Source organism: Melanotaenia boesemani, chromosome 2, assembly GCF_017639745.1.
Source record: "Melanotaenia boesemani isolate fMelBoe1 chromosome 2, fMelBoe1.pri, whole genome shotgun sequence".
Classification (NCBI taxonomy): Eukaryota; Metazoa; Chordata; class Actinopteri; order Atheriniformes; family Melanotaeniidae; genus Melanotaenia; species Melanotaenia boesemani.
Window position 1 is genome coordinate 40,253,542 of NC_055683.1, and position 59,988 is coordinate 40,313,529.

Below are 59,988 nucleotides of genomic sequence, written 5' to 3' on the forward strand. Positions count from 1 at the left end.
AATGGCGGAGCCAAATGGAAACCATGCTCACTTTTCAGCCTACCAGAGATTCACAGAAAGCTGATTTTGTCCTTGGACTATTAGATGGAGAAGCTAAACGAGAGATTCTTGCACTGGACCGAACTGATAGAAATACACCAAGAAAGATTTTTGATGTACTGTCTGAATTGTATGGAGACAATACACATGTCTCAACCTTAAGAACCCAGTTTTTTAATTGTAGACAGGAGTCTAACCAGTCTCTGAGGGCTTTCTCCTTACGACTACGTGAACTGTTTTCTAGGCTAAAGCAGAAAGACACAATGGACTTGGAACACGGAGATTTGGTGTTGAGAGATCAGTTCATCATGGGCCTGAAGGAGGGCCCCATCCGCCGGGAACTCAGGCGGCAGGTGCGGAAGGAACCAGAGCTCACCTTTGAGGAGGTGAAAGCAGAGGCTTTGGCCCTGGAGGATGAACAGGGGGAGCCCTGGCCAGCCCTTGACTGTTTAACCGTGAGTAGAACAGCACCTGCTAGCTCAAAGGTAGTGACTGACTGGAAGCAGCAGCTGCGGGCTGAAATTATGGATGATGTGAAAGAACAAATGTCTGTTATGACAAAGACCATTTTAGAGGAGTTAAGGGGAGCAGTCACACCCCCTTTAGATGCCTCACGACATTCAAGCAGAAGCCCAAGACCTAGAGTGCCTCGCAACACTGACAAATTTAAGTGGGATTCCCGAGGGCGCCCCATATGCAATTTGTGTGAACAAAGTGGTCATATTAGTCGCAGGTGCCCTTCCAAACCAGCGGGTCAGGATTTTTGAGTGCCCCGGCCACTACGGGTCAAGTGTCCGGACCCCCTCCCAACGACCCAACTGTTTGCAGTCTGAAAGCTAAGCTTATTGGAAGTTGTCCACTGGTAGACGTGGAAGTAGATGGGATAAAAGTTAAGTGTTTGGTAGACACCGGGTCTCAAGTGACTTTGTTTAGTGAGAGTGTCTGCAGGGACCTCTTGGGGAGAGGCAAACTTAAAGGTTGCACAGAATTACCTTGGTTAACACTGAAGGCTGCAAATGGGTTTAACATCCCATGGGTGGGTTACAGGGTAGCAGACTTTGTGGTCCATGGGGTCCGGGTGCCAGCACGCGGTATCGTTGTGGCTAAAGATGGCTGTATTGGAGCGGACCGAGCCATCCTTGGGATGAATGTAATTGCTGATTGTTGGGAGGAACTATTTAGTAAACACAAAGCATCTTCAGAACATTCGAAGCCATTGCTTGGTAAAGAATGGAATTCGGTTTTTGTAGACTGTCAACGTATCAGTACTGTCTCTGCTGCAGAACAGTGGTCAGTTACAGCTAGATTAGCCAGTCGCTCTACCGTAACGGTGCCTGCACAGAGTGAATTGACTCTCTGGGCCAAACTCCCACTGCCCTCCAGAAATCAGCCATGTGACGCGCTGGTAGAACCTCTAGGGGAGAATGGGGGGGTAGAAGTGGCTAGGGCCCTGGTAACTGTGGGACGGGGGCGTATTCCTGTGAGGGTCAGGAATGTGCAACCTTATGCTGTTACACTCAGCAGGTTCCAGAGGTTGGCGACAGTTTCTGCGGTCAACCCCGAAAGTATCCGGGATGGTAAAGAGCTGTCCATGGTGGAAGTGGGCCCTGGAGTCGTAGAGGTTGGCTTGATAGATGCTGCACCAAAGCAACCGGAGGTAGCTGACACGAGTCCTGCATTCTCTTTCCCTAAGGGAGATGAATTGACTGAGGAAGAGCAGAGGCAACTGGACCAGCTACTGAATCGATGGAGACATGTCTTTTCCACGCATGAGGAGGACTATGGGCGGACAGGTGCTGTGCAACACACCATACCAACAGGGGACACTAATCCTATTCGGGAGAGATTTAGGCCAGTACCCCCAACCCTTTATAAGGAGATACGTAGCCTCTTAAAAGACATGTTAGATGGAGGGGTGATTCGAGAGAGCTGCAGTCCTTGGGCAGCCCCCATTGTTCTTGTCCAGAAGAAAAATGGGTCTTGGCGATTTTGTGTAGATTACCGGAAGTTGAATGCGGTGACGCACAGGGATGCTTACCCCTTGCCTAGAATCGAAGACTCTTTAACCAGTCTGACTAAAGCGGAGTGGTATTCCACGTTGGATTTAGCCAGCGGTTATTGGCAGGTGGAGGTAGAGGAAAAAGACAGAGAGAAAACGGCATTCACAACCCCTTTTGGGTTGTTTGAGTTTGAAAGGATGCCATTTGGGTTGTGTAATGCACCCGCAACCTTTCAAAGGTTAATGCAGAGGTGCTTGGGAGACCAGTTATTGGAATCTGCAATGGTTTATCTTGACGACGTGATTGTCTTTTCTAGAAGTTTTGCTGAGCACCTCCAGCACCTAGAGGCAACCTTCCAGTCCCTGGGTCGCTATGGTCTTAAACTCCGCCCAGAGAAGTGCCAACTGTTCCAGAGGCAGGTGAAGTTCCTAGGGCATGTGGTCAGTGGTCAGGGGGTTTCGCCTGACCCGGAGAAGGTGGCGGCTGTAGCAGACTGGCAACCCCCTACTACAGTCAGGCAAGTCCGTTCATTCTTGGGGTTTGTGGGGTACTATAGGCGATTTATAAAAGACTTTGCCAGGATTGCTAAACCTCTGAATGGACTTCTAATAGGCACCGGTCGTGACAGGAGGCGGCACTCTCCTCCTGTTGAGTGGACGGAACAGTGCGAGGCGGCCTTTCAGCAGCTAAAGAGAGAGTTACTGCAGGCTCCCATCTTACCATTTGCAGATTTTACCTTACCCTTTACCCTGTATACAGATGCCAGTAACACCGGACTTGGGGCTGTTCTGGCCCAAGAACAGGGTGGGGTGGAGCGGGTGATAGCATATGCTAGCAGAAGTCTGCATCCAGCGGAGCGTAATGATGCCAATTACAGCTCATTCAAACTCGAGCTCCTTGCCATGAAGTGGGCGGTAGTAGAAAAGTTTAAGGACTATCTCTGGGGTGTTAAAGTTTTTGTTGTGACTGACAACAACCCGCTTGTACACCTGCAAACAGCTAAGCTAGGGGCTGTCGAACAGAGGTGGGTTGCACAGTTGGCAAACTTTGATTACTCCATCAGGTACCGTCCAGGGAGAGAAAATACTAATGCTGACGTCCTTTCTAGATTCCCTACTGTCACTTCAAAGCAGGCCCCGAAGGAGCAGGAGCAACTGGTGGGAGCAGTGGAAACCGCCATCTCCCCACAGACTCTGGCCAGCAACTGGGGATGGGACCTGGAACGATGGAGGAGCCTACAGGGGGAAGACTCGGATCTGTGCAAGGTCAGGGAATATATTGAGAGGGGTGAGCTGCCAAGTGCTACAGAGAGACAATCACTGGCCCAGCCTGCTAAAACTCTGTTGAGACACTGGAGGAAGTTGGAGCTGAAAAATGGGGTTGTGTGTAGAACTGTTCAAGATCCCCAAACATTAGAGACGCTCCACCAGATTGTTGTCCCAGTATCCCAGGCGCAGTTGCTGTGGACCATGTACCACGAGCAGATGGGACACCCGGGGTTGGAGAAATCAGTGGCCCTACTGCGGAGGAGTTTCTATTGGCCACAAATGGAGGATATGGTGGGCATTTGGCTACAAGCCTGCCCACGTTGTGTGCTGCACAAGCCCGGACCCCAAGGTAAGGCCCCTTTAGTACCACTTATTGCAAAAGCCCCAATGCATATTGTAGCCATCGATTTCTTGACACTGAGCCGCCCTGCTGACAGATATCAAAATATCCTGGTTATGACTGATTTGTTCACCAAATTTGCATGGGCAGTCCCCACTTTAGATCAAACTGCCCTCACAACAGCACGTGCCCTGTGGACCCATGTAATCCAGCCATTTGGCTGCCCTGAAGTACTACACTCTGACCAAGGCACTAATTTTGAGTCTAGGTTGGTGCAAGAACTCTGTCAGGTGTACGGGTGCCGAAAAAGCCGAACGACCCCGTATCACCCTATGGGGAATGGAGCCTGTGAACGGTTCAATCAGACTGTGTTGAACCTACTTGGTACACTGGAGGCAGAAAAACATCAGAGGTGGGTAGAGTATTTACCTGGACTCATTCAGGCTTATAACAATACTGTGCATGCGTCTACAGGATACGCACCTGCCTTCCTGATGTTTGGCCGCCACATGAGGACTCCTGTGGATTTATTGACTGGGGGTCTGGAAACTGAGGCCCCTATGAGTACTACAGAGTGGGTGGCCAAGCACCAGGGTCAGCTGGCTTACGCTTACAAGAGAACTTCTGACAGCCTCCAAAAAGCGGGCCAGAAGAACAAAAGACTCTATGACCGCACTACCAGAGATGCTCCGCTTCTGCCTGGAGAGCGAGTCCTAGTGCGGGATCACAGAAGGCGGCAGACTGGTAAGCTCAGTGACCGTTGGAAGAGGGACCCTTATGTTATTGTTGATAGACTTCACCCTGAGCGCCCTGTCTACAAAGTGCGTCCAGAGGGAAAGAATGGCCCTGAATGTGTTATGCATCGGAATAATCTCCGACCATGTCTTTATTATGAGCCTCCTGAGACTGAGACGACTGAGCACACAGACAGGCCACCAGTGCCCATGTGGGGACTCTTACTACCTGCAGGAGGAGGTGTCCAGGAGGGGCCGGCCCTCCCACCTGAGCCAAGAAGGTCCCGAAGACCTAATATGGGGGCACGGCCCCAAAGGTATATGGACTAAGGTGTTCCAGGGACTAGAACACATTGGTTAAGGGGGGTGTCACAGGGGTGACAAGATTGCTTGTGTGTGTGTGTCTGCAGCCCTGCCATTAGAGATAATTAGTTACAGGTGTGTGTGATGAGCAGAGAGAAAAGAGTGTGGCAGGGCTTCAGACGCGAGCAGTGTGTGGGAAGCAGCGGGTCCGACGGTCCAGGGGGATCGTGTGCCAGGTCGAAACGCATTGGAGACGTCCAGCTGGGTCGGGCACGTGGATAGTGAGGACTGACCGAGTGACGGGACGGCCGTGGGCACTGACGCCGGAGATTTGCCTGTGCGACAGGACGCGCCGTGGGAATCGTGGAGGGAGGAATGTGCGGCAACCTCCCTCCTCTGAGCTAAGTGTTTCTTTTGGTTGTGTGGGCTCCGCTTTGCATGGACTAGATGTGTTCCTTCTTTGTTGGGCTTGAAGTGAATTGTTGCATGACAGCGGTAGCCCTACTTTGACCAGACCGCAAAACCTGAAGAGTAATTCCTGTCTCCGGCCTTCTGAGTCACAACTGTCCCCTACACAGGTGTTCTGGCTTTCGGCGTCCCCAGAGCAGAGGAACAGCGGAGAGACAGAGAGAGACGCGCAGGTGGAGCCGTGGAGGGGGAGAGTCCGACAACCCCCCTCCTCTCAGCTAAGTGCTCCTTCCGGTTTTCCTATGGTGGCCTCTCGTGCCATATGATAGAAGATCGGTTAAAATATTGCTCACTGGACTCACGATTCCTTTCCCCCCCTTGGTACAGGATAGGAGGGACCCGGCCACCTATAGGAGCTGCCAGTAGAGGGCCACCATCACTTGGACTTCACTGAGGCCTGGCTTCTACATTTTTTTATTTCTCTTTTATCTTGTTTTTTATAAAGAACTGTAATAAACATTTATTGGTGGGATATCTGTTGCATGTTCTTTCCTATAGAGTACTCCCTCTCGGACTTACAGCTAGTATATCAGGGCTTTCCACCCTGTGACATGAGCTTTATCAGTAAATATGCTGATGATGTTTCCACCTACCCCAACCAAAAACCGTGGCTGGATAAAAATGTTCGTGTACTCCTGAAGGCGCGGGATGCTGCTTTTCGGTCAGGGGACAAAAATGCATTTAAGGCTGCCAGGGATGTGTCCTGAGCCCCCTGCTGTACACGCTGCTGGCATATGACTGCTCGGCTACTCACCCAGGTTGTCATATTGTGAAGTTTGCAGATGACACGGCTGTAGTGGGTTTAATCTCCCATGATGACGAGTCAGAATACAGACAGGCGGTACAACATCTTGAGCCATGGTGTAAGAAAAACAACCTTTGTTTAAATGTGGCAAAGACAAAGGAGCTGATCGTGGACTTTAGGAAGGGCAGCCACCCTCCTCCCCCACTTTACATTATGGGCTTAGCCGTGGAGATGGTGTCCAGCCTCAAATACCTCGGTTTACATATTACAGACAGCCTCATCTGGTCTACAGACACACCCAGCATTATTAAGAAGGCTCACCAACGCCTCTACTTCTTGAGGAAATTCAAGGTTGCCGGACTTGGCCTCCAAGCCCTCATCTCTTTTTATAGATGTGGGGTGGAGAGTGTTTTGACACAGTCCATCATGGTGTGGTATGGCAACTGCTCTGTCCAGGACAGGAAGCCCTGCAACGCATTGTCAAATCGGCTCAGAAAATCATTGGATGTAGTCTCACATTTGTTGGTGAGATCTACAACAATCGCTGCAGGAGCAGGGCTTCTGGGATTATAAAAGACCCCTCCCACCCTGCCATGGACTGTTTGTTCCCCTGCCTTTGGGGCGAAGACTGAGGAGCATTAAAACCAGAACCTCACGGCTGAGGTCCAGCTTCTTCCCTGAGGCTGTTAGACTGATGAACACAATAACTGCTATTTTACTGTTTTATATATTTATTACTGTTTTTACATATTTATTACTGTTTTATTTATTATTTTTATTGGGTTTCACCGGCCCTCGAGTTCTTAATTTCGTTCTGTCATGTTTATGCTGGAATGACAATAAAGCACCTTGAACCTTCTATTTGCTGTCTTTTATCAGAACAGCTGTTAATTCCTCACACTGGAACTTTATTTCTGGCTTTTATCTGTTTTATTTTAGCTTTTTTCTTTGTTTTTATTTAATTTATTCTATAATTTCTTTAAAGTTTGTTGTTTAATGCACTTATTGCTTCTTGCTCCCCGCTGTCATGCATTTAATGATTTATGTAAAGCACTTTGACTTGTCTTCTACAGTGTGTGCAGAATTATTAGGCAAGTTGTATTTTTAAGGATTAATTTTATTATAGAACAACAACTATGTTTGCAATGAAAACAAAAGACTCATAAATATCAAAGCTGAATATTTTTGGAAGTTGGAGTGGGGCTTTTTTAGTTTTAGTATCTTAGGAGAATATCTGTGTGTGCAGGTGATGATTACTGTGCATAATTATTAGGCAACTTAACAAAAACCAAATATATACCCATTTCACTTATTTATTTTCACCAGGAAAACCAATATAACAACTCAAAATTTACAAATATACATTTCTGGCGTTCAAAAACAAAACAAAAACAAATCAGTGACCAATATAACCACCTTTCTTTGCGAGGACACTCAAAAGCCTGCCATCCATAGATTCTGTCAGTGTCTTGATCTGTTCACGATCAGCATTGCGTGCAACAGCAACCACAGCCTCCCAGACCCTGTTCAGAGAGGTGTACTGTTTTCCCTCCCTGTAGATCTCACATTTGATGAGGGACCACAGGTTCTCTATGGGGTTAAGATCAGGTGAACAAGGAGGCCATGTCATTATTTTTCCTTCTTTTAGAACTTTTCTGGCCAGCCACGCAGTGGAGTACTTGGATGCGTGTGATGGAGCATTGTCCTGCATGTAAATCATGTTTTTCTTGAACGGTGCTGACTTCTTCCTGTACCACTGCTTGAAGAAGGTGTCTTCCAGAAACTGGCAGTAGGACTGGGAGTTGAGCTTGACTCCATCCTCAACCCGAAAAGGTCCCATAAGCTCATCTTTGATGATACCAACCCATACCAGTATCCCACCTCCACCTTGCTGGCGTCTGAGTCGGAGTGGAGCTCTCTGCCCTGTACTGATCCAGCCACGGGCCCATCCATCTGGCCCATCAAGACTCACTCTCATTTCATCAGTCCATATAACCTTAGAAAAATCAGTCTTATGATATTTCTTGGCCCAGTCTTGACGTTTTATCTTGTGTGTCTTGTTCAGTGGTGGTCGGGGTGGTGGGCAGTTATATTGCGCCTTTTTTCATCAAGCTTCTTGCGACCCTGTTGACTATTTTGAATGAAACGCTTGATTGTTCGATGATCACGCCTCAAAAAGCTTGGCAATTTTAAGAGTGCTGCATCCCTCTGCAAGACATCTCACTATTTTTGACTTTTCAGAGTCCGTCAAATCTCTCTTCTGACCCATTTTGCCAAAGGAATGGAAGTTGCCTAATAATTATGCACACCTGATTTAGGGTGTTGATGTCATTAGACCACACCCATTCTCATTACAGAGATGCACATCACCTGATATGCTTAACTGGTAGTAGGCTTTCAAGCCTGCACCGGTTGGAGTAGAACAACATGCATAAAGAGGATGATGTGATCAAAATACTCTGCCTACTAATCCTGCACACACTGTACATGAAATGTTCTGTAGAAAGAAACTTGCCTTGAGGAGGCTCCATGTCTTCTATATTTTATCAATTATTATTATTATATTATTATTATCATTATCAATGTCATCATATTCTTCATATCCCACCATCACCATGTAAATATGTATTTAGTCTGTGAGGTTGTTGTTATATTATATATATATATATATATATATATATATATATATATATATATATGTATATCTTTTATATTTATAATGGTACATATTTTTGCTTTTCTTAGACTTTTCTTGTAAATAATTTATATTGCACCTTCTTGCTGTGATGCATGTTCACCTTATTCTGTCTTTCTGCACTTTATTCTATAACAAGAGTTGCTGTAACAAGTGAATTTCTTCACTGTGAGATAATAAAGTCTAATCTAATCTAATCTAATTTCCAAGTATATTTCATATAAACGCTGTTGTACACCTGCAGGGTCGTTTTCAGTTGTTTTGTGTGGGTGCACCACATTTCTGGAAACTAAATAGTTTCTGTCTTCGTGTCGATGCTGGAACTAAATGCAGGATTTGATTGGATGAAGGTGATGTTCACCTGAATCCTGAACACGGAGCAAAGAGCAGCAGAAAGAAAAAAGTCCCAGACCCGGTGGTGTAGTCAACATTTATTTGAATTTTTACACTAAAAGTACCCGGTCCATTGACTAAAACAGGTAATAAAAATTACAAAAACACCCCCACCATGGCCTTCATTGTCACGTCGTCATGGCAGACAGTTTAATGACATTCAGACAGTGCAGCTGTGATCAACACAGGCCACCAGGTAAAACAGCCAATCAGTGAGCAGGAACCACGTTGGCAAGAATTCGCTCAGTACTAAAGAAGTTTGTGTTGGGATTGGCTGATGTTTTGGTCGGATCCATCTCCTGACTGAAGGCTCAGCTTCCCGACTCGTCACTTCTGAACCTGTATTCTAACCAAAGATTTGGATTCATCTGAATGCTGGATACAAAAAGGGCACATTGTTTTTCTATAAAAGTATTGCGGCAAATCCAACAAACACTGAGATGAACTTTCTCTGTCAAACACAGTTAAACATTAAACAGGAAGTAGAAACCAATGTGTACAGTAGAAAAAAGAATCTCAACATGAGTCACGTTGGGCTGTGTCATCACAGTCTGCTTTTATGGAAAAAAAAAACATTTAAAAAGAAAGATTTTAAATCTCAGCCTTTACATCAAACTCTAAAAGGGACCTGGGATCGTTCCCTGAGGAATCCCAGCCCCATGTCCAGAGTCTTTTGTTGGGAACAGGTCTAGATCCATGGTCCTTCTGGACTCAAGTGCTGAATCTTTGTCCTTAACTGCTCAGTTGACTCTTAGATCCTCTTTACGTTTTGACAGTAACATCGTCTTCTCTCCAAACCCCACAACCACTTTTCAAAAAACTGCCACATTTAATGAACTCACAGCAGATCACAGAGCATGTGATCTGCTGTGAGTCTGGATGTGCCAGAAATCATACAATGAACGTAACAGTTAGACCATCGCTGAAAGCGACGCATGGAGAGAAAGCATCGGGTGGAAATTAGGGTACACGTAACAGAAGTCTAGAGGGCTAAAATAATCAAAGAAATCTTTTATATACATGCTTCATTTCTCACAGTTTAAAAGACAGATTTGCAGATCTTCCCGTTAGGACAACATATTTTATCATTCGCATTTCATGGTTTTATCATTTTAATGGAAAATAGGTTAAACCTGCAGTTCAAGCCTTTTGTATTCTCCTAAAGACCCATTAATGCTCCCTTAGGAACGTCGGAGGACGTCGGGAAGGCGGACAAAACTGTCCGTCCATCTGCATTTTAGTCTTCTGTGTCCAGCATAAATGGGCCTCAGGCTGGGCCTTAGTTCCTCAACCTAACCAGAATGTTTAGTTCCTTAACCTAACCAGAATGTTTTAGTTCCTTAACCTAACCAGAATGTTTTAGTTCCTTAACCTAACCAGAATGTTTTAGTTCCTCAACCTAACCAGAATGTTTTAGTTCCTCAACTTAACCAGAATGTTTAGTTCCTTAACCTAACCAGAATGTTTTAGTTCCTCAACTTAACCAGAATGTTTAGTTCCTTAACCTAACCAGAATGTTTTAGTTCCTCAACCTAACCAGAATGTTTAGTTCCTTAACCTAACCAGAATGTTTTAGTTCCTCAACCTAACCAGAATGTTTAGTTCCTTAACCTAACCAGAATGTTTTAGTTCCTCAGCCTAACCAAAATGTTATACTTCCTCAATCTAACCAGAATGTTTTAGTTCCTTAATCTATGTTAATCATTTTGGTTATCGTCTCAAACGGTGTCCTGTGTGAATTTCAGCTCTGTGTGATCTCAAACATCCTAAAGGCAAAACAAATTCCTGAACTGCAGGTTTTTACTAAGAAACGTTTTCAATTTATTCAAATGAACATTAACATACAATTAATGTGTATTTAAATAAATAGAAAACATTTTTCCTCAAATGTTCGTTAGAGGTTTTTTGTCCCTTTGCAATTTCTCCAATATCAGCAGATTTTACTTCCATATTTCTACTTTATTAATAAACTTCTGATCAAGTTTGAGAAAATCTGTTTTCTTGAAACCTTTTCAATAATTGAATAAAGCACTTAAAATTTAAAGAAAAAATTATAATTACAGGATGCCGAGTTGTCACTTGAAAAAACATTTTACATCTATGACATTATATAGAGATTAAATTTTAGAAGGACAATAGAAATCTTGATCCAAAACAAAGAGTTTATTTACATCTCACAGTTTGTACAAAATTCTCGGTTTTTAGTTTAACTCTTTTGTGATGTAAATTTTAATGTAGAAACATTTAAAAGAAAATCTAAGCAAACAGGCTGAAGTTTCCCTTTAATAAATACATTTATTATCCTTTTAGTTTTTAATTAAGTTTGTTCTTTCCACCAAAAGAAACTGCTTTGGAAGTTAAGCCTGGATTAATTTCTCGATGGTGTGAAATATAAATCGTCATTTATAACACGACATTTCAATCCTGACTGTCTGGCGGGATTTTCCTCACGTTCAGGACCGATTATCCCGAAAAGATTTGCCCTTTTTCATTTCCAGCTGGATGCATTTCTCTGGGTTGTGTCTTTGTAAACAAGATATGACGAGCAATGATTGGTTAATCAGATCACATGACGCAGCATCTGTCGGCGGAAAACCTCAGGAACCGTACGATGTCTGCCGAGCGCAGCGGGTTGGTCCGACTCTTCAGAGCACCGTCAGTTCGAGGTTTTCCTCCGACAGCAGGCCGGACTCGGTGAAGATGTCCCATAAAAACCACCAGACTGCAGGATTCTTCCTCCTGGAATTGAAAATCGGCTTTTTCTTTTTTTTGTTTTATATTAAAATATTTTCACATATTTTTAAGTGTTTTCATTTTATTCCTGATGTCGCTTTTTCTGTTAAATGTTAAAACATGACTTGACATTATTGTTTCTACGTATTTTTATCCAAATCCCGATGAAATATGTTAAAAACGTTAAACCAGAGCATGAAAACTGAATGTGATTCTAAATGCTTAATTAAAAAGCGCCGTTAATATTTTTATGTAATTCAGCTTACTTAGAAAAAAGGATTCAAATAAAAATTGTGAAATTTTGGTTCGAAATTTGCAATTTACTTTAGATTTTTACGTAAACTTTCTAAAATATATTTATTACTTACATTTTTCTCTAATTTATTAACCCAAAGTACATAAAGATTAAAAAAGAAGTCTAAATATTTTAAATCCTGTGAATTTTGAGCTCCGTCCCAACAAAACTCTGAACAAGAAATCAACGAACAAACCTGAGAATTTCCTGCATGTAAGTCGTGTGGTTTTTACACCTTCAGGATCAGTTGGGAGAAATGAGATGTTTCCACAAACCAAACAGAACAAATAAAAACACATCAGCACTGTACATGATGAGGTATTCAGGTGTGTGTGAACACAGAAACACTTGGAAAATGAGGTAACGTGAGCGTGAGGTGAAAGTGCAACTCATCGGAAAACCCAGAGACGCTGGACGTTTGCAGGAAAGCCGTCAAGAAGCTGGCGAAGCAGAGTTTTACCATCCAAAACAAAAAAAACAAGAAGCAGGCCACAAGTAAGACGTGATTCCAAACAGCGGAACAAACCAACAAGTTCCACGTCGCGGCGGCTCGGACGTTTTTCCCGCCTTCGTATTGCTTTGGACAAAAACAGACTGAGTTAGCTGGAAAACGTTCGTAGCCACATTTAAAACGCAGAAACCTGGCAAAAGGTGATTGTTCGTGTTGCAGAGCCTTCATCCCCCCTCTCCTCCTCATCCTCATCCACGGATGCTACCAAACATAAAAACCTCAACAGAAGGAAAAATCTGGAATGACTGGAACAAAAACACCCACCAGAGCCGGATCAGCGTCCCCGACGTTCCGATGTCTGAGGACAACCAACCTTCAGGGATGAAAACATTAAATAACTCACTGATTTAAGGGATTAAATATTAACTCTGAATTACACAACAAGAGTTTTTGATCATAATTTCATATTCACATTAGATTAGGTCCAAACTGAGACGGGATGTTTCTTATTTTTAAATCTTAAATCTTTTTACATGACGTACTTTATTTTAGCCAACTCGGGCGTCCATTCGCTCAACAAGCCAGAACAAAACTACTCGGTTTCATGCGCGGGTACTTGCTGGAATATTTGGCTAAGAAAATGTATAAATGACATTTTCAAACATTTCTTTACACTTTTCATTTAAATATTTTAGTTATGTTTTCTATATTTTTCATTTATGGAGTTTTAATACAGAAATATTGTGAACGGCTTGATGAAATCAGAACAGTTTCTTTTTTGTCTAATCTGAAACAGATAAAGAAGCAGGAGCTTTGAACGGAATAACCGGATCATGTTTAATATTTAATGTAAAATCGACATGTTTTTATAGTTAATTCTTTAAATATCGTGATAACTGGGAACCACCTGTTCATCCTGGAGGATGTGAAACTCCATTTACAGAAAGATTTATTCAACTTATTTCTGAATTTCTGGCGCAGAGCTGCTTCTGGAGGACCGAGCGGCTGTTAGATGAAGCCGGTGATGTGTTGGTCTTTACGGAGGAAACCAGAGCGATGGTGGACAGCTGTTGTGTATCTGGCGAGATGAGGAGACGTTTTCTCCAGTTACCCGTCAACAAACACCAGCGAGCAGCCTGGACTGGTGCGATGGGCGGAGCGAACTGGAGGCGACGCCCTGCACCAGGTCTGGTGTCATCAGACGGACAACCAAAGACGTCCATCAGGTGCGTCTACGTGGACAAAGTCTTCCATCAGGTGTGTGTCTACGTGGACGACGTCGTCCAACAGGTGTGTGTCTACGTGGACAAAGTCTTCCATCAGGTGTGTGTCTACGTGGACGACGTCGTCCATCAGGTGTGTGTTTACGTGGACAAAGTCTTCCATCAGGTGTGTGTCTACATGGACGACGTCGTCCATCAGTCGTCCATCAGGGGTGTGTTTACGTGGACGAAGTCTTCCATCAGGTGTGTGTCTACATGGACGAAGTCATCAGGTGTGTGTCTACGTGGACGAAGTCGTCCATCAGGTGTGTGTCTACGTGGACGAAGTCGTCCATCAGGTGTGTGTCTACGCGGACGAAGTCGTCCATCAGGTGTGTGTCTACGTGGACGAAGTCGTCCCATCAGGTGTGTGTTTACGTGGACGAAGTCGTCCATCAGGTGTGTGTCTACGTGGACGAAGTCGTCCATCAGGTGTGTGTCTACGTGGACAAAGTCTTCCATCAGGTGTGTGTCTACGTGGACAAAGTCTTCCATCAGGTGTGTGTCTACATGGACGACGTCGTCCATCAGTCGTCCATCAGGGGTGTGTTTACGTGGACGAAGTCTTCCATCAGGTGTGTGTCTACATGGACGAAGTCATCAGGTGTGTGTCTACGTGGACGAAGTCATCAGGTGTGTGTCTACGTGGACGAAGTCGTCCATCAGGTGTGTGTCTACGTGGACAAAGTCTTCCATCAGGTGTGTGTCTACGTGGACGACGTCGTCCATCAGGTGTGTGTCTACGTGGACAAAGTCTTCCATCAGGTGTGTGTCTACGTGGATGACGTCGTCCATCAGGTGTGTGTCTACGTGGACAAAGTCTTCCATCAGGTGTGTGTCTACATGGACGACGTCGTCCATCAGTCGTCCATCAGGGGTGTGTTTACGTGGACGAAGTCTTCCATCAGGTGTGTGTCTACGTGGACGAAGTCATCAGGTGTGTGTCTACGTGGACGAAGTCATCAGGTGTGTGTCTACGTGGACGAAGTCATCCATCAGGTGTGTGTCTACGTGGACGAAGTCGTCCATCAGGTGTGTGTCTACATGGACGACGTCGTCCATCAGTCGTCCATCAGGGGTGTGTTTACGTGGACGAAGTCTTCCATCAGGTGTGTGTCTACATGGACGAAGTCATCAGGTGTGTGTCTACGTGGACGAAGTCGTCCATCAGGTGTGTGTCTACGTGGACGAAGTCGTCCATCAGGTGTGTGTCTACGCGGACGAAGTCGTCCATCAGGTGTGTGTCTAAGTGGACGAAGTCGTCCCATCAGGTGTGTGTTTACGTGGACGAAGTCGTCCATCAGGTGTGTGTCTACGTGGACGAAGTCGTCCATCAGGTGTGTGTCTACGTGGACAAAGTCTTCCATCAGGTGTGTGTCTACGTGGACAAAGTCTTCCATCAGGTGTGTGTCTACATGGACGACGTCGTCCATCAGTCGTCCATCAGGGGTGTGTTTACGTGGACGAAGTCTTCCATCAGGTGTGTGTCTACATGGACGAAGTCATCAGGTGTGTGTCTACGTGGACGAAGTCATCAGGTGTGTGTCTACGTGGACGAAGTCGTCCATCAGGTGTGTGTCTACGTGGACAAAGTCTTCCATCAGGTGTGTGTCTACGTGGACGACGTCGTCCATCAGGTGTGTGTCTACGTGGACAAAGTCTTCCATCAGGTGTGTGTCTACGTGGATGACGTCGTCCATCAGGTGTGTGTCTACGTGGACAAAGTCTTCCATCAGGTGTGTGTCTACATGGACGACGTCGTCCATCAGTCGTCCATCAGGGGTGTGTTTACGTGGACGAAGTCTTCCATCAGGTGTGTGTCTACGTGGACGAAGTCATCAGGTGTGTGTCTACGTGGACGAAGTCATCAGGTGTGTGTCTACGTGGACGAAGTCATCCATCAGGTATGTGTCTACGTGGACGAAGTCGTCCATCAGGTGTGTGTCTATGTGGACAAAGTCGTCCATCAGGTGTGTGTCTACGTGGACGAAGTCATCGGGTGTGTGTCTACGTGTACGAAGTCGTCCATCAGGTGTGTGTCTACGTGGACGAAGTCATCGGGTGTGTGTCTACGTGGACGAAGTCGTCCATCAGGTGTGTGTTTACGTGGACGAAGTCTTCCATCAGGTGTGTGTCTACGTGGACGAAGTCATCAGGTGTGTGTCTACGTGGACAAAGTCGTCCATCAGGTGTGTGTCTACGTGGACGACGTCGTCCATCAGGTGTGTGTCTACGTGGACGAAGTCATCAGGTGTGTGTCTACGTGTACGAAGTCGTCCATCAGGTGTGTGTCTACGTGGACGAAGTCGTCCATCAGGTGTGTGTCTACGTGTACGAAGTCATCAGGTGTGTGTCTACGTGGACGAAGTCGTCCATCAGGTGTGTGTCTACGTGTACGAAGTCATCAGGTGTGTGTCTACGTGGACGAAGTCGTCCATTAGGTGTTGTCTACGTGGACGAAGTCATCCATCAGGTGTGTGTCTACGTAGACGAAGTCGTCCATCAGGTGTGTGTCTACGTGGAGGAAGTCATCCATCAGGTGTGTGTCTACGTGGACGAAGTCGTCCATCAGGTGTGTGTCTACGTGGACGAAGTCATCAGGTGTGTGTCTACGTGGACGAAGTCGTCCATCAGGTGTGTGTCTACGTGTACGAAGTCGTCCATCAGGTGTGTGTCTACGTGTACGAAGTCATCAGGTGTGTGTCTACGTGGACGAAGTCGTCCATTAGGTGTTGTCTACGTGGACGAAGTCATCCATCAGGTGTGTGTCTACGTGGACGAAGTCATCAGGTGTGTGTCTACGTGGACGAAGTCGTCCATCAGGTGTGTCTACGTGTACGAAGTCATCAGGTGTGTGTCTACGTGTACGAAGTCATCAGGTGTGTGTCTACGTGGACGAAGTCGTCCATCAGGTGTGTGTCTACGTGTACGAAGTCATCAGGTGTGTGTCTACGTGGACGAAGTCGTCCATCAGGTGTGTGTCTACGTGTACGAAGTCATCAGGTGTGTGTCTACGTGGACGAAGTCGTCCATTAGGTGTGTGTCTACGTGATGGAGATACGATCGTAATGTGAGGACGTCTCATTCAGGGTGGGAAACAGATGAAGGACTCTGAAATCCTCCTGGAGACTGTCTATGCTGGTCCTGCCCCCCTGCTTCACAGCATCTGGACTTTCTCCACCAGCAAGGCCGACCGGTTCAGGTCCAGGATCTGGACTGCACTTGTTTTAGACGCTTCTTAAGCAGATCAGAACAACTTCCTGTTATAGATCCGCTGATCGGACGTGCAGGAAAATCCTCTTTCTGCCCTCCAGGTGTAGTTACGCACAGGTGTGACTGACGTTTGCATAAATTACAAAAATCTTTCATTTAATGCAAAATATTATAAATATATTTAACTCGTGTTGAGATAGAATTTATATTTTATCCTCCTGCAGTTTAATGACATTATTCTCACTTTAAGATTCAGATTTTATTTCTTTGCTTCTACTGAGCTGAACTTCATCAGAAAATAAAAATATTCATAAATGCTGTGCTTTGATCTTCTCTCATGTTTATCTGTATTACTCTGGAAGCCCTGTCCTCCCCAGAAAGATGAAAACAGATGCGACGGAGACAGAAGGAAATATTCGCTCGTTTCAGCTGGAGAAACGAAGCTCGTTCAGACTGTAAACATGAGGTTTGCTGGAGGAGGGAGGAAGCCGTTTCTGGTAAGAAAAAAAACGTCACCGAGATTCACATTCAACCACAGAAGCACAAGAAGCTGGTCCTCATGGTTTCCTGTGCAGCAGTAACAGAAAAGATCCTCCAGAAACGTCTACACAACAACAGAAACAACCACCGGACGAACAGAAGAAGAAGAAAACGTCTGTCAGCTGAAATGAAGGAGAGAAAAGAAAAAGGGCACTTTAAAACCAAGCGTGTCACTTCCTGTGTGACGGTCCACGCTGTACACGTAAAAAAAAAAAAGTCAGGTGACAGGAAACGCCACTCAGAGTCTGGCTGCCATGGCAACAAGCTTATTGCAAAAAAAAAAAAAATCCCCCTGCAGCAGCCGGAGCTCATTTCCTGTTCACCTGGAGGACTACTTTACAGGAGGAGAAGAAGAAGAGGAGGGTGTGTGCGTTTTCCCTTCGTCGCCTCCAAAATGGCTCCTCTTCCTCAGCTGGTCCATTCACAGCAAGATCAAACACCATCCATCAATCGATCGATCGATCGTCCATCAATCGATCGATCGATTACAAAAAGTTTCCAGTTTGACAAACGTAAAAATTCGTTTTCTTGATCAGAAATTTCAGCTGATCGGGCAGAAGTAATCCACCAATGAATCCCCGGAGATAAAACTGACCAGATGGACCAGATCCGGTCCAGAGTCTGGTCCAGAGTCCGGTCCAGAACCCGGACCGGAGTCGTCTGCCAGAGCCAGGCTGTCAGCGTGCTGAAGTGAAACCAGGAAACACGGCTAACGGATGAAAACAAACCTCTGACGGGGATCGAACCTCCGACGGCGGCTGCAGCCGGAAACCTTCAGACTTCATCCAAGCTGAAATCCTGAATCCTGAAACCTCTTATTTCTGGAACTTTAATGGAGTTCAGATAAAAACCCGCTGGTAGACTGAAGCTGCAGCTCAGGAACCCAGGGATCGGCAGACCTGGTCCAGGAGTCTGGATTCAGGGATTCAGCGGCGGTTTGATTCCCTTTCTGGATCCGTTTGAACTTCAGGACCTTCCAGGACCCCGAAAACTCGTTTTTTATTGTAACAGGAAGTGGAACTCGTCGACTTCCTGTCTAACAAACTTTGGCCGAAGGTTTTGTGTTCAGGATGAAGAAAAAACGAGTTATCAGGGTTTTTATTTGTATCTGATACAGAACCGGATCCACATCAGAACCAGACCTCTGATCCGGTTCTGTTGCATAACCCCTCTCCCGTCAAGGTTCAGTGTGTACCGTCTGCAGGATCAGGATCGGTTCTCCGGGTGCTGGGTCCGCATGTGGCTCTGGAGGCGCGTCGCTGATGAGAACCTCTTCCCGCACTCGGAGCAGCGCAGTGGCGAGGTGGCGCCAGCGGGCGGCGACGAGGGTGAGAACGTGTCAGCACCACCTTCCCCGGAGACATGACTCTGACGGTGAGCCTTCAGGAGAGACATCCGGCTGAACCTCCGACCACATTCCTCACACTCCGACCAGACCCGGCGCCGCTTCTTCTGCCAAACACAAGAAACCGCAACATCAGAACCAGGACCAGGACCAGGACGGGGACAACATGTCATCAATGACTGATCCATGATAACAGCATTATTTATCACATGTCACCATAAAAACATCACCATCACTACTGTGTTGCTAAGAGACCTGGACATGATGATGAAGCCACTTCCTGTCAGACTTTCCACCAATCAGAGAGCTTAGATTGACGGTAACGTCCAATCAGGAGCAGCCAAAGATCAACCAGTGAGCAGAAAGTTCTATGTGTGTGTGAAAAGAAGAAAAATAATGCTCCTCTATGGCTGGAATAAAGCCAAGAAGACGTTTCTGATGCACGGTGGCGCCACAAAGCAGCTGAGCTGGAGTTGGTTTAGTGAGGATAGCAGGTAAATAGTAGCAGGAATAACTGGAAATGAGGAAAAAGTGGAAACATGGAAATAGTTTCTGTTGTGTGTTTGTTTCAATAACAATATTTTTTCTCCTGAAAGCCAAGACTTGAGAGAACGATGAGATGAGAAAAGGTTTGGTCACTGTTGGTCTGTGTGTTATTTCTACAAAGTTCTGTTAGTAATAAATTCTGCTTTCTTCTTCTGGTCGACCTTTATGCTGCTATATCTATTCATACATTCATTTTACATTCATTTTACCTCCCAATCTGACAGCTGATACACACTTGTTTATACTGGGATTAAAAGCTGTTACAGACTGGTTTATACTGGGATTAAAAGCTGTTACACACTGGTTTATACTGGGATTAAAACCTGCTACAGACTGGTTTATACTGGGATTAAAAGCTGTTACACACTGGTTTATACTGGGATTAAAACCTGCTACAGACTGGTTTATACTGGGATTAAAAGCTGCTACAGACTGGTTTATACTGGGATTAAAAGCTGCTACAGACTGGTTTATACTGGGATTAAAAGCAGCTACAGACTGGTTTAGACTGGGATTAAAAGCTGCTACAGACTGGTTTATACTGGGATTAAAAGCTGTTACAGACTGGTTTATACTGGGATTAAAAACTGCTACAGACTGGTTTATACTGGGATATAAAGCTGTTACAGACTGGTTTATACTGGGATTAAAAGCTGTTGCAGACTGGTTTATACTGGGATTAAAAGCTGCTACAGACTGGTTTATACTGGGATTAAAAGCTGCTACAGACTGGTTTATACTGGGATTAAAAGCTGCTACACACTGGTTTATACTGGGATTAAAAGCTGCTACAGACTGGTTTATACTGGGATTAAAAGCTGCTACAGACTGGTTTATACTGGGATTAAAAGCTGCTACACACTGGTTTATACTGGGATTAAAAGCTGCTACAGACTGGTTTATACTGGGATTAAAAGCTGCTACAGAATGGTTTATACTGGGATTAAAAGCTGCTACAGACTGGTTTATACTGGGATTAAAAGCTGCTACAGACTGGTTTATACTGGGATTAAAAGCTGCTACACACTGGTTTATACTGGGATTAAAAGCTGTTACACACTGGTTTATACTGGGATTAAAACCTGCTACAGACTGGTTTATACTGGGATTAAAAGCTGCTACAGACTGGTTTATACTGGGATTAAAAGCAGCTACAGACTGGTTTATACTGGGATTAAAAGCTGCTACAGACTGGTTTATACTGGGATTAAAAGCAGCTACAGACTGGTTTATACTGGGATTAAAAGCTGCTACAGACTGGTTTATACTGGGATTAAAAGCTGCTACAGACTGGTTTATACTGGGATTAAAAGCTGTTACAGACTGGTTTATACTGGGATTAAAAGCTGTTACACACTGGTCTATACTGGGATTAAAAGCTGCTACAGACTGGTTTATACTGGGATTAAAAGCTGCTACAGACTGGTTTATACTGGGATTAAAAGCTGTTACACACTGGTTTATACTGGGATTAAAAGCTGTTACACATTGGTTTATACTGGGATTAAAAGCTGCTACAGACTGGTTTATACTGGGATTAAAAGCTGCTACACACTGGTTTATACTGGGATTAAAAGCTGCTACAGACTGGTTTATACTGGGATTAAAAGCTGTTACAGACTGGTTTATACTGGGATTAAAAGCTGTTACACACTGGTTTATACTGGGATTAAAAGCTGTTACACACTGGTTTATACTGGGATTAAAAGCTGTTACAGACTGGTTTATACTGGGATTAAAAGCTGTTACAGACTGGTTTATACTGGGATTAAAAGATGTTACAGACTGGTTTATACTGGGATTAAAAGCTGTTACAGACTGGTTTATACTGGGATTAAAAGCTGCTACACACTGGTTTATACTGGGATTAAAAGCTGTTACAGACTGGTTTATACTGGGATTAAAAGCTGTTACAGACTGGTTTATACTGGGATTAAAAGCTGTTACAGACTGGTTTATACTGGGATTAAAAACTGTTACAGACTGGTTTATACTGGGATTAAAAACTGCTACACACTGGTTTATACTGGGATTAAAAGCTGCTACACACTGGTTTATACTGGGATTAAAAGCTGTTACAGACTGGTTTATACTGGGATTAAAAGCTGTTACAGACTGGTTTATACTGGGATTAAAAGCTGTTACAGACTGGTTTATACTGGGATTAAAAGCTGTTACAGACTGGTTTATACCGGGATTAAAAGCTGTTACACACTGGTTTATACTGGGATTAAAAGCTGCTACAGACTGGTTTATACTGGGATTAAAAACTGCTACAGACTGGTTTATACTGGGATTAAAAGCTGTTACAGACTGGTTTATACTGGGATTAAAAGCTGTTACACACTGGTTTATACTGGGATTAAAACCTGCTACAGACTGGTTTATACTGGGATTAAAAGCAGCTACAGACTGGTTTATACTGGGATTAAAAGCTGCTACAGACTGGTTTATACTGGGATTAAAAGCAGCTACAGACTGGTTTATACTGGGATTAAAAGCTGTTACAGACTGGTTTATACTGGGATTAAAAGCTGTTACACACTGGTTTATACTGGGATTAAAACCTGCTACAGACTGGTTTATACTGGGATTAAAAGCAGCTACAGACTGGTTTATACTGGGATTAAAAGCTGCTACAGACTGGTTTATACTGGGATTAAAAGCTGCTACAGACTGGTTTATACTGGGATTAAAAGCTGCTACAGACTGGTTTATACTGGGATTAAAAACTGCTACAGACTGGTTTATACTGGGATTAAAAGCTGTTACAGACTGGTTTATACTGGGATTAAAAGCTGTTACAGACTGGTTTATACTGGGATTAAAAGCTGCTACAGACTGGTTTATACTGGGATTAAAAGCTGTTACAGACTGGTTTATACTGGGATTAAAAGCTGCTACAGACTGGTTCATACTGGGATTAGAAACTGCTACAGACTGGTTTATACTGGGATTAAAAGCTGTTACAGACTGGTTTATACTGGGATTAAAAACTGTTACAGACTGGTTTATACTGGGATTAAAAGCAGCTACAGACTGGTTTATACTGGGATTAAAAGCTGCTACAGACTGGTTTATACTGGGATTAAAAGCTGTTACAGACTGGTTTATACTGGGATTAAAAGCTGCTACACACTGATTCATACTGGGATTAAAAGCTGCTACAGACTGGTTTATACTGGGATTAAAAGATGTTACAGACTGGTTTATACTGGGATTAGAAACTGCTACAGACTGGTTTATACTGGGATTAAAAGCTGTTACAGACTGGTTTATACTGGGATTAAAAACTGTTACAGACTGGTTTATACTGGGATTAAAAGCAGCTACAGACTGGTTTATACTGGGATTAAAAGCGGCTATAGACTGGTTTATACTGGAATTAAAACCCTCATCAATCTCTACATTGCATTATAAACTCAAGACATCAGACTTTACTGAGCGGAGCCGAAGCCGCATGTCAACCCGAGTTCTTCACTTTTACCAAAGCTTTGCATCAGAATAATTTTAAACTTTAAAAAGTTTAACCTTCACCTTCCTCCCTTTGTCCTCCTCATCCTCCTCGTCTTCCTCCTCATCTTCCTCTTCCTCCCTGACGCTCGGTCTGGGTGGGTCCACTTCGCTGTCTCGCAGGTCGTTGCTGCCATTGGTTGCCAGAGCAACAAGAGTTTCCTTGGCGGCAGCTTCCTCTTCGTTGTCATCCAGGAGTTGAGACGGCAGGGTTAGGAGGCGATGAAGCATCGAGGCAGAGGAGCAGCGACCTGATCGGATCAAAAACGCATCACTAATCAGCATCACATACAATCAACCGCCTGATCAATCAGTAAATGTGTGGATTTATTATGAATCTGACGGTCTGCAGTGACAGACAGTGTCCACCAGAGGGCACCACTCAGACTCATTTTACTTTTAATTTCCATTTTTACTATTTTCATTTTTATTATTATTTGTTGGTTATTTGTCATATATTAGTTTTACTTTTCATATTTTTATTTCTTTTAATTTAGTATTTTGATTTTTTTTCTTCATTTTACGTTCAAAATAATTTTCTGTAAAATTAAATTAGAAGTAGCCATCCATCCATTTTCTGCTGCTTAATAGGAGTCGGGTCGCGGGGGCAGCTGCCTAAGCAGGGAAACCCAGACTTCCCTCTCCCCGGCCACATTCACCAGCCCATTCGGAGGGATCCCGAGGCGTTCCCAGGCCAGCCGAGAGATGTAGTCCGTCCAGCGTGTCCTGGGTCCTCCCCGGGGCCTCTTTTCGGTGGGATGTGCCCAGAACACCTCACCAGGGAGGCGTCCAGGAGGCATCCTAACCAGATGCCCGAGCCACCTCATCTGGCTCCTCTCGATGTGGAGGAGCAGTGACTCTACACTGAGCCCCTCCCGGATCACCAAGCTTCTCACCCTATCTCTAAGGGAGAGCCCGGCCACCCTGCAGAGGAAACTCATTTTGGCCGCTTGTACTCGCGATCTTGTTCTTTCGGTCACTACCCACAGCTCGTGGCCATAGGTGAGGGTAGGAACATAGATCGACCGGTAAATTGAGAGCTTTGTCTTGTGGCTCAACTCCTTCACCACGACAGACCGATGCAGAGTCTGCATCACTGCAGACACCAGACCGATCCGTGGGTCCCTGAGCAAGGCCCTCAAGATCACGGCCCGATGAAGCCAACAGAACCACATCATCCACAAACAACAGAGACCCAATCCTGAGGCCACCAAACTGGAACCCCTCAACACTTTGGCTGCGCCTAGAAATTCTGTCCATAATAGGTTATGAACAGAATCAGTGACAGAGGGCAGCCTTGGCGGAGTCCAACCCACACTGGAAACGACTGATTTACTGCCGGCAATTTGGACCAAGCTCTGACACCGGTTATACAGGGACCAGACAGCTCGTACAAGCGGGTCTGGCACTCCATACTCCTGGAGTTCCCGCCACAGGAGTCCCCGGGGGACATGGTCGAACACCTTCTCCAAGTCCACAAAGCACATGTAGATTGGTTGGGCAAACTGCCATGCCCCCTCCAAGACCCTGAAGAGGGTGTAGAGCTGGTCCACTGTTCCACGACCGGGACGAAAACCACACTGCTCCTCCTCAATCCGAGGTTCGCCTATCCGACGGACCCTCCTCTCCAGCACCCCTGAATAGACCTTACCAGGAAGGCTAAGGAGTGTGATCCCCCTGTAGTTGGAGCACACCCTCCGGTCCCCCTTTTTGAAGAGTCTGCCAGTCCAGGTGAACTGTCCCTGATGTCCACACAATGCTGCACAGAAATGTCAACCAAAACCACCCTACAGCATCCAGAGCCTTAAGGAACTCCAGGTGGACATCATCCACCCCCGAGGCCCTGCCACCAAGGAGCTTTTTAAGCACCTCAGTGACCTCACCCCTACAAATGGGAGAGCTAGCACCAGGGTCCCCAGACTCTGTTTCCTTATCAGAAGAAGTGCTGGTGGGATTGAGGAGGTCTCCAGAATGGAAGAGGGTCCAGCCCCTCTCAAGGACAGTGGTTCCAGAGCTCAAGCTGTGCATCGAGGTGAGTCCAACTATATCTACCCGGAACCGCTCAACCTCGTGCACCAGCTCAGGCTCCTTCCCCGCCACAGAGGTGACATTGCACGTCCCTAGAGCTAGCTTCTGTAGCCGAGGATCAGACCGCCAGGGTCCCCACCTCAGGCAACCGCCCCACTGGACTCAACCCCTATGGCCCCTCCTGCAGGTGGTGAGCCCATTTGTCCCGTCACCTTTTCCACGACCATCGAACCTTCGTGTTAAATGACTGAATCTGAATCTGGACGTCATCGTAATTGGCTTGAAGATATTATTCCCTTGTAATAATTTTATGTATGTTTTTATTTACTCGGTTATTTTTTTCTTCCATAGAAATTGTTTTAGTTTCATTTTAATTTTATTAAAGTTGAAATTTAAGCATTTTTTGATTTTGTTTTCATTTCAGATTTTTACTAAATGATTTAAATAATCCACGTTTCGTTATTTTCATTGTTTTCTTTCCAGACGTTTGTTTTTCCATCAGTAAAGTTCAGGTGTGTTTTGCTGCCTCACCTGAGGGGCTGTGGGGGGGTTCGGGTTCAGGTGGGGGTCCGGAGGTGGAGTTCTTCTGAGTGTCTGCATTGTCTTCTTCGTCAGGAGAAAACACCTCCATGTCCTCCAGAGGAGTCCAGCGCGGGTCCTGCTGGGGGGAGGAAGGGGAGGGCTGCAGGATCACTGAGGGGGAGGAGAGAGGCTCCACCTGGTGTCCCCCTCCCTCACTCAGGCTCCGCCCACTGCCGCCTCCTCCTCCACTGACCTCTTTGATCTGCCAGACGTCACTGCACCACTTCTGTCCAAAGACTTTGTCCAGGATGGGGACCCAGTCCTGGGAGAGGACGGGGGGACGATCTGGGTCTGGGGGGGGGGGGGGGGGGGGGGGGGGGGGGGGGGGGGGGTTAAGAGGAGAAGAAGAAATCAAACAATAGAAAAAGATCCTGAAGAAATGTCTCAGGATCTTCTTCCGTTCAGTTCTGACAGAAGAAACAGGAATTAAAAGGACCAGATCAGACCAGGTCTGACTGGATCAGACCAGAGTCGATCCAACCAGACCAGATCAGACCCAATCAAACCACATAGGACCCCATTAGACTGAATCAGAGTGGATCAGATTCAGTCAGACCGGACCCAGTCAGACCAGATCAGAACCAGCACACATGTACCACCACGTCCCAGCTGTCCTCCTGGGCACTCACCGTCTGTGGGATCCTTGGACACCTCGGCCAGCTCCTCCCGGGCCTCCTCAGAACCGCTGGGTGACATGGAGTCGTTCACCGACCCCCGCCTCCTCCCACCGCCTCTCCCCTTCTCCCCCCCCTCTCTCTCGCAGGTCTTTCCCAGCCTCTCCTGCAGCACCTGCTGCTCCTTCTCCATCTTAGTGATCTCCAGCAGGAGGTCATCAAACGAGGCCTCCACGATCTTCGTCAGCTCGCGTAGTGCGAAGTCCAGGACCTGCTCCATGACGCACTTCAGCTGGTCTGCAGGACAGAGGGGGGATGAGGGGGTCAGGACGACTTCACTGGTAATCAATCAATCAAAGGTTCTGGTGGTGTCAGGTGACCGAACAGGAAACCCAGAACTAATGTTAGAACCAGATCAAACTGGTCTTTTGGTTTCTCTAAACAAAACAGAGATTTATTTCTGCAGACGTTTTCTGTTTCAAAATTCATCATAAACCTGCAGAACAAGAACTTTGTCGGAACTGGTGTTCTTCGGAGAACCAGGCAGGAACACTGTGCAGGTTTTCTGATGGTACGGTGCTCTGTGAAGGTCAGGAGAACCACACATTACAGATATCTGAGAACAGAGAACGTCCGAGGACCCAAAACATTAACGTTTACAGCAGCGGATGCATTCACTCTGGCTCGCACCAGAGTGGCGACCTCCGGTCCGACTGAAAACCGGGGCCCGCCTGGCTCGCACCAGAGAGGCGACCTCCGGTTCGACTGAAAACCGGGGTCCGCCTGGCTCGCACCAGAGAGGCGACCTCCGGTCCGACTGAAAACCGGGGTCCGCCTGGCTCGCACCAGAGAGGCGACCTCCGGTCCGACTGAAAACCGGGGTCCGCCTGGCTCGCAGCAGAGAGGCGACCTCCGGTCCGACTGAAAACCGGGGTCCGCCTGGCTCGCACCAGAGAGGCGACCTGTTTCTGGTCTGAGGTCAGTTCTCCTTCTGTTGTAGGTCATAAATCAACCTGTGGAGGGGGGCGGGGCCTAATCCCTGGAACGATACCGACTTCCCAGAAAGAGACAAAAGGAAAACCAGGAAAAAGAAAACAATGAAAAAAAAAAACACAAACATGACAAAACAGCAAAGAGCAAGAAACTTAAAACCAGCCGCACGAAAATAGGAAGAAAAGAAAATGATAAAAAATAAAAACGGAGAAAATTACAGAATAAAATCAGCATGTTACCAATAATAGAATAACATGTCTGATTATTAAATATTAATTGATCAACTAAATATTTAAATGAAAAAGGACTAATTTTTATCAATTTAAAATATTTCTACTGACTTCTGTCAGATGACCAATCAGTGTTTCTCTTCTTCTTTCTCAGGATTCGACTCATGATCGATAAATACAATCCAGCGACTCAGCCTGTCGCCGTGACAACGGGGTGGGTCAGCTTGGATCAGGATCCCGGGTTAGAAAGAAACTAAAACCAGTTTCTGACTGGACCACCAACACAGGAACAAAACCAAACGTGTGAACGGTCGAGAAGCTCCGAGACGTTCCCAATCAATCACTTCCTCTCGCTTCCTGGAAATTATTCATCCCGAATGATCTCTGATGTGAAACCTTCAGAGACCGGAAGCAGGACCTCTTCTTCATGTGTTCACCGTGTTAACGCAGCCATGCTGCCACGGTAACATGACCCATCAGCACCCTGCCCGACTCGCCCGCTCAGCCCTGCTGGCGACCATCGGCCATCTTGGATAAACGAGGCGTGGACAGAAGGTCGTAAAGCCGCCAGCTGAGACGCTCAGGAATCACATTCCAGTCCAGAAACTGATCCCAGCGGTTTTCCTGCTGGTCCAGACTTCATGTCCCACAATCCATCATTACCACACCCATCCATCCATCATCCATCCATCCACCCATCCATCATTCCACCCACACACCCATCCATCCATCATTCCACCCACACATCCATCCATCCACCCACCCATTTATTCATCATCCACCCACCCATCCACCATCCATCCACTCACCCACCCATTCATCCATCATCCATCCATCCATCCACCCACCCATCCATCCACCCAAACCATCCATCATCCATCCATCCAAACCATCCATCCACCAACCCAAACAATCCATCATCCATCCTTTCATCCATCCATCCATCCATCCATCCATCCACCAACCCACCTATCCATCCATCCATCCTTCCTAACATCCATCCATCCATCCATCCAAACAATCCATCCACCCACCCATCCATCCATCCATCCACCCAAACCATCCAAACCATCTATCCACCCACCCAAACATCCACCCACCATCCATCAATCCACACATCCATCCATCCACCCAAACATCCATCATCCATCCATCCATCCACCCACCATCCACCATCCATCCACTCACCCACCTATCCATCCATCCACCCACCCACCTATCCATCCATCCATCCATCCACCCACCCACCTACCTATCCATCCATCCATCCATCCATCCACCCACCCACCCATCCATCCATCCTTCCTAACATCCATCCATCCATCCATCCAAACAATCCATCCACCCACCCACCCATCCATCCATCCATCCAAACCATCTATCCACCCACCATCCATCAATCCCCGCATCCATCCATCCACCCAAACCATCCACCCACCCACCCACCCACCAACCCATCCATCCAAACCATCCATCCACCCATCCATCATGTACACCAGTCCATCGCTGCACCCTCTCCCCCAAATTCCAGTCCACTTTCAGGGAAGATTCCAGCCAACTGATCTGTTTTTCATTCTGAATGATAGTGTTTTATGTTAAAGTTGGGTTCCAACATTTCGGTGGATATCGACTATTAATTTTATTTATTTAACCTTTATTTCAGCATCGTCTGACTTATGTAAAGAACCTTGCAGGTGATGAAACAAGCAGCAGATGGAAGCATCAATAACCAGCATCAGCTAAAGTCACACAAACACACACACGCACGCACACACACACACACACACGCACACACACACACACACCTCCATGATCAGCTGACCCAATGAAGCAGGAAGTTTAACTTCACGTGAACCGACGCCAATTTCAGACAAACATCTGGACCTGTTTCATCATGGTGACAGACCGTTGCCATGGTAACATCTTGCTGCAACATGACAACGAAATCACCGGTGAGGGAAGGACTGGGGCATGGTGGATCAGGTCGATCCAGAGGACCCAGGAAGCTTAGCCCAGTTCTTCAGTCCAGGTCAGAGAATGAGTCGAGTCTATCTTTAGCTGAAAGGATTTAGAGGTCAACCCCCCCCCAGACCCCTGTCCACCTGTTGCCGGTGAACAGGTCAACCAGCTGATTCTGAATTTTCCTGCTGTCAGACTGATGCAGAAACTTGATGGAAAATTAATTTGTTTCGGATTTTCTTTTTACCCAGAAAAAAAGTAAATAAATAAATAAAAGGCTGAACCGAACGTGAGAAGTAGACTTAACCCAATGTCCGACGTAGACCCTACATCCGACGTAGACTTGGCCCAACGTCCGACGTAGACCTGACATCAGACGTAGACTCAACCCAACGTCTGACATAGACCTGACATCCGACGTAGACTTGACCCAACGTCCAACGTAGACCCAACATCCGACGTAGACTACACTCAACGTCCGACGTAGACCCAACATCCAACGTAGACGCAACCCAACATCCGACGTAAACCCGACATCGGACGTAGACTCGACCCAACAACCGACATAGGCCCGACCCAACATCCGACGTAGACTCGACCCAACGTCCGACGTAGACCCGACATCCGACGTGGAGTCAACCCAACGTCCGACGTAGACCCGACATCCGACGTAGACTCGACCCGACGTCTGACGTAGACCCGACATCCGACGTGGAGTCAACCCAACGTCCGACATAGACCCGACATCCGATGTAGACTTGACCCAACGTCTGATGTAGACCCGACATCTGACATAGACTCATCCCAATGTCTGAAGTAGACCCGACATCCGACGTAGACTCGACATCCGACATGTGATCTACAGTGTCAAACGCAGCACTGAGATCCAACAGAACCAGGACTGATACTTGACCAGAATCAGTATTCAATCTAATGTCATTTAAGACAGACCCAACATCCGACGTAGACTCAACCCGACATCCAACGTTGACTCGACCCAACGTCTGACGTAGAGCCGACCCGACATCTGACGTAGACTCAACCAAACATCCGACGTAGACCCGACCCAGCATCTGACGTAACCCCACCCAAAATCAGATGTAGACCCGACCCCACGTCCCCCAATGTTTGACGCAGACCAGACCCGAAGTCTGACATAGACCAGAACCTAAGCCGACGTAGACCAGACCCGTCGTAGACTCGACCCAACATCCGATGTAGACACAACCAGACATCCGACGTAGACCAGACCTGACGTCCAACGTAGACTTGACCCAATATCCAACGTAGACCAGACCCGACCCAACCTAATGTCCAATGAATTGCCTCCTCTTGGGATAAAAAAGTAGCTGGTTTTAGAGTATTTTTGACTATAAATAACCAAAAACATTTTCATTTTAATAAAGCCGTGTTTTCCCATCACACAAAGCGGGAACCGTGTCTTATACAACATGACTGCATCCGTCTCTTGGTGGGGTTTTGTAGGCTGTTGCTGTTGTGAGCATGTCGAAGACTGTAGGATTTCTCCCACTCCACGGAGTGCTTCCATTTCAGGTGCTGAAATAAATTCGTTGTGCTCCCACCTTTGGTAAAAACAGATTTTACAAAGCGCCGCCTTTTTTTTGTTCCAGATCCGAGGTCACAAAACCAAACGCGCTCCAAATAAGTGAGACGCTGCCTTTTAGGAAACAAGCTCTTCTTCGCTAGCTGCCATGTTGATGTGTTTCTGTGGGAAACCAGCGGGAGTGCGCTGACATCACTCTCAACTACGGAAGCCCAGGAGGTGCGTTGGTGGGGGCAAAAAAAAAAATACAGATTTTCATAAAAATAAATTTTCATAAACAGCTAATTCAAATTAAATTATTAAATCAATTAATCGCCCAGCACTACTCGCAGGCAAGAAAAAAAGCCTCTTTTCCTATTGGTGGAAAAATTCAGCACATCAGCCAATCGTGGACTAGAAGACTAGAAGAACTACAAACATCTGCTTCTGAGGAAGAGGAGGGGAGGAGGGACCAAAGCATGAACATACTGAAGTGCTGCCTCCTGCTGGACAGGGGGACTAACACACCCTGGACATGTCCAACCTGTGACGTCCTCTCCGTCTTCTGCTGGACTGGAACTGGTTTCTGGACTGGAGCAACTCGTCTGCTGGTGGAAACTGGTTTTGTTGATAGTAAATAAAACCTCCTGAGACATTTGCTGCATGTTGATGTAAATAAATGTTTACAACTTGTTTGCTTATTAAGTTTCTATAATAAACTGTATTTACAGTCTAAGCTGTAAAAACATGTTTGTGGTTTTCCTGGTTTTTATGTTTTTTTAGGTCTGGTGTGTTAAGAGCGGAGGTCGGACTGAAAACATACATGTAAGTTCACACATGTGAGGTTGAGCTAGAAAGAACCAAACAAGGCAGGTAAACGGTTTACAAGGTAAAACAATCTTTTAAAAGTAGTCAAAAAAGTCAAGTTATACCCTAGACTGGTTCTCAACCTGGGGTCCAGGAGTCTTGCTAATAAAGATGAAACCAGCAGGGTTTCAGCACCGGGTGCTCAAAACAATCAATGGATAAATAAAAAAGCTTGTTTACAGATTAAATTTGGGGCCTTTAACGGGGACGTGAAAAGTTTAGAACGTGTTTACGTGACTTTGGCATCATCTCGGGGAGAGAAGCTGCTTCTCTCCGCATCCTCACATGTAAACAAATAAATCAGATTTACGGGTCTACATGCACGAAGACGTCGGAGGTGGAGGAGAAATCCACGCCTCTGATAAAGGATGTCAGACTAAGCTGTTTACATGCCCACGTGGATTATGTGAAACTCCAGAAATCAGATTCCCGGTGTGGATGCGAACGCAGCAGTAACCCCTCCGGAACGTTTGGCCATCGTTCCGTTTCCACTCGTTCAGTTCAGGTCCACGAAAGCTGCTTACAGACGAAAACTCCACCCAACGCCACCTCCAGACCACCTCCAGCGGTCAGAGCCGCTTCTGTAGGGAAACGCTGGACAGCAGAATGACTCGCTCTGAGCCTGGAAAGGTTTTGGAAATGCTGAAACTTTTCAGATGAACTAAAATTCCTACAGTTCCTTTCACTTCACGTCAGCTTCCATCATCGCCAGCTCCACCAGAAACCTTTGTGCCTCATCTCTGAAGCCTCACCTGAGCCTGAAACACGACTCTGCCGAGGAAACGCCAACGCCACACCTTCCTGGAGACATCTATGCCCTTCGGCAGGTGCATGCGAGTCCAGCTCCTGGAGATAAATGTGATCTGACGGCCGTAAACCGGCTGAAGATGCTCACATCCACCCCCCTTTCACGCCTCGGCTCTTTTCTTCTCCTCTGAAGCACATATTTAACCTCACAGGGGTCGGTCCGAGCCCGGCCCACCAGCCCATCCACCATGAGGCCATCCCCCCAGCAGTCTGTTGGTCTTTGTCCTGGTGCCCCCACCACCACCAACGCCCCTCCGTTGCTGAAGGGGACATGTGAAATGAGGCCGTAAATCTAATTTTACGACCTACAAGCGGCTGGAATGGAGGCCCTGCTCTTTATTTTTAACTTTTGTTTCTGAGCCCTTTTCCCTGTGAACCTGTTCTGTCAGGGGAACCGTGACTGACATGACACCAAGCATGCTGCAGGAAAACTAGGCCACATTCCTCCCAACGACCAGAGTAATCTGCTGCAGTTCCAGACCAATCAGGAGGGTCCCGTCCCGCCGCCCGCACACAGACACCCCCTTCGGCCGCGCTCCACGGGGCGTGGGCGGCCCGGGGATCCAGTTTTCCTCACCTGCAGGCCTCCGTGTTTCTGTTGTTTACTCGTAAAGCTTCACACCACGGCGGCTTACGCAATGCCTGCTTAGCGTGCAGCTCGTGCGGAGCGGAGGGGGGGGGGGGGGGGGGGGGGGGGGCGCTCCTGTGTTTGTGAGCCCGTGGCCGTGTTTTGTGAAACGGTTGCTTACCCACGACTCGTCCTCTCTGCTCCAGGCGGCGCGTGTCGATGGGAGCCCGGGGCTCGCCGCTCTGTCCCGCGGCAGAGCGTGGCGGCTGCTCGTGCTTTGTCCTGCCGCCGTCCCCGCGCTCGTCGCCCGCCTTGTTTTTAGCAGCCCCCGCGGAGCCGCCGTCGTCTGGGGAAGCTCGTCCCCGGTTGTCGCGCGCCTGCAGCTGGAGCCGGAGCCGGCGGTTTTCCTGCTCCTTCACGGCCGTCTCCAGCAGTAGCGCGTTCAGGCTCGAGCCCACCGACTTGCTTATTTCCTGGACGGCGAGCTGAACGACTTGCTCCAGCACGGACTCCAGCTGGCCCTGGAAAAACGAAATGTACACGGCCCCGTTCATGTTTTCGCCCCCTCCGCCCAGAGGCCTTTCTCATGCTTCTGTAGGCGAGCCCGCAGCCCTCCCCTGCCCTGAGTTCCGCACCGCAGACTGGGTAAGGTGGCCCCGGCTCGCTGGGGCTGCTCCGGCGGATGCTCGGCTCGGTTCCTGCGGCTGCTTTCTCCACGTCGCTGCCCCGCGTGTGTTCAGCAGCTTCGGAAGCTGCCGGAAAGACTCGAATAGACGCGCAGACACATTTTCCCGCCCACATGTCTTGCATCGTCCGCGACGTGCACGCTGGCGCCCTTGTAGTTATGCACGCCATTTTGCTTTTGAGAAAATAACAGCAGCAATTCTCAAATGTCAGACTTCCTGCCAACTATTACCACTAAACGCCCCTGGAGTGGGCTGCAGGCAGCGAGACCAGGGCTCAGTCCGCACCAGAAACCCCCACGTCCACATAGAAGCATTTTCTGCTCCACTTCTCTGGATTTAAAGAGTTAACACAGGGTTTGACCTCCATGCACAATCAAGACACAAGATGACCAACAAAACACTGATTTATTTATTTTATGTTTTTTCTTTGTTTGTTTGTTTTTTGTTTGTTTGTTTTTTTTTTGTTTTTGTTTTTTAATAAAATGACCGTTTATGAACCGTGAATCCACTCCAGAGATGTTTTCCCAACCAGTATGTCTGTGGGTCACACAACTGGGACCAGATGGGAGAACTATCATGGGTCCATTACTGGAAACTCTGGCGCTCACCGTGAAGCGTATGTGTGGGTTAAAAGACATTTGGAATAAACTCAGTGGCGTTGTTCACATAAGCTGCACAGTAAGAAAAACTGGATTGTCCACATTCAGTAAAAACAGCTGGAACCTGCTGAATAATCCGGTTATTCACTGTTTATGTGCTCGCCAAAAATCTGATATTGTGATTATTCCAGTGATCGTTAGCATAATCTGATTGTGTGTTTATATTATTTTAATATGAGATGTATTGATTTGATGGAGGTAGTTGTTACAATGACAAAGATATTCTATAACGGCAACGATCCTGTTATGAGAAACTGGATAAAAATGTAGATTCCCCCCGTTGCCCTACAAAATGGCGTGACCCTTATATAGGACACTATGTCGGGATTAGGGGGGACATTTGGACACAGCCTTGGTGTATTTAGCAGCTTATTTTCTCCCACGTTAGCAGCTGACGCTAAGAGCAGGGGTTGAAAATAACAGGAAGTTATGTCACTAAATACGAAAGTCAGTAAGAAATCCGTAATGAACAGGTAAACATAGACCAGGGTTTTTAAAATATCATGTTTGAGACATGGATGTATTATTAGAGTAATCTGATTACTCTGATTACTCTCTTATCAGATTTTGATGCTCATGTAAACGGCCTCACTGATACGCGGCGAACAGAGCTCCGGGTCACACAATCCCAGCATGCAACAGTGGACATCTAATTTTACAGAATTCCCAAAGATCCAGAACGTAGACAGCGATCGATACCTGCCACCAAGCGATCAGAAGAAACCGGGTTCCGCTTAGGAAGCTTCCCGTTGCTCACACAGCCACAAGCAAACGTAAAAATGTTTGCAGAATCGTTTCAATCAGAACCTGATCTAAGTGATCCGTCGTTGTTCGTTCGACGTGGTGTCTTTAGAAATGAATCAAAGACGTGTTTAAATGGAAATCATACAGCAAAATCAACATACAGGTTAGCCCAGACAGCGATCACGTGCACTACGCCGCCCGTTGCTCATGCAAACCTGATTAGGATGAAGTTACACCAACCCTCCCAGTGACAACAGCCCGATCCTTCGCAGTAAGACTCCAGACCGGAGTCCCGGCTGTGTCCATTGACATGGCCTCCAGGCTTTAAGGGATCCTCCGCAGAGACATTTAATCTGGTTTCCTTGTATATCGAATAGCATCTTCTGGTTTAAAAAGAGACGTAAACTCCCACACCACTCATACTGAAGCCGATTTTTTCCTGCCAATATGGTGGCGTAAACAAAGACGGTCACGTGTCCTCCGGAGCTCTACTATGGTTTATACCAGATGAGTCCACTAGGGGGCGCATTAAACGACGCAGACCAGATAGAGTTACCTAACTAATGAATTGGTATGATCTTAAAAGCCGGTGTTATTCACTTCACGTATGGCTCTTTTCTGCGGCGTGTAAACTGTAGCGTGGTTCAGCATGCATCACCACGGATCGCTACACATGCAGAAAACCCCGAGATTCCAGATTTAAAGATGGCTGCCCACAGTACCACCTGTAGTCCACGGTTGTCTTCATCTAATTTCTTTCTAACGGGATTTGTGTCCATTAAGTTTTCAGTGTAAATATCAGTGAGTTGCTGTTTCCAGTAATTACGTTGTTACGGTGGGGTTGTTCGTGAAATGTCGCACCGTGTCTGTTTGGTCCTGGTTGGGCTTCATTAAAGTCCATCACAGCTGCTGCTTTTCATTTCCTGTTAGAACAACTGCTTCTTCTACTGAATTAAAAGTAAATCTTCTAATTAAAACTGCTTTTATGGAATTATAATTACTTCCAGTGAATTTAAAAGTGCTTTTTCTAATGCAATAAAACTACTTCTACTGAATTAAAAGTACATTTTCTGAATTGAAAGTACTTTTTCTACCAAACTAAAAGTGAATTAAAGGTGCTTCTTTTACTGAATTAAAACAGCAGCGTAGCCTACACTGCCCCCAGTTCAGACCAGTTCATGGAAACAACATTAAAGTTTTCCTAAAAACAACCTCAAATATTATTCAGTGATGAAAAAAAATCTGACTTTCTGATTCTTGCCCCTAAAGTCATAAAAAAACATTACATTACATTTTTCTTTTTTCTCTTTTTTTTGTGAAATAATCCAACAGAGAATCAATGAAAAGCATCAGACGTGGAAACTGAGCTGGTCACACAGCTTATCTAAAGAGGTGAATGTATGAACTCCCTGTATGAAGAGTCCTGAACCTTCGCTCCGTCCTGTGCAGACTGACTCAGGTTTGCATTGTAAATGAGCTGAGCTTGTGTTTCCTGTCTTTGTGCTGCTGAAATGACTGTAACATGTGAAACAACAACTCTAGTTTCCAACACAAACATTTAACGCAACACAACTCTGGAATCCGTCCGGCTTCAAAATTCTCTTTTATTTTCTGTACCCTGTTTTTCTTTAAATCAGATCATTTTGTTCAGCCTGCAGACTCAAGAAACAACAAACAGAATAAGAAATGTTGCACCGTGGTTCTTTGTTGGTTTATTCTTCCAGAATTAAGCTGGATTTGTGCTCGTGCAGCGTCTGCGTGCGGTCGTTTATGGCGTAGCTGATGCTGCTGAGTTTGCTTTTGCACTCGAGCGTAGGGGGTACACGTATGTCGTGTTGCAGTTTCTCCTCCTCATCTGAAGGTGGCAGCAGGGCTGGTATCAGCCGGTAAACTCACCGACTGGTCATGAAGCAGCTTGTGGTTCTGAAGATCCCTCCTACCGATCTTTGTGAAGGAAATAAAGTTTTATTTTCAACATGTTATATTATAAAAAAAGAAATAAGAAAACCAAACCAAAAGTAAAACAGCCGCCTCAGTAAATCTCCTTTCTTCTTCATCATGAATCATCATCATTACTTCCTATTTTAAATCATCCCATATCCTCATTACAGTAAACTACACATTTCTGTTTATATGAACCCACTTACCCACAAAAAAAACTACACACACACACACACACATCTTTATATTAAAGGGTAAATATACAAATTAATTTGAATTATTTTTCTACATTTTGTTAAGGGGCCGAATAAAAACTTCAGATTAAAAAATGCTTCATTTTTTAGGGACTTTGGATTTTTGTTTTATTTCATGAACTCAGAATAAAACAAAGAATTTTTTTCATAATTTTTTTGTTTGTAAAATGATTTGGGACGGTTAAATCAGGAAAGAAGTTGCGCATCAGACCGGTTTAAACCGGCTGTATTTCCAGTTTATTGTGTAAAAAACTGCTTATTGATCTGGCTGGATGAACAGATGGGGGGTTGGTTTTGTTTAGGTGGTTTCTCCCTTTAACTCTGCATTACATCACTGACCCCTCCCCCCACCTCCTGCCAACTCCTCGGCCCCTCCTGGTGGCGCGCGTGCCGCAGCGGAGCGACACTCCCCCTAAAAACGACTGCGCGTCTCTTCTTGGTTTTACGGTAATCCGGCAGCGTCGACGCTCGAGCGGAGGGCGGGGCTGCGCGTTGCTCATCCACCGCTTTGTTGTCGTGAGAAGCTGCAGGAAGCGGAGCCTAACCGGCCTGCGGTCCCTCTGCGGCCGCCAGTATGCTGCCGTGCGGCAGACCGGAGCTCCGGTACGGCGCGCGGAGCTGGCTGCGGGCGGGGGGAAGGGGGATTCATCACTTCCTTCTGCATCAGTGGCTGCACACAAAACACTGATTGGTTCAGCCTTTCTCTGACGCAAACTGTGATTTTCAGACAGGACTTCCATGTAGAGCTGAAGCAGGGCTGCTGTGGCGTTCACGCTGCATTCAGGCTCATCTTGACTGAACCCGGACAGGCTGGTGTTTGGCTGCTTCAGCAAAGCGACACTAAACGGATCCCAGCCTAAAGTTATTACACTGAGATGAATATGAAGCAGAACTGGAGCTCATGGCCCACCCAAACCCTGAATAATGACAACAGTATTAAAGCAGTATGTTGCATTTCTAGGACACATTAAAAAAAACAGTAAGAAGAAACAGACCTGAAAAGGATGAAGTGGGAACCCACAGCACAGATCTGAATCCATCAGATCCCGCTCTGTGTCAGTATGTGAAGGGATCAGCTGTTACCTACATTTATTTCTACTCCGTCCAAATGTTCCCATTCCTTTCATTGGTTCTGAATTCCTAAACCCGGCTTGTTGTCGTCAGGCTGTTGACAAGCAGCTGACAAGGCAAAAGTTTCATGGTGGTGGAGGAATTCTGCTCCATTCTTCTTTCCATCGTAGCTTCAGTTCATCCAGGTCTGCAGCATCTCAAGGTCCCACCAGCATCTCAGTCAGGATGAGGTCTAGACTCTGACTGGACCGCTCTGAGACCTCCTCCCCCTCCAGCTGGTCTGGTTCCTGCAGTCAGGATGTGAACCTCATCTACCCATATTTTATTCCCAGCAGCAGATCACCAACACACCAGAGGATGAAACGGAGACGTTTCACCATGTGATGAAAATACGAGCTGATGGTGAATCTGATGAAAAAAGTTGGAACAGGAGCAACAGAAGGCTGGAAAAGTACCTGGTACAAACCAGAAACACCTGGAGGAGCATTGGACAACTAACCAGGTAACCTGGTAACAGGTCAGTAACATGACTGGTATAAAAGGAGCATTTCAGAGAGGCAGAGTCTCTCAGATGGAAAGATGGACAGAGCTTCACCAATCTGAGACAAACTGGATCTAAAACTGGAACAGTTTCAGAAAAATGTTCTTCAGACTGAAAATCCTCCATCTACAGTGTAGAATATCATCTACAGATTCAGAGAACCAGGAGGAATCTCTGTATGCATGGGACAAGGCTGGATGCTGGTGATCTTCTGCATTAAAAGCAGACATGATTCTCTACTGGAAACCACTGCATGGACTTAGGAAGACTTCCAGAAACCACTGTCTGTGAACACAGTTCACCCTGAAACCCACAAATGCAGGTTAAAGCTCCATCATGCAGAGAAGAAACCAGATGTGAACAGGATCCAGAACCAGCTTCTTCCGTCTTCTCTGGACCAAAGCTCATTTAAAATGGTCTTAGGAGTGGAAACCTGAATGAAGATGTGAACTAGTTTGTGGAAAGCATTGATGGCGTGTCCTGCAGACTAAAGAGGAGAGGGAGCATCCAGCTTGTTATCAGTGGACAGGTGAAAAGCTGCATCTCTGATGGGATGGGGCTGCATTAGTGCCTATGGCGTGGGCAGCTTCCACATCTGTGAAGCTCCATCAATGCTGAAAAGTACATGGAGGTTTTAGAGCAACATCTGCTCCCATCCAGACAACGTCTCTTTCAGGGAAGACCTTGCAGATTTCAGCAAGACGATGCTGAACCACATCCTGCATCCATCACAGCAGCATGGCTTCACAGGAGAAGAGTCCGGCTGCTGAACTGGCCTGCCTGCAGTCCAGACCTTTCACCAGTACACAACATCTGGAGCATCATGGAAGCAGAAATCCAGCAACCAAGGTCCAGGACTGTAGAGCAGCTAGAATCCTGCATCAGACCAGAATGGGACAACATTCCTCTCCTAGAACTCCAGCAACTGGTCTCCTCACTTCCCAGACGTTTCCAGACATGGTAGAAGAAGAGATGCTACACCATGCTGAACACCACCCTGGAACTACTTTTTACACCATGCTGAACATCACCCTGGAACTACTTTTTACACCATGCTGAACACCACCCTGGAACTACTTTTTACACCATGCTGAACATCACCCTGGAACTACTTTTTACACCATGCTGAACACCACCCTGGAACTACTTTTTATACCATGCTGAACATCACCCTGGAACTACTTTTTACACCATGCTGAACATCACCCTGGAACTACTTTTTACACCGTGCTGAACACCACCCTGGAACTACTTTTTCCACCGTGCTGAACATCACCCTGGAACTACTTTTTATACCGTGCTGAACATCACCCTGGAACTACTTTTTACACCGTGCTGAACATCACCCTGGAACTACTTTTTACACCATGCCGAACATCACCCTGGAACTACTTTTTACACCATGCCGAACACCACCCTGGAACTACTTTTTACACCGTGCCGAACGTCACCCTGGAACTACTTTTTACACCGTGCCGAACACCACCCTGGAACTACTTTTTACACCGTGCCGAACGTCACCCTGGAACTACTTTTCACACCGTGCCGAACGTCACCCTGGAACTACTTTTTAAACCGTGCCGAACACCACCCTGGAACTACTTTTTACACCGTGACAAACATCACCCTGGAACTACTTTTTACACTGTGACAAACATCACCCTGGAACTACTTTTTCCACCGTGCCAAACATCACCCTGGAACTACTTTTTACACCGTGCCGAACATCACCCTGGAACTACTTTTTACACCGTGCGGAACATCACCCTGGAACTACTTTTTACACCGTGCCGAACATTACCCTGGAACTACTTTTTACACCGTGACAAACATCACCCTGGAACTACTTTTTACACCGTGCTGAACATTACCCTGGAACTACTTTTTACACCGTGACAAACATCACCCTGGAACTACTTTTTACACCATGCTGAACATCACCCTGGAACTACTTTTTACACCATGCCGAACATCACCCTGGAACTACTTTTTACACCATGCTGAACATCACCCTGGAACTACTTTTTACACCATGCGGAACATCACCCTGGAACTACTTTTTACACCGTGCCGAACATTACCCTGGAACTACTTTTTACACCGTGACAAACATCACCCTGGAACTACTTTTTACACCGTGCTGAACATTACCCTGGAACTACTTTTTACACCGTGCTGAACATTACCCTGGAACTACTTTTTACACCGTGCCGAACATTACCCTGGAACTACTTTTTACACCGTGCCAAACATCACCCTGGAACTACTTTTTACACCGTGCCGAACATTACCCTGGAACTACTTTTTACACCGTGACAAACATCACCCTGGAACTACTTTTTACACCGTGCTGAACATTACCCTGGAACTACTTTTTACACCGTGACAAACATCACCCTGGAACTACTTTTTACACCATGCTGAACATCACCCTGGAACTACTTTTTACACCATGCCGAACATCACCCTGGAACTACTTTTTACACCATGCTGAACATCACCCTGGAACTACTTTTTACACCATGCGGAACATCACCCTGGAACTACTTTTTACACCGTGACAAACATCACCCTGGAACTACTTTTTACACCTTGCCGAACGTCACCCTGGAACTACTTTTTACACCGTGCCGAACATCACCCTGGAACTACTTTTTACACCGTGCCGAACATCACCCTGGAACTACTTTTTACACCGTGCCGAACGTCACCCTGGAACTACTTTTTACACCGTGCCGAACACCACCCTGGAACTACTTTTTACACCGTGCCGAACGTCACCCTGGAACTACTTTTTACACCGTGCCGAACGTCACCCTGGAACTACTTTTTACACCGTGCCGGAAGTCACCCTGGAACTACTTTTCACACCGTGCCGAACGTCACCCTGGAACTACTTTTTACACCGTGCCGGAAGTCACCCTGGAACTACTTTTCACACCGTGCCGAACGTCACCCTGGAACTACTTTTTCCACCGTGCCGAACGTCACCCTGGAACTACTTTTTAAACCGTGCCGAACACCACCCTGGAACTACTTTTTACACCATGACAAACATCACCCTGGAACTACTTTTTACACTGTGACAAACATCACCCTGGAACTACTTTTTCCACCGTGCCAAACATCACCCTGGAACTACTTTTTCCACCGTGCCGAACATCACCCTGGAACTACTTTTTACACCGTGCGAAACATCACTGTGGAACTACTTTTTACACCGTGCCAAACATCACCCTGGAACTACTTTTTACACCGTGCCGAACATTACCCTGGAACTACTTTTTACACCGTGACAAACATCACCCTGGAACTACTTTTTACACCGTGCCGAACATTACCCTGGAACTACTTTTTACACCGTGACAAACATCACCCTGGAACTACTTTTTACACCATGCTGAACATCACCCTGGAACTACTTTTTACACCATGCCGAACATCACCCTGGAACTACTTTTTACACCATGCTGAACATCACCCTGGAACTACTTTTTACACCATGCGGAACATCACCCTGGAACTACTTTTTACACCGTGACAAACATCACCCTGGAACTACTTTTTACACCTTGCCGAACGTCACCCTGGAACTACTTTTTACACCGTGCCCAACATCACCCTGGAACTACTTTTTACACCGTGCCGAACATCACCCTGGAACTACTTTTTATACCGTGCCGAACGTCACCCTGGAACTACTTTTTACACCGTGCCGAACACCACCCTGGAACTACTTTTTACACCGTGCCGAACGTCACCCTGGAGCTACTTTTTACACCGTGCCGAACGTCACCCTGGAACTACTTTTTACACCGTGCCGGACGTCACCCTGGAACTACTTTTTACACTGTGCTGAACGTCACCCTGGAACTACTTTTTACACCGTGCTGAACATCACCCTGGAACTACTTTTTACACCATGCTGAACACCACCCTGGAACTACTTTTTATACCATGCTGAACATCACCCTGGAACTACTTTTTACACCATGCTGAACATCACCCTGGAACTACTTTTTACACCGTGCTGAACACCACCCTGGAACTACTTTTTCCACCGTGCTGAACATCACCCTGGAACTACTTTTTATACCGTGCTGAACATCACCCTGGAACTACTTTTTACACCGTGCTGAACATCACCCTGGAACTACTTTTTACACCATGCCGAACATCACCCTGGAACTACTTTTTACACCATGCCGAACACCACCCTGGAACTACTTTTTACACCGTGCCGAACGTCACCCTGGAACTACTTTTTACACCGTGCCGAACACCACCCTGGAACTACTTTTTACACCGTGCCGAACGTCACCCTGGAACTACTTTTCACACCGTGCCGAACGTCACCCTGGAACTACTTTTTAAACCGTGCCGAACACCACCCTGGAACTACTTTTTACACCGTGACAAACATCACCCTGGAACTACTTTTTACACTGTGACAAACATCACCCTGGAACTACTTTTTCCACCGTGCCAAACATCACCCTGGAACTACTTTTTACACCGTGCCGAACATCACCCTGGAACTACTTTTTACACCGTGCGGAACATCACTGTGGAACTACTTTTTACACCGTGCCAAACATCACCCTGGAACTACTTTTTACACCGTGCCGAACATTACCCTGGAACTACTTTTTACACCGTGACAAACATCACCCTGGAACTACTTTTTACACCGTGCTGAACATTACCCTGGAACTACTTTTTACACCGTGACAAACATCACCCTGGAACTACTTTTTACACCATGCTGAACATCACCCTGGAACTACTTTTTACACCATGCCGAACATCACCCTGGAACTACTTTTTACACCATGCTGAACATCACCCTGGAACTACTTTTTACACCATGCGGAACATCACCCTGGAACTACTTTTTACACCGTGACAAACATCACCCTGGAACTACTTTTTACACCTTGCCGAACGTCACCCTGGAACTACTTTTTACACCGTGCCGAACATCACCCTGGAACTACTTTTTACACCGTGCCGAACATCACCCTGGAACTACTTTTTACACCGTGCCGAACGTCACCCTGGAACTACTTTTTACACCGTGCCGAACACCACCCTGGAACTACTTTTTACACCGTGCCGAACGTCACCCTGGAACTACTTTTTACACCGTGCCGAACGTCACCCTGGAACTACTTTTTACACCGTGCCGGAAGTCACCCTGGAACTACTTTTCACACCGTGCCGAACGTCACCCTGGAACTACTTTTTACACCGTGCCGGAAGTCACCCTGGAACTACTTTTCACACCGTGCCGAACGTCACCCTGGAACTACTTTTTCCACCGTGCCGAACGTCACCCTGGAACTACTTTTTAAACCGTGCCGAACACCACCCTGGAACTACTTTTTACACCATGACAAACATCACCCTGGAACTACTTTTTACACTGTGACAAACATCACCCTGGAACTACTTTTTCCACCGTGCCAAACATCACCCTGGAACTACTTTTTCCACCGTGCCGAACATCACCCTGGAACTACTTTTTACACCGTGCGAAACATCACTGTGGAACTACTTTTTACACCGTGCCAAACATCACCCTGGAACTACTTTTTACACCGTGCCGAACATTACCCTGGAACTACTTTTTACACCGTGACAAACATCACCCTGGAACTACTTTTTACACCGTGCCGAACATTACCCTGGAACTACTTTTTACACCGTGACAAACATCACCCTGGAACTACTTTTTACACCATGCTGAACATCACCCTGGAACTACTTTTTACACCATGCCGAACATCACCCTGGAACTACTTTTTACACCATGCTGAACATCACCCTGGAACTACTTTTTACACCATGCGGAACATCACCCTGGAACTACTTTTTACACCGTGACAAACATCACCCTGGAACTACTTTTTACACCTTGCCGAACGTCACCCTGGAACTACTTTTTACACCGTGCCCAACATCACCCTGGAACTACTTTTTACACCGTGCCGAACATCACCCTGGAACTACTTTTTATACCGTGCCGAACGTCACCCTGGAACTACTTTTTACACCGTGCCGAACACCACCCTGGAACTACTTTTTACACCGTGCCGAACGTCACCCTGGAGCTACTTTTTACACCGTGCCGAACGTCACCCTGGAACTACTTTTTACACCGTGCCGGACGTCACCCTGGAACTACTTTTTACACTGTGCTGAACGTCACCCTGGAACTACTTTTTACACCGTGCTGAACATCACCCTGGAACTACTTTTTACAGATGTGTTGCTGTCATCAGATTCAGTATCAGTAAATATTACCAGTTTAGTTCAGATTTAACCCTTTTCACAGCGATTTCACTCTGGCAAGTCAGAGAAGATGAAGAGCTCCATCTTCCTCACCCTCAGTGTTGAGTCTAGCGGTTTCTGATGTGGACGAAGCAGCCGGGGGGCCCCGCTCAGTCATAAGCGGCCCTCACATATGGATTGTGTAGGAGGCTGCAGCCACAGAGGTTTTATTGTCTGGAAAGCGGGCCTTCCCCTCCGAGGCTGGTTTTATGGGCTGGGGGGAGGAAACACATGATGCTGGCAGGGAAACAAGCAGAGCCCACAAAGGTCAGATCATTCATCCGTACATGGATCAATTACTCGTGTTAAAGAATAGTTAGTAAATATGAAGCGTAATAAATGAAATGTGATGATGATTTAAAAATAAAAAGAATGATTAAGGACAGGTGAACCGCCATCACAGTCTCACATCAAACAGGTTTTCCCGGATTGGTCTGCATCCATCATTCCCTCAGTCTGGACCAGTTTCCATGAAGATGGAAGACATTCCCACAGCATGATGCTGCCTCCAGAGCTAATGCTAGCTAGCACCAGACAGCAGTGCTAACGGTGGATCCAGCATTGCTGAGCTAGTTTGGGCTTGTTTTTCTGTGAAGATGCTTGAAGATATTGTCAGTTGTGGGTTTTTGGCCTCGTTTTCTGAAACATAGTTGTTTATCTGGGCTTGCTCTGCTCCCTTTCTGAAGCTTTCCTGATTCTCTCTCAGCTTTCTATAATAAACCCTTCACATTCACATTCACAGTAGTAAACCACGCTACTGACCTTTGTAAGATTTTTGTACACTGGCCCGCATCTAACGATGGCTAATCCGGCATCGTCTTCGTCCCGCCTCTTCTCTGAGATCTGTCCAGCCGGTAAAAGTCCGTGTGATGTCGACTCGTCTTATATCTCATTTCTTTCGTCTCGTTCTCTCTTTCATTTCTTCTCCTCCTCTGATGATGTCCTCGCCGACATCTTTGATGAATCAGCCATGGTGATGTTTAAAACAAAAAGTGGTGAAGTGGTTTTCAGCTTGAGGTCTGTTTGGATCAAAATGAGTCACAAAATCAGTTTTCAATGTCAGAAAGTTTGTGTTGATTTAAGATCTTTTTTTTTTTTTACTGTGTTGGTTTCCAGTTTGAACTGGTTTTGTTGAGGCCGTTTCAGGACCTGCTTGCAGCGTTGCTGACGTGGACTCAGGATGGCCTGCAGGGTTAATTTTCCCTCCACGTCGTCTGCAGGCTGAGCTTGTCTCTACCTGCAGGAGCATTTCTCAGCTGACGAAGTTCATCTGGTGCAGCTGGATTTCTGCCCGTCCTCAGAGGAAATTAATAATTTTCATAACAGAAAACAGAGCAGTTTTGTTTTGGTTGTGACTCATGAATTATTAATGAGCTGATTCAGTAAAACAGACGTTTACTGTCTGTGTGACAGTTACAGATCTCTGAGAGGGGTTTTATATCTCTGTATACCCGTCTGTCGGCATCCTGAAGACAAACTTTTCTGTTTCTCTTTCTGGTTGTCGACTGAAACGAACAACATTTCTGCAGCTGAACCGTTGAACTGCGAGGTCGTACCAGTGGACTTAAAATAAGTTCAGTGGGATTTATCAGAGAACATTTATAGCTTCTTCCTGGTTTGTTCTGTAGAGACATGAGAATTTTTTTAACATTAAGGATAAAAAACAAAGAAATTAAATCAGAAAAAAAGCAATATAACAAAAAATTTCATAGCAACAGGAATGGAAAGCTATAAATCCTTAAGATGATGTTGTTGTGAATTGGTGCACTACAAATAAATCAAAATCTATTTATAAATATCATAACAATGGTTGACCAAAATGCTGTAGCTAGGGAATAAAAGACAGACATAAAGAATGGGCCCAACTCACAATAATACCATACAACCTACTCATAGGTCAAGGAGAAAAGATGAATTTTAAAAGAAGACGTTGACAGAGCCTGGCTAACATGTAGGGGTAACTCGTTTTAGAGTTACCTGATCCTGATCCCCTCTGAGTTTTAGTCTTGTCCTTGGAACAACCAAAAGCAGCTGATCAGCTGACCTCAGAGGGAGACTGAGAATGAAGCAAATCTGAGAGACAGGTTGGGACAAGGCCATGAAGACATTTAAAAATGAACAAAAGCATTTTAAAATCCATTCTGTAGCAAACAGGAAGCTAATGAAGAGCAGCCAGAACAGACGTGCTACGTTCTCGCCTGTCTGAACGGGTTACGAGACGAACAGTGGCGTTTTGAACAAGCTGAAGGTGAGAGAAGGATGCCTGGCAAACTCCACAATACAGCACGTTACAATAATCTAACAAAGAACATGAAGGCATGTAGAGTCCTGCCTGGATAAAATGGGCCTAGTTTTAGCTATTTGTTGCAGTTGGAAGAAGCTGGATTTCACTTTAGAGCTGAGTATCAAATTTAACGTCACCATTAATGTTCACCCCCAGGTTAGGGGCAGTGGGTTTTAAATAGGGGATCAAGGCCCACATGGTGGGTGTCACTAGAGCCACTGGGGTGGAATAATGTGCCCTGGGATTTTTTCTCATTAAAACTGAAAAAGTTAAGGGCCATCCACACTCTGATGTCAATAAAGCAACCCAACAACTATTGAACGGAGCGGCAGTCATGTTTTATCAGCGGAATATAGAGCTGACCATCATCAGCATAGAAACGTAATGAGGTTCCAAATTTCCTTAAAGCCCCAGTGTGTAAGGATTACTCCCATCTAGTGGTGCGCTAATGTGATGCAAGCAACTGAGTAGTGCTCTCTGGAACCTCACCATTTCAGTGTGTTATTACAACTACTGCTGCCGCGGAGAGTCATAAATGTGAAAATGTCAACATCTCGCACAAGTTTGAGTGTCCCGTTCTGGTGATGAGGTACAGAACAATACATAATTCAGTTGATTTATGCTGATAAGTTACAAGCATGCCCTCCATGTATTTGGTACCACAATAAACTTCAATAAGCTACGAAAACATTTTCATTTTTGGTAAAATAGGTATTTATGAAAGCAATATTTGATTTTTGCTAACAAATAGCCAAATAAGCTACACACTGGGGCTTTAAAATAAATAAATAAAGCTGAATAAATTGAATAAATAGTTGGCAGATTATATAGCAGATTATACAATGATGGAAAAATGACAATACTCAGCTCATGTACTAATATCATCTTAAACAACAATACATGTTTGTAAAGAAGCTCTTAAGTAAAAACAATCATACTAATATCAGTAACAACAACAACAACAACAATAATAATAATAATAATAAAAATAAAATAATAATAATAATAATCAGCCTGTTTTGATTGAACTCGATATCTAATTAAGAAAAAGCTAGATTATTTTTCTTTACATAAGATTAGTTTTTATGAAGCTAAACATGATTTAGTTTTATTTTTTGATGAAAAAATGAAGGATTTTCTTGTATGGAATTTGTTTTCACTGTTGTTTTCTTTAGTGTGGTTTAAGAGTCAAGGGCTCATAATGTTTTATGCTAATGTAGAGTCCTCAGGGTTAATAGAAACCAGGCGTTTTGTGTGTGTGAGCGTGTGTGTGTGTGTGTGTGTTTATTGCTGAGGACATTGGACTGGACTTTGAACTGGTTCGCATTGGTACGGGTCCTCACTCTTAGACAGAAACTGACCGGACTGGTTCTTGGGTTCAGGTCCAGGATCAGAAGGTCTGAGAATGCAGCATGTCACTGAGGGTCCTCACAGTGATAGAAAAACAAACCTTTTACAACATAAACTCTCTCTCTCTCTCGCTCTCTCTCTCTCTCTCACACACACACACACACACACACACACATACACACACACACACACACACACACACACACTTCCTGCTGCCCTTCAACCTCCATCCAAGGAGAAACTGGGGGATGCAGTTGGAGTTTCCACCAGCAGGGGGAGCAAGACACAACAGAGAGGGAGAGGAGGAGGAGGAGGAGGAAGAGGCTTGTTTGTTGTTTACATTCATTAAACATGTTTGATTTGCTTTGTTTGCATCATCAGCAGCTGCTCTTTGTTATTAATAACAAAACTATCAATAAATCTGCAATAAAGTGAAAATCTGTGACGTTTGTTCTAAATAATATTTCTAAATAAAGCACTGATGTTATTTACTGATTTAAAAGTTAACACAATGTTTTCTGTTGTAATAAATTGTTTGTTGACTTGTTTGATTTTCTTGAGGTGATGTTTATATTTTACTAAACATCTAAATTTAGATTATTATTTAACTGAATTTGGTCATTAACTCGTCTTAAAGTTAATGTAAACTAATTTATTTTAAATTCAAATTTAATTTATTTACTTTTGTTTGATTTCAGTTTTATCTCTTTTTTAATTATATTTTCTTCAACTGCAAAACATTTTACAATTGGTTCAATTTTCAGATTTTTGTTAAGTTTAGTTTTAATATTTTAGTTTACTGTGTTGTTACACAGATTTTTGTGTTTTATTATCAGTTGGATTTCGGTATTTTTTTGCTCTCTGTTTTAATATTTTCCTTTATTTAGCGTAGCTTTGACAACTTTTTATTCATTAATTGTTTACTTTTTTAATTCTTGTTTAAATTATGTTTAAAGAAACTTTATTTGCAGACATTGCACATGGGATATTCATTTTAAGCAAAATCCACATTTATTTAAATTTTCTTACTTCCATTAATATGAAATCCCAAGAAGCAGAGATGGATGGATCCATGTTTTCATGATGTTTCCAGCAGATTCTGAGCCGAGCATCTGAATGTGGAGCTGAAATGGAGACTCATCAGACCAGCAACGTTTCTCCATCTTCTATTGTCCAGTGTTGGTGAGTGTGTGTGAATTGTAGCCTCAGTTTCCTGTTCTTAGCTGGAGGAGGAACCCGGTGTGTCTTCTGCTGCATCCTGGTCCAGACAACTGCTGCTCTGGATATTTTCTCTTCTTCAGACCATCTCTGGAAACCCTGGAGATGGTTGTGGGTGGAAATCCCAGTAAATACTCAGACCATGAAACGTTCAAAGTCTCTTAAATCCTCTTTCTTCCTCATTCTGATGCTCAGGTTGAACTTCAGCAGGTCGTCTTCATCATGTCTGCATGCTGCCCTGTGATTGGCTGGTTAGACCCTGGTAGTAACAGGAAGATGAAGAGGTGGAGCTGACAAAGAGGATGATGAGTGGATGTTAGGAGGTTTCTGTGGGTTTTCTTTGTTTTTCTGTGATATAGAAGAGGAGTCCCAGTCACCTCCACACCAGGTTTAATCATGAAAAACAAATTCAGGACCAGCAGGTCGTGTTTTCTGCCATTTCTCATCCACAATGTTCCTAATATTTAAAAACCTTAAAAACTAAAGAAATAAAGTCAGATTTAACAACAAAAAAGGGGCAACGCTGTCCTCGTGATCTTGATCCCAATGGTGTTTTTATCTGGTTAAATAAAGTTTTAAAATAAATAAAATAAAGTCCTGGTATTATATATCTTAACAGCTGAAAACCAGACTTTAGGGTGCACTACCTCGTCAGTTTTTGGCCACATCTTCAGGAAACTATGGTTTCAGAGCATAGGGAACCATGGTAGTGGTTTTAAAGCAGGATGGGGAACCATAGTAGTGGTTTTAAAACAGGATGGGGAACCATGGTAGTGGTCTTTAAGCAGGATGGGGGACCATGGTAGTGGTCTTTAAGCAGGATGGGGAACCATGGTAGTGGTCTTTAAGCAGGATGGGGGACCATGGTAGTGGTTTTAAAACAGGATGGGGAACCATGGTAGTGGTCTTTCAGCAGGATGGGGGACCATGGTATTGGTCTTAAAGCGGCATAGGGAACCATGGTAGTGGTTTTAAAGCAGGATGGGGAACCATGGTAGTGGTTTTAAAACAGGATGGGGAACCATGGTAGTGGTCTTTAAGCATAATGGCGGACCATGGTAATGAACTTAAAGCGGCATAGGGAACCATGGTAGTGGTCTTTAAGCAGGATGGGGAACCATGATAGTGGTCTTTAAGCAGGATGGGGGACCATGGTAGTGGTCTTTAAGCAGGATGGGGAACCATGGTAGTGGTTTTAAAGCAGGATGGGGAACAATTGTAGTGGTGTTTAAGCAGGATGGGGAACCATGGTAGTGGTCTTTAAGCAGGATGGGGAACCATGGTAGTTGTTTTAAAGCAGGATGGGGAACCATTGTAGTGGTGTTTTAGCAGGATGGGGAACCATGGTAGTGGCCTTAAAGCAGGATGGGGGACCATGGTAGTGATCTTAAAGCAGGATGGGGAACCATGGTAGTGGTTTTAAAGCAGGATGGGGAACCATGGTAGTGGTCTTTAAGCAGGATGGGGAACCATGGTAGTGGTCTTAAAGCAGGATGAGGAACCATGGTAGTGGTTTTAAAGCAGGATGGGGGACCATGATAGTGATCTTAAAGCAGGTTGGGGAACCATTGTAGTGGTGTTTAAGCAGGATGGGGAACCATGGTAGTGGTCTTAAAGCAGGATGGGGAACCATGGTAGTGGTCTTTAAGCAGGATGGGGAACCATGGTAGTGGTCTTTAAGCAGGATGGGGGACCATGGTAGTGGTTTTAAAACAGGATGGGAAACCATGGTAGTGGTCTTTAAGCAGGATGGGGGACCATGGTAGTGGTCTTAAAACGGCATAGGGAACCATGGTAGTGGTCTTAAAGCAGGATAGGGAACCATGGTAGTGGTCTTAAAGCAGGATGGGGAACCATGGTAGTGGTCTTAAAGCAGGATGGGGAACCATGGTAGTGGTCTTAAAGCAGGATAGGGAACCATGGTAGTGGTCTTAAAGCAGGATGGGGAACCATGGTAGTGGTCTTTAAGCAGGATGGGGGACCATGGTAGTGGTTTTAAAACAGGATGGGAAACCATGGTAGTGGTCTTTAAGCAGGATGGGGAACCATGGTAGTGGTTTTAAAGCAGGATGGGGAACAATTGTAGTGGTGTTTAAGCAGGATGGGGAACCATGGTAGTGGTTTTAAAGCAGGATGGGGAACCATGGTAGTGGTCTTTAAGCGGGATGGGGGACCATGGTAGTGGTTTTAAAACAGGATGGGGAACCATGGTAGTGGTCTTTAAGCAGGATGGGGGACCATGGTAGTGGTCTTAAAGCAGGATAGGGAACCATGGTAGTGGTCTTAAAGCAGGATGGGGAACCATGGTAGTGGTCTTAAAGCGGCATAGGGAACCATGGTAGTGGTCTTTAAGCAGGTTGGGGAACCATGATAGTGGTCTTAAAGCAGGATGAGGAACCATGGTAGTGGTCTTAAAGCGGCATAGGGAACCATGGTAGTGGTCTTTAAGGAGGATGGGGAACCATGGTAGTGGTTTTAAAGCAGGATGGGGAACCATGGTAGTGGACTTTAAGCAGGATGGGGGACCATGGTAGTGGTTTTAAAACAGGATGGGGAACCATGGTAGTGGTCTTTAGGCAGGATGAAGGACCATGGTAGTGGTCTTAAAGCGGCATAGGGAACCATTGTAGTGGTGTTTAAGCAGGATGGGGAACCATGATAGTGGTCTTAAAGCAGGATGGGGGACCATGGTAGTGGTCTTTAAGCAGGATGGGGAACCATGGTAGTGGTTTTAAAGCAGGAGGGGGAACCATTGTAGTGGTGTTTAAGCAGGATGGGGAACCATGGTAGTGGTCTTTAAGCAGGATGGGGAACCATGGTAGTGGTTTTAAAACAGGATGGATAACCATGGTAGTGGTCTTTAAGCAGGATGGGGGACCATGGTAGTAATCTTAAAGCGGCATAGGGAACCATGGTAGCGGTCTTTAAGCAGGATGGGGAACCATGGTAGTGGTCTTTCAGCAGGATGGGGGACCATGGTAGTGGTTTTAAAACAGGATGGGGAACCATGGTAGTGGTCTTTGAGCAGGATGGGGAACCATGGTAGTGGTCTTAAAGCAGGATAGGGAACCATGGTAGTGGTCTTATAGCAGGATGGGGAACCATGGTAGTGGTCTTTAAGCAGGATGGGGGACCATGGTAGTGGTCTTAAAGCGGCATAGGGAACCATGGTAGTGGTCTTTAAGCAGGATGGGGAATCATGATAGTGGTCTTAAAGCAGGATGGGGAACCATGGTAGTGCTCTTAAAGCGGCATAGGGAACCATGGTAGTGGTCTTTAAGGAGGATGGGGAACCATGGTAGTGGTTTTAAAGCAGGATGGGGAACCATGTTAGTGGTCTTAAAGCAGGATGGGGGACCATGGTAGTGGTTTTAAAAAAGGATGGGGAACCATGGTAGTGGTCTTTAAGCAGGATGGGGGACCATGGTAGTGGTTTTAAAACAGGATGGGGAACCATGGTAGTGGCCTTCAAGCAGGATGGGGGACCATGGTAGTGGCCTTAAAGCGGCATAGGGAACCATGGTAGTGGTCTTTAAGCAGGATGGGGGACCATGGTAGTGGTCTTAAAGCAGGATGGGGGACCATGGTAGTGGTTTTAAAACAGGATGGGGAACCATGGTAGTGGTCTTTAAGCAGGATGGGGGACCATGGTAGTGGTCTTAAAGCGGCATAGGGAACCATGGTAGTGGTTTTAAAGCAGGATGGGGAACCATGGTAGTGGTTTTAAAACAGGATGGGGAACCTTGGTAGTGGTCTTTAAGCAGGATGGGGGACCATGGTAGTGGACTTAAAGCGGTATAGGGAACCATGGTAGTGGTCTTTAAGCAGGATGGGGAACCATGATAGTGGTCTTAAAGCAGGATTTGGAACCATGGTAGTGGTCTTAAAGCGGCATAGGGAACCATGGTAGTGGTCTTTAAGCAGGATGGGGAACCATTGTAGTGGTGTTTAAGTAGGATGGGGAACCATGGTAGTGGTCTTTCAGCAGGATGGGGGACCATGGTAGTGGTCTTAAAGCGGCATAGGGAACCATGGGAGTGCTCTTTAAGCAGGATGGGGGACCATGGTAATGGTTTTAAAACAGGATGGGGAACCATGGTAGTGGTCTTTAAGCAGGATGGGGGACCATGGTAGTGGTCATAAAGCAGGATGGGGGACCATGGTAGTGGTCTTTAAGCAGGATGGGGGCCCATGGTAGTGGTTTTAAAACAGGATGGGGAACCATGGTAGTGGTCTTTCAGCAGGATGGGGGACCATGGTAGTGGTCTTAAAGCGGCATAGGGAACCATGGTTGTGGTTTTAAAGCAGGATGGGGAACCATGGTAGTGGTTTTAAAACAGGATGGGGAACGATGGTAGTCGTCTTTAAGCAGAATGGGGGACCATGGTAGTGATCTTAAAGCGGCATAGGGAACCATGGTAGTGGTCTTTAAGCAGGATGGGGGACCATGGTAGTGGTCTTAAAGCAGCATAGGGAACCATGGTAGCGGTCTTTAAGCAGGATGGGGAACCATGGTAGTGGTTTTAAAGCAGGATGGGGAACCATTGTAGTGGTGTTTAAGCAGGATGGGGAACCATGATAGTGGTCTTAAGACAGGATGGGGGACCATGGGAGTGGTCTTTAAGCAGGAAGGGGAACCATGGTAGTGGTCTTTAAGCAGGATGGGGGACCATGGTAGTGGTTTTAAAACAGGATGGGGAACCATGATAGTGGTCTTTCAGCAGGATGGGGGACCATGGTATTGGTCTTAAAGCAGCATAGGGAACCATGGTAGTGGTTTTAAAGCAGGATGGGGAACCATGGTAGTGGTCTTTAAGCAGAATGGGGGACCATGGTAGTGATCTTAAAGCGGCATAGGGAACCATGGTAGTGGTCTTTAAGCAGGATGGGGAACCATGATAGTGGTCTTTAAGCAGGATGGGGGACCATGGTAGTGGTCTTTAAGCAGGATGGGGAACCATGGTAGTGGTTTTAAAGCAGGATGGGGAACCATTGTAGTGGTGTTTAAGCAGGATGGGGAACCATGGTAGTGGACTTTAAGCAGGATGGGGAACCATGGTAGTGGTTTTAAAGCAGGATGGGGAACCATTGTAGTGGTGTTCAAGCAGGATGGGGAACCATGGCAGTGTTCTTAAAGCAGGATGAGGAACCATGGTAGTGGTCTTAAAGCTGGATTAGGAACCATGGTAGTGGTTTTAAAGCAGGATGGGGGACCATGGTAGTGATCTTAAAGCAGGATGGAGAACCATGGTAGTGGTTTTAAAGCAGGATGGGGAACCATTGTAGTGGTCTTTAAGCAGGATGGGGAACCATGGTAGTGGTCTTAAAGCAGGATGAGGAACCATGGTAGTGGTTTTAAAGCAGGATGGGGGACCATGGTAGTGATCTTAAAGCAGGATGGGGAACTATTGTAGTGGTGTTTAAGCGGGATGGGGAACCATGGTAGTGGTCTTAAAGCAGGATGGGGAACCATGGTAGTGGTCTTCAGCAGGATGGGGAACCATGATAGTGGTCTTAAAGCAGGATTTGGAACCATGGTAGTGGTCTTAAAGCGGCATAGGGAACCATGGTAGTGGTCTTTAAGCAGGATGGGGAACCATTGTAGTGGTGTTTAAGTAGGATGGGGAACCATGGTAGTGGTCTTTCAGCAGGATGGGGGACCATGGTAGTGGTCTTAAAGCGGCATAGGGAACCATGGGAGTGGTCTTTAAGCAGGATGGGGGACCATGGTAATGGTTTTAAAACAGGATGGGGAACCATGGTAGTGGTCTTTAAGCAGGATGGGGGACCATGGTAGTGGTCATAAAGCAGGATGGGGGACCATGGTAGTGGTCTTTAAGCAGGATGGGGGCCCATGGTAGTGGTTTTAAAACAGGATGGGGAACCATGGTAGTGGTCTTTCAGCAGGATGGGGGACCATGGTAGTGGTCTTAAAGCGGCATAGGGAACCATGGTTGTGGTTTTAAAGCAGGATGGGGAACCATGGTAGTGGTTTTAAAACAGGATGGGGAACGATGGTAGTCGTCTTTAAGCAGAATGGGGGACCATGGTAGTGATCTTAAAGCGGCATAGGGAACCATGGTAGTGGTCTTTAAGCAGGATGGGGGACCATGGTAGTGGTCTTAAAGCAGCATAGGGAACCATGGTAGCGGTCTTTAAGCAGGATGGGGAACCATGGTAGTGGTTTTAAAGCAGGATGGGGAACCATTGTAGTGGTGTTTAAGCAGGATGGGGAACCATGATAGTGATCTTAAGACAGGATGGGGGACCATGGGAGTGGTCTTTAAGCAGGAAGGGGAACCATGGTAGTGGTCTTTAAGCAGGATGGGGGACCATGGTAGTGGTTTTAAAACAGGATGGGGAACCATGATAGTGGTCTTTCAGCAGGATGGGGGACCATGGTATTGGTCTTAAAGCAGCATAGGGAACCATGGTAGTGGTTTTAAAGCAGGATGGGGAACCATGGTAGTGGTCTTTAAGCAGAATGGGGGACCATGGTAGTGATCTTAAAGCGGCATAGGGAACCATGGTAGTGGTCTTTAAGCAGGATGGGGAACCATGATAGTGGTCTTTAAGCAGGATGGGGGACCATGGTAGTGGTCTTTAAGCAGGATGGGGAACCATGGTAGTGGTTTTAAAGCAGGATGGGGAACCATTGTAGTGGTGTTTAAGCAGGATGGGGAACCATGGTAGTGGACTTTAAGCAGGATGGGGAACCATGGTAGTGGTTTTAAAGCAGGATGGGGAACCATTGTAGTGGTGTTCAAGCAGGATGGGGAACCATGGCAGTGTTCTTAAAGCAGGATGAGGAACCATGGTAGTGGTCTTAAAGCTGGATTAGGAACCATGGTAGTGGTTTTAAAGCAGGATGGGGGACCATGGTAGTGATCTTAAAGCAGGATGGAGAACCATGGTAGTGGTTTTAAAGCAGGATGGGGAACCATTGTAGTGGTCTTTAAGCAGGATGGGGAACCATGGTAGTGGTCTTAAAGCAGGATGAGGAACCATGGTAGTGGTTTTAAAGCAGGATGGGGGACCATGGTAGTGATCTTAAAGCAGGATGGGGAACTATTGTAGTGGTGTTTAAGCGGGATGGGGAACCATGGTAGTGGTCTTAAAGCAGGATGGGGAACCATGGTAGTGGTCTTCAGCAGGATGGGGAACCATGGTAGTGGTCTTTAAGCAGGATGGGGGACCATGGTAGTGGTTTTAAAACAGGATGGGGAACCATGGTAGTGGTCTTTAAGCAGGATGGGGGACCATGGTAGTGGTCTTAAAGCGGCATAGGGAACCATGGTAGTGGTCTTTAAGCAGGATGGGGGACCATGGTAGTGGTCTTAAAGCGGCATGGGGAACCATGGTAGTGGTCTTTAAGCAGGATGGGGAACCATGGTAGTAGTTTTAAAGTAGGATGGGGAACCATTGTAGTGGTGTTTAAGCAGGATGGGGAACCATGGTAGTGGTCTTAAAGCAGGATGGGGGACCATGGTAGTGATCTTAAAGCGGCATAGGGAACCATGGTAGTGGTCTTTAAGCAGGATGGGGAACCATGATAGTGGTCTTAAAGCAGGATGGGGAACCATGGTGGTGGTCTTAAAGCGGCATAGGGAACCATAGTAGTGGTCTTTAAGCAGAATGGGGGACCATGGTAGTGGTCTTAAAGCGGCATAGTGAACCATAGTAGTGGTCTTTAAGCAGGATGGGGGACCATGGTAGTGGTCTTAAAGCGGCATAGGGAACCATGGTAGTGGTCTTTAAGCAGGATGAGGAACCATGGTAGTGGTCTTAAAGCGGCATAGGGAACCATGGTAGTGGTCTTTAAGCAGGATGGGGAACCATGGTAGTGGTTTTAAAGCAGGATGGGGAACCATGGTAGTGGTCTTTCAGCAGGATTGGGGACCATGGCAGTGGTCTTAAAGCGGCATAGGGAACCATGGTTGTGGTTTTAAAGCAGGATGGGGAACCATGGTAGGGGTCTTTAAGCAGAATGGGGGACCATGGTAGTGATCTTAAAGCAGGATGGGGAACCATGGTAGTGGTTTAAAAACAGGATGGGGAACCATGGTAGTGGTTTTAAAGCAGGATGGGGAACCATTGTAGTGGTCTTAAAGCAGGATGGGGAACCATGGTAGTGGTCTTAAAGCAGGATGGGGAACCATGGTAGTGGTTTTAAAACAGGATGGGGAACCATGGTAGTGGTCTTTAAGCAGGATGGGGGACCATGGTAGTGGTCTTAAAGCAGGATGGGGGACCATGGTAGTGGTTTTAAAACAGGATGGGGAACCATGGTAGTGGTCTTTAAGCAGGATGGGGGACCATGGTAGTGGTCTTAAAGCGGCATAGGGAACCATGGTAGTGGTCTTAAAGCAGGATGGGAAACCATGGTAGTGGTTTTAAAACAGGATGGGGAACCATGGTAGTGGTCTTTAAGCAGGATGGGGGACCATGGTAGTGGTCTTTAAGCAGGATGGGGGACCATGGTAGTGGCCATAAAGCAGGATGGGGGACCATGGTAGTGGTCTTTAAGCAGGATGGGGGCCCATGGTAGTGGTTTTAAAACAGGATGGGGAACCATGGTAGTGGTCTTTAAGCTGGATGGGGGACCATGGTAGTGGTCTTAAAGCGGCATAGGGAACCATGGTAGTGGTTTTAAAGCAGGATGGGGAACCATGGTAGTGGTTTTTAAACAGGATGGGGAACCATGGTAGTGGTCTTTAAGCAGGATGGGGGACCATGGTAGTGGTCTTAAAGCGGCATAGGGAACCATGGTAGTGTTCTTTAAGCAGGATGGGGGACCATGGTAGTGGTCTTAAAGCGGCATGGGGAACCATGGTAGTGGTCTTTAAGCAGGATGGGGAACCATGGTAGTAGTTTTAAAGCAGGATGGGGAACCATTGTAGTGGTGTTTAAGAAGGATGGGGAACCATGGTAGTGGTCTTAAAGCAGGATGGGGGACCATGGTAGTGATCTTAAAGCGGCATAGGGAACCATGGTAGTGGTCTTTAAGCAGGATGGGGAACCATGATAGTGGTCTTAAAGCAGGATGGGGAACCATGGTAGTGGTCTTAAAGCGGCATAGGGAACCATAGTAGTGGTCTTTAAGCAGAATGGGGGACCATGGTAGTGGTCTTAAAGCGGCATAGGGAACCATGGTAGTGGTTTTAAAGCAGGATGGGGAACCATTGTAGTGGTCTTAAAGCAGGATGGGGAACCATGGTAGTGGTCTTAAAGCAGGATGGGGAACCATGGTAGTGGTTTTAAAACAGGATGGGGAACCATGGTAGTGGTCTTTAAGCAGGATGGGGAACCATGGTAGTGGTCTTTCAGCAGGATGGGGGACCATGGTAGTGGTCTTAAAGCGGCATAGGGAACCATGGTTGTAGTTTTAAAGCAGGATGGGGAACCATGGTAGTGGTCTTTAAGCAGAATGGGGGACCATGGTAGTGATCTTAAAGCAGGATGGGGAACCATGGTAGTGATTTAAAAACAGGATGGGGAACCATGGTAGTGGTTTTAAAGCAGGATGGGGAACCATTGTAGTGGTCTTAAAGCAGGATGGGGAACCATGGTAGTGGTCTTAAAGCAGGATGGGGAACCATGGTAGTGGTTTAAAAACAGGATGGGGAACCATGGTAGTGGTCTTTAAGCAGGATGGGGGACCATGGTAGTGGTCTTAAAGCAGGATGGGGGACCATGGTAGTGGTTTTAAAACAGGATGGGGAACCATGGTAGTGGTCTTTAAGCAGGATGGGGGACCATGGTAGTGGTCTTAAAGCGGCATAGGGAACCATGGTAGTGGTTTTAAAGTAGGATGGGAAACCATGGTAGTGGTT

General features: G+C 46.0%; 1 protein-coding gene and 4 long non-coding RNA genes across 9 annotated transcripts; 3 read left to right on the plus strand and 2 right to left on the minus strand.

Moving 5' to 3' along the window:
- Positions 1-9,003: 9,003 nt before the first annotated feature.
- Positions 9,004-13,447, minus strand: LOC121651764. Of its 2 annotated transcripts, none has more exons than XR_006012477.1 (2): positions 10,358-13,447; positions 9,004-10,277 (listed from the first exon to the last, which is right to left on the minus strand). It is a non-coding gene; the product is annotated as an uncharacterized LOC121651764 (long non-coding RNA). The 2 variants fall into 2 exon arrangements; XR_006012476.1 differs by having other exon boundaries at positions 10,331-13,447.
- A 145-nt stretch (positions 13,448-13,592) lies between these two features.
- Positions 13,593-13,880, plus strand: LOC121651857. Its single transcript, XR_006012512.1, has 3 exons — positions 13,593-13,690; positions 13,722-13,820; positions 13,854-13,880. It is a non-coding gene; the product is annotated as an uncharacterized LOC121651857 (long non-coding RNA).
- An 816-nt stretch (positions 13,881-14,696) lies between these two features.
- LOC121651841 lies at positions 14,697-15,566 on the plus strand. 2 transcript variants are annotated; one of them, XR_006012502.1, is made up of 3 exons: positions 14,697-14,758; positions 14,865-14,930; positions 15,540-15,566. It is a non-coding gene; the product is annotated as an uncharacterized LOC121651841 (long non-coding RNA). The 2 variants fall into 2 exon arrangements; XR_006012503.1 differs by lacking the exon at positions 15,540-15,566 and adding an exon at positions 15,174-15,221.
- Positions 15,567-15,783: 217 nt separating this feature from the next.
- Positions 15,784-16,777, plus strand: LOC121651824. The gene is made up of 7 exons (XR_006012499.1): positions 15,784-15,853; positions 15,916-15,948; positions 16,135-16,167; positions 16,233-16,298; positions 16,423-16,549; positions 16,606-16,638; positions 16,730-16,777. It is a non-coding gene; the product is annotated as an uncharacterized LOC121651824 (long non-coding RNA).
- Positions 16,778-17,607: 830 nt separating this feature from the next.
- Positions 17,608-33,860, minus strand: si:dkeyp-113d7.10. Of its 3 annotated transcripts, none has more exons than XM_042003648.1 (5): positions 33,256-33,860; positions 26,123-26,404; positions 25,443-25,784; positions 22,908-23,134; positions 17,608-18,928 (listed from the first exon to the last, which is right to left on the minus strand). In XM_042003648.1, the coding sequence occupies exons 1-5, from the start codon at positions 33,626-33,628 to the stop codon at positions 18,686-18,688; spliced, it is 1,467 nt and encodes a 488-aa protein (XP_041859582.1). In that variant the 5' UTR covers positions 33,629-33,860; the 3' UTR covers positions 17,608-18,685. The 3 variants fall into 3 exon arrangements, with proteins under 3 accessions (XP_041859582.1, XP_041859573.1, XP_041859564.1); XM_042003639.1 differs by having other exon boundaries at positions 17,608-18,931; XM_042003630.1 differs by having other exon boundaries at positions 17,608-18,931; positions 22,902-23,134.
- Between the last annotated feature and the right edge of the window lie 26,128 nt (positions 33,861-59,988).

Coding starts and splice junctions, on each gene's coding strand:
- si:dkeyp-113d7.10 (XM_042003630.1), bottom strand. CDS start 33,628: ATGAACGGGGCCGTGTACATTTCGTTTTTCCAGGGCCAGCTGGAGTCC. Junction 25,785..26,122: donor GTCCAAGGATCCCACAGACG/GTGAGTGCCCAG, acceptor CCCCCCCCCCAG/ACCCAGATCGTCCCCCCGTC. Junction 18,932..22,901: donor ACAAAGGGAGGAAGGTGAAG/GTTAAACTTTTT, acceptor TGTGTTTGGCAG/AAGAAGCGGCGCCGGGTCTG.